This window comes from Theobroma cacao, chromosome 2 (assembly GCF_000208745.1).
Source record: "Theobroma cacao cultivar B97-61/B2 chromosome 2, Criollo_cocoa_genome_V2, whole genome shotgun sequence".
NCBI classification, from domain to species: domain Eukaryota; kingdom Viridiplantae; phylum Streptophyta; class Magnoliopsida; order Malvales; family Malvaceae; genus Theobroma; species Theobroma cacao.
The window spans coordinates 10,045,690-10,116,969 of record NC_030851.1 but is presented as its reverse complement, the minus strand read 5'-3'; the positions used below and the strand labels follow the sequence as shown (position 1 = coordinate 10,116,969).

The window sequence follows — 71,280 nt, the reverse complement described above, 5'->3', positions numbered from 1 at the left end:
CTTGTAGATCATCCAATTCTAGATGATTGGGAATTCTTTGAAAATCTCTCTGATGAAGATATTCTTTTATCGAAATTCCTAAGCCATGAAAATTATACTTTGAGGGAACAACTTGACAAGATAAGGCAGGTGCAAAAGTCATCTTTATCACCCCAAAAAGAGAGATATTACCTTAAGCATTCACTCTCATAAAAAAATTGCTCCACTAATGTGGTAAACTACCAAGCCTTGATCATAAGATTGGATATGACAATGGAGATGACAATGGACATGCAAATCACCCAACTTAAAATGTTTAGAGATTCCAAGTTGGTTGTAAACTAAATCCTTTCACTTTATGAAGTTAAAAAGCCTAAGCTCTTGCCATATGTCAACTGTGTTAAGAAGCTTTTGAAGTGGTATGACAAAGCTAGCATATACCATGTGCCTAGAAAAGAAAATAAGCAAGCAGATTCTTTGGCTAATTTGGCATCAAGAATTACATCACCAAGTACACAAATAAAAGTTCCTCTTTTGCAAATGATGGATTTTTCCACCGATCACTCTAGGTGAAGAAGTCGATTTAGAATTTAATGTCATCTCAGTCCTTGAAATGGGAAAAAAAGATTGGCGACAACCATTGTTTGACTACCTAGAGCATGGAAAGCTTCCTAATGATCTAAGGCACAAAAAAAAAATGTCAAGCTTCTCAATTTATTTATTTCAAGGGTACATTTTGTCAATGTTTTTTTCGATGGAGTCTTTATTTGTTGTTTAGGAGATGAAAAAGCATAGAAAACCTTGCAAAAAGCTCACTCAGGAAAGTGTGGGGAGCATCAATCTAGATCCAAGTTGCATTTCCAAATCAAAAGAATGGGGTACTATTGGCCAACAATGGTGAAGGATAGCATGGACTATGCTAAAAGATGTCAAGCATGTCAATTTCATGCTAATTTCATTCATCAGCCCACTAAGCCACTCCACCCAATAGTTACATCATGGCCATTTGATGCTTTGGACTCAACTTGATTAGACCATTACCTACAAGTTCAATAAGGCATCTCTATATACTTATAACCACAGATTACTTTTCAAAGTGGGCAGAGACAACATCTTATTAAGAAATGAAGAAAGAAACGGTTGCTACCTTCATTAGAACAAACATCATTTATCATTATGGCATGCCACGATGAAATGCCCCATACTATGATATGGTGATAAATAAAGTTGATCGGATGCGAATTGAGGCATAATAAGGAACTTTGAGAACCAAAGAGACAAGATAAAATTTTTAGAATAAAATAATATTAAAATATTAATATTTAGCCGAATGTCAAAATCGATCATGAAGAAAGATCATATGGTTGATCCAAGTAGGGGAGAAGATGTCAAGCCTGACTCTATAAAATACTTGTCATGATATACATGTGATGGATAGCCTGTTTGCATGCTAGGAGAGTCTCGAAAAATTTACAAAAGTCGGTATTGTACCTAAAGGTACAACAAAGTTGATTTAAGCTTCGAACTAGATCAAATGGAGAATTTAAGATGAAATTAAGAATATTAAAGTCCCTGAATGGTTTAATATGGTGATTTGGAGTTCGAGGATCAATTTGGAGTCAAACCAAAATTTTCACTATCTAGGGGTAAAATGGTAATTTTGCCACATGAGGATAAAATTGGAATATTGAAAGAAGTTTTTGATCAAGATTGATCACATTTGACTCATTGGAGTATAATTTGAGGTTGATAAGTGAAAAAAATTGTAATCTTGATATTTTCTGAGCATAGGGGTAAAATGGTAATTTTATCACTTCAGGGGCAAAATTGTAATTTTACGCACCCGACACTTGTCCAGCACATGAATTTTAGCCAATATTATAATAGATAATTGAAGAAATTTAAGTGGTGGAGAGAGAAAGCTTAATAGTTAAGAAATTAAAAATGGACCAATGGGATGGTGACGTGTGTCAAGTTAATATCTATTTATTTTTTTTAACTTAAAATCAGCAAAAATCAGCTTATTTTCTCTTCATGTGGCCGGCCATAGCAAGAACAAAGAGAGGAAAAGAAAAACAAGAAACCTAGGTGGGAAAATTAAAGAAAAAGTGTGGGATTGCAAGGAATCAAGCAATCAAAGGTAAAATTTCATAATTTTGACTTGTGATCTACCTTTCCCATGCTTTTCTCCTTATTTTCCATGGTTAGATTTCATATTTTCATGGTGAATTGATGGCTGCCCAAATGGGTATGGAGAGAGAATGAAGTTAGATTGATTTGATTTTAAGTTATGTTAATGTTTTTAGTTAGTTTAGCATATTTAGAAACAAAACAACAAGAAAAGAATTCATTTTCCCCCATCACCATTACTGGCCGAATTTTCTAGGGAGGATATTGTGGCTGAAATTGATGATATTTCATGATATTTGGGTGATATTTGATGTTTGGTGAGGCTAGAAATTATATGGGAAATTTTGGTGTGAAAATCTGAATTTTTACCTAATGTGTAGACATGTGTGATTATTGACTCGGGACTGATAAATTGAATTTCATTCACAGTCACTAAGATAATTTAGGTATAATTGGAGTGTAGAAAGTGAGAAGAATTGATTTGGAGTTAAATTGGAGATTTTAGCCGATTAGGTCGATTATAGTGTGATTTAGGTCGAATATCACATTTAAGTGATTAATCAGACATTTTGCATCCCATCGCATGCATTCATTTAGATTTAGAGAGCCTAAAATAGTTTATGATAAATTGACACAATTTATTGAAATTCGTGTCACGTATGATGTATAGGTGGTGAGCCCTCTAACAAGGGTAAAAAGATTGTGCCTGAAGATCGATAATAGGAGTATATCGAACTCTTAGTACTGTGAGTAACCTTACCATCATTTTTATTATCTAAAGTGTGTTTTTAATCAATTTTGATGAAATTTTATGAAAATGAAATTAAATGGTAAATCTTGAGTTTTACAAACAAAATATGTCTACATGAAAAGATGTTATAAATTGTTTTAAAATTGAATAATGATTTTGAAAAATAGAGTAATTGGAGACCACTTGTTATGAATTAAATTTATGAATCTAATGGCTTATGATAGTATTTGCATGAATAGCTGAATTGGTATTGGTGTTGAAATTTATGAAATGTGTATTTAGCCATGAAAGGCTGTGAATTATAATAATTGTCATGTCATGCTAGAATGAATTTTATTGATTGGTGGATTATATATTAATTAATCACTACAGTAGGGGATTTCTGTGGACCAGCCTTTTAGAGGGGCACGATAAACCCCATTATATTCTTACCTCGAACGGAGAGGCGCGTAAGGTATCTCTTGGGGTAAATTTTAGGGTTCACTTCACGCCAAACCACCACGTGAAGGGGAACTCAACCAATGCCAAAGAACGACTGTGTTTTCTCAAACTAAAAATATATTTTACGAGTATACAAAAATTTTAACAGCCTTGGCGGGCTCGAGTGTACGCCTCTGATCAATGTGTCATCAAGTACTATTTGTGGCATGAGCCAAATATTTATGAAAGTCATAAGCCTTAATGAGAAATTAAATGAAATACAACCATTTGCATGGGTTATGATGAATTTTCAAATTGTGAAATACTTAAAAATGATGGGATATTTTAATTGTCTCCTTTTACTCGGCTTTAGCTTATTTAAATGATTTTTCTTTACTCACTGAGATTTTATAATCTCACTACCCTCCTTTCTACCCATTTCAAGATCAGAGTAAGCTGTAGATAGCTAGTTCCATCGAGCATTTCCATTGGATTGCGTCTTCCAAACTGTAAGTTCACAACTTCTTTAATTCTAGTTATTGTGGGCTCACTTGATTATTGTAAATTTAATAGTTTATTGTGCTACAATATGATGAATTTATTTTGTTTTTACGTTACAAAAAGTATCTTCGCATAACTCCAAAATTTCTGTTTATAAGAGAATAAAATATTTTATTGAATATTTCGTTTTATCTCTTTATTATATTCAAATTATTATAATTTCATTTTGAATGAAGGTTTTAGATGCCTAAACTTATTTTTAATTGTGAATTATGCGATAGGTACTTGTTTACTACATTTTTAACTGGTTTTAAAATTTTTAGTGCAAAATGACTAAAATACCCCTGTGAGATAAAAATTTTTATTTTATCAGTTTTAAGTTGGAAATAGCTCAAAATCCTTTAGAACATAAAATTTGGCAACGGTTACTCACCAGGGGAAATGAGAAACTGATATTAAGCCTTGCGGGGTTTCGGTTGGCATTTTGGGAGATGAGTGCCCATCGAGGCACTGTGGCGGTTGTCACAGGCTCGAGGGGAGTTTCGGGTCATGACACACGATGTATCATAACAGATAATGGAAAACAATTCGCAATCGAGAAGTTATGTGCACAGTTTAACTTCAAGCAACATAATTCTTCCATGTACCATGCACCAGCAAATGGTTTAGTAAAAGCTTTCAACAAGACTTTGTGTAATCTTCTCAAGAAAGTTGCTAATCGCGCAAAGAAAGATTGGCCAGAGAAAATAAGGAAAACTTTATGGGCTTATCGTACGACATTTTATACACCTACTCAAGCTACTCCACACTTGCTTGTTTATGGTGTAGAAGCTATTCTCCCACTAGAGCGTCAAATTCCATCATTGAGAATTGTCATTCAAGAAGGCCTTTCGAATGAAGATAATGTTCACCTACACCTTGAAGAACTTGAAGCATTAAATGAAAAAAGGTTGGAAGCACAACAACGCTTAGAATGTAATCAAGCCCGATTGTCCAAAGCTTTAAACAAGAAAGTTAAACCACGATCATTCCAAGTGGGAGACTTAGTTTTTGCTGTGAGAAGACCCATAAACACTACACATCGTATGGGTAACAAGTTCCTCTCAAAATTGGATGGACCATAAGTTGTTCAAGAAATCTACACCAATGGCACATATAAGATTATTGATCAAGATGGAGTAAGAGTTGGTCCAATCCATGGCAAATTCTTGAAGCACTACTATGCATGAAGGTTGGATGCTCCTTAGCAAGAGGTTAAACTACCCACAAAAAAAGTTTGTTAAGTTGAAAATTTTTAACAGGATGATTTAGGCAAAAGTTAAGAAAAAAAAAACAAAACCTGCTAAGTTGAAAATCCTTAATAGGACAACTTAGGCAAAAGTTAAGGAAAAAAATATATAAACTACGTTATGACTTGATCCTTTTTCATATTAGGAAGTATGTAGGCACCTTGGTCTCATTGCCAAGTTCAGTTACAAAAAAAAAAAAAAAGGTCTCTTGAATTAAGCATGACTTAATTCTTTACGATGATTGAAGAATAAATCAAGTTTGTGCTTTGCTTTGGTTATGTGATTCCATCAATTAAATTGCAAGTGAAACAAATTGCATTCACAAGTTGAATTGTTTTGAGGTTCAAGTGGTATCTAAGAAAATTTTTGGAATAAAAAGTTTCTTGAAGGTTTTATAAGATCATCTTTGAAATTTCTTTAGAAGTAAAGAAAAGTAATAAGAAAGATTGATTTTTATTACTAATTCGAAATGCATTACAATGTGAAAGAAAATTTTAAAGGTCTAAATCCTAAAACATAAAAAAAAAAAAAGTGAAAAGCAAAAGTTATATGAATAAAGATGCAATCAAATCAAGGCATCCACTTGAAATTCTTTAGCTCTTCTCGAGAAGATTCTAACATATTCTGTAATAATTTTAAGGAATTAACTTCATTTTCACTCAAAATAAGAGAAGACTTGACGAAAGCTATCTCTTCATTAATCTTGAAAATATTAACATCCCTCCTATGCACCTCTTCCATTTTCTCCTTAAGAAAACATTCAATCTCATCCTTCTTGCGATACAAAGCATTCAATTCCTTTTCAAGATTTGTCAACTAAGTTTATTAATCATCAACATGCCAAACAAATCCGGTCAATTTCTTAAAGCTTCTTAGTTTGATCTTTTATAGACAATTCAAGGTCAATAAATTTGTGAACGTGTCTAAAGCATTCTTGAACTATGTTCTTCAACGATGATAAATCAACAATCTCATGGTGGGAAGAAACAACCTCTTTTTTAAATCTTCATTCTTGGAAAAAACAAATGACAAGTTGATCTTTGTAGTCCTTGAAGTACACAATGGTGATTCTAAATTGTGTGCTATTATAAAGAGCACCCCCAAGAATCAACAAGTGCTATTATAAAGAGCACCCTTCAAAAATCAACAATTGTTATTATAAAAAGCAACCTTCATGGATCAACAAGTGCTATTATAAAGAGCAATTTTCAAATGGTTACCAATTTCTTCCACTTCAATTTGGACTTGTCTTGATTATAGACTGACAGATTTGAGATTTAACTATCAAAAAAATATCAAATTATTAATTTAAGTGAAGAAAGCAATTTACTAAGAAAAGAAATTAGAAAAGTTGTAGAAATAAAAAGCTTGGAAAATCTCAAGAATATTAAAAAAAAATTACAAAAAAAAATTTGAAGCAAGTGCAACAAAGAAGCTAAATCAAATCCAAACCATGACACCTTACTTCTTGAAGCTCGATGATATGCATATGCTATGAATTATGGACCTTTTGTTTTGATTTATGCTATATTATGGACCTTTTGTTTTGATTATAAACTTGTAACGTGGATGGTAACTTGCATAATCCATTTGCTTACATATGTAAGGTGGCCAGATAATGTCAAAACGTGGCATCTTAAAGCTTGGCAATAGGCAAAATAACCGGAGTTGCATAATTAAAGACCCAAGACGCAGGTGACTTCTGTTGCCATGATAATGGAATAAAATTAAAAAAGAAAGAACGATGTACCTTATAATCTCGAGAAGATGAAAAATTGGCTTTGCTAGCTTATGGAACACTTGCAATTCTTAAATTTCAATAAGTAGAAAATTCACAAGAGAACTCTCTTTTTATAAAGAAAAAAGAAAAAGCTCTAGTTGATTAAGGAATGCCATACCAATAATTCTTCCAAGATTATAGTTTTATTACAGTATACATCTTCCAAGGTTATAGTTTTATTGCAATATACTTCTTCAAACATTTTTATTGCAATATACTTATTCCAAGATTATAGTTTTATTGCAATATACATCTTCTAAGATTATAGTTGTATTGCAATATACTTCTTCAAATAGTTTTATTGCAATACACATCTTCCAATATCATAATTCTCTTACCTATAGGTAAGCATAATTCAAATTTAACTTGGATTGCAAGAATACCAAGGCATATTAGGATTGTAAGAAATCCTAAGAATTTTTTTAAATTTCAAGACTTGTCCACTTACCTCATCATATGTGAACAAGTCTTGAGAGGGCATTTATAGAAGGGAATAAATTATCATCCAATTACGTGCCGTTACTGGACTTGATGATGTCATAACTAAGTAATTAATCATAAAATAATTAATTTATTGGTTGGATTATTTTAAAGACACATAGTTGAACCAATTCACTTATGTGTCATATATATTTATCCATTGAGATCATTTGAAGATAATATTTAAATTGAACCAATCAAAATTTAGTTATTGATCATCCAATTTATCTTTAAATAAATCAGGGTAATTTAGAGATAATATTCATATTTTTAACCAATCAAAATTTAATTATTGGTCATCCAATTTATCTCTAAATAAATCAAAGTAATTTAGAGATAATATTCATATTTTTGGACCAATCGAAATTTAATTATTGGTTATCCAGTTTATCTCTAATAATTATGATATTTTATAGATAAAAATCAAATTTGATTATTTAATTTATCTCTAAATAAATGAAGAGATAAAACTTAAATTCAGTCAATCAAAATTCAATGACTCAAAGTCCAGCCAATCAAAAGATTTTCAATAAATCATTATAATTTATCTCAATTAAATTAAAAATAATTTAAAGATAATTCAAAAAGAACACATCCCCATCAATCTCTCATATAACACTATAAATAAAGGCTCCTCCAAGCCATTTGGATCATTAAGAGATATTCGAAAATCGAGAGTATTTCGAAGATCGAGAAAAGTAGAAAATTTATGAAGTGAAGATATCGAGCGAAGTTCATGATCGAGATATTGAGCAAAGTCCGTGATCAATATATCAAGCAAAGTTTGTGATTAAGATATCAAGTATAGTTCATGATCAAAATCAAGTCATATCAAAATCAAGTCATCAAAACCCTTGAAACGAAAATGTCAAGCGAAGTTCATGACCAAGACTAAGTTCAAATTTGTGATTCTTGAAAATAAAGTGAAGAAATTAATCAGAGGAGTTCCAGAGATTGTTGTTCGCATCAAATATTTGATATTTGTCACATAACTTTACAATTCAGGAAATTTCAACAAGAAATTTATGTGTACACCATTCGAGTTAAAATATTAGCTTTTCTCCAAAATAAAAAAATACCAGTGTATAGTCATAAAATTTACTCTACGAGTAAGTCAAGGCTTTAGTATTGGGTAGTATCTTCACAGGAAAATAGTACATGCAGATGCTGGGGTCTATTTTGTTTTCCCAAAGCAGCATAGCTTATTATGTAAGAGGTTAGTACATAAAGCTCTCTTTTCAGACAGGCGCCCTTTTCCAACCTCCGCTAACCTCTGTTCTTACCACTCCCAATCACCCACTTTTTTTCTTCATCTTCTCTCCTTGAAGAAGCACACAAGTCTTGGTCCTAATATAAGCAAAAGCCTTCAGAAAAAAAAAAAATAAGATTCCTGTGTCTCTACTCTCAACAACTTCTGTTTTGGTAATGCTCAATTAGCACCAAAGCCATGCATGTCATAAAGGAGAAAACTATACACGGGATTGCTCTCTGATATTCTTCCCTGTTTACTTGTTTTCTCTTTTTGGGGTTTGTTTTTCCTGGTTTCTTCTGCTTTGGTTCTTTTGTAAATGAGAGAAAGAGAGGGTGGTGGCTGCTTTTAAGCTTGGGTTTTTTAGATGGGTGCTCAAGATTACTGGGACACGGTGCCGCCAACAGTGGCTCCACTGAATTTAGAAAGGGAAGAGCACTGGAGACGTTTTGACAACTCAGTGAATGCGGTTTCCTTTGGTTTTGTAGCCACTGCAATTCTCATATCAATGTTCCTTGTTATGGCTATCTTTGAGAGATTTCTCAGGCCAAGATCATTGTCCTCCAATGCCAGAAACCGCACTGATCTCGAGTCTCAAACAACTTTCAATGGCAAGCTTGATTACCCTTCTCCNCTTCCGATCTTGTGTCTCTACTCTCAACAACTTCTGTTTTGGTAATGCTCAATTAGCACCAAAGCCATGCATGTCATAAAGGAGAAAACTATACACGGGATTGCTCTCTGATATTCTTCCCTGTTTACTTGTTTTCTCTTTTTGGGGTTTGTTTTTCCTGGTTTCTTCTGCTTTGGTTCTTTTGTAAATGAGAGAAAGAGAGGGTGGTGGCTGCTTTTAAGCTTGGGTTTTTTAGATGGGTGCTCAAGATTACTGGGACACGGTGCCGCCAACAGTGGCTCCACTGAATTTAGAAAGGGAAGAGCACTGGAGACGTTTTGACAACTCAGTGAATGCGGTTTCCTTTGGTTTTGTAGCCACTGCAATTCTCATATCAATGTTCCTTGTTATGGCTATCTTTGAGAGATTTCTCAGGCCAAGATCATTGTCCTCCAATGCCAGAAACCGCACTGATCTCGAGTCTCAAACAACTTTCAATGGCAAGCTTGATTACCCTTCTCCCAAAGTAAGCTCTCTCTCTCTCTCTCTCTCTCTCTCTCTCTCTCTCTCTCTCTCACACACACACACACTCACACCTTTTTTAAAAAAAAAAATTGTCCCTTTTTTATTTTTTGGCTCAATTGTATCACAATCTGCCATAGGATTTGCTGGGTGTATGAAAGGAAGTGAAATGAGTGATGGAGAATATTAGAAAAAATGTATGAACTTTATTGTAGTATTCTTTTTATTTTTCCTGGTGAGAATGGTGGCTACCTTTTACTCTCTTTCTATCTCTATCCACATTTCTTGCTTTGATCTTTTGTTTCTGTTTAGCAGAGGTAATGAATGGGCTTGGCAGCATGATTGTGACGGTTCTTTTGCTTTCCTTTTTTGTGTGTAATAATAGCTAATACGGTGCATCTGTTTGACTGGTCATTATGCAGAGTGCATTGTTGCATGAAAACGAATTGAATTGATTAGTAGTATGATAAATGCTTTTCTTCTTTGATCTGTCTGTTATGTTTTGATCATTTTTCTGGATTGGCCATTACTTACTGCTACCTGATGTCTCTAATTCATATATATTTGATTGTGGACAGCTTTCCTTTTGCTGTTTGTTAAGGACAAAAACTCTTTTCTTAGACAAAAAGGTTGATAGCAGGGACCCATGTTCTAATTGTATACCACCATCCAGTTTACATGCTCTCCATTTCACTGCCCATTTTGGCATGCCTCCTTTTTCTTATTCACTGATAATACCATGATCTCTTTTCCTCACCTGAAACCAAAAATATAATAGTAGCTTTTAAACTGTATAGTTCTTTGAAAATTTTGCATTTTCAACAAAAAATACATGCTGCATTTGTAGCATAAATCGAATTAAAAAGAAAAAGAATATTTGACATGTTTACAAATAATGTACTAAATTTAAACTTTTTAAAATTTTCTCCAAGTTCTTTTACCAAAATAACTACTACTCCTACTGTTAATGGGTCTATGGCTTTAGATGTACTTGATAATTGTAACGTCTAGGCTTTGGCTTAGGTGATTGCGGGTTTGGGGCTTAATTTGTGGACAAGGCATATCAATTAAATACTAATCCATTATCTCCATGGAAAGATGACAGGGGGTGGCTTGGAGTTCTCATAGTGATCTGCATTATGTATTAATGAATTATTATACTCTAATATTTTATTATAACGGCTCTCTAACGCAACCATGTTTGATTATAAAGATCTTAGAATAACAATCTTTGTAATCACAAAGCAATTTTCTCTCCGTTTCAAAAAGTTGTGATATTATTCTTCTATTAAAAGAAAAGATTAATTTCTTATATTAGTATTATGATAATTACTCAGGTAAGTAGTTCCTTAACAATTTGTTTTGCATTACAGTGCTTGTAGAAACTATTAACATCTCGTGTTACACGTGGTGGTCCACTTCCAAAATCTCTTTTGCTGCTGCTGATAATCTTGTCTGAGGAAATAAAAGATTCAAGATTTAGGTTTCGTGTTTTCAGTTGTTTATCTGCCAACAACCTATTTTTTTTCTTTAAATGAAGGACGAACATCAATAATTGCTAAGGTTTTTAACTCTTTTTTTTGTCGTCTAATATGTCAATTTTCTAGCACAGATATGTAGACAAGTATCATCTATGTGGTGTGTGTGTGTGGGGGTATATTAGGACTAATGGGAGCATTATTCATCACCAGCAAGTGATTTTTGTCTCAAATGTCATACTTAATGACAGGCGGAATTGAAGTTTTGCCTACCTTTGTTTATTTGATATCTAAATCCTTCCATTATAGTGCTCAGTCATTTTGACTTTTTGAGCATCCATCCAATCAGGTTTGCATATAAAGGTCAAAATGCACACCACCTATCTTCTTAACAGGAGCAACTGAACCTTCCAAAATTTTTTAAGACCATTTAAGCTATTTCCTCTCAATGCCATCCCGGTATGTTGTCCTTTTGCATTAAGTGCATTGACAAAATGGTCAAGTTTTCTAGGCTCAATTGTTGCTTAGATACAAGTTCGCTAAACTATTGGGCAACATCATCACCTGATGTGTTGCTAAGTTGAAGTATAGAATATTAACATATCGTGCCATGGATTCCCCATTTTCCATATGTTCCCCACCTCCTATGATCAAAGCATGGCACGCCCTCATCTGTCCCTTTTCAAATTTGTTTGTTTAATATATCATCTTAGCATTGCTACTTGGCTACTTCTGCCTATTTTCAATGTACAATGTCACCTGGCTGTTAGAACCCCTTGATTTGTGGAAAAAGGTAGAAACATCCGTAGACAATGGTTTTATTTTAGTGGCGAATGGTGCTGGCTAGAAAATTATTCTTATCTTACCTCCACTATTTTATATGCTATGCTTGTATCCCAAGAATGGCAAACTCATCCTTTTGTCTCTTCTATGGTTTTCAACTGCCTTGGTTAATGTAAGCAGAATCAAATAAAAAATTCAACCATCATTAAGACTTTGTCTAGGTTCTTGAATATATGTCATCTTCACTGGTTCTACGCTCTTACCTCGTTAGAATTGGTCTGGTGACCGACTTGCTCATTAACCGCATAACAGGGCTATCCAGGTTGATTTGTGTCCCCGTATCCTTAGCTGCACTGCATGTGCGTGCCTGTTTTGTCGGTTAACATTCATTTATCTGTTAATGCAGATGACAATTTATGCAAATGGGGTATCAGTTCTGATGCCTGGTGAGGAAACCCCTACCTTCATTGCACATCCTGCTCCTGCACCATGTCCGCCGGAGCGCATCTTGAAGCCTCTGCTTCACCAGAATCAAAGCATTGGTGTGTCCTCAACCTCAAGGGCAAGCTGAACATAGCATGGCCTGAAAATAAAGCAGCTGAGTAGTAGAGCACCAGAGTTTTGTTTCACAAATTCTTTTTATTGATGTCATCTATTGAATTCAAGCCCACAACTAGTGAACCCAGAATGTCACGGGAGGGAAATGGAGGCCATGAAATATATGCCTGTTGACATTTGTATATCTGTATTTGAAGAAAAATGAAATGCCGATAAGCTTCTGAAAACCATGCTTGGAAGATTAGAGACTAAAGGAAGAGTGGATGCTCCATATAACTTTATAGCTAAAAGAATTTTAGTGCTCCAGTTTTATTTAAACTTACAGAGGGCTCTGGAGCCTGGCGGAAGTGTGCACCCTTCCTTGTAGAAGAAACACCCTGCAACCTAAGCCCCTAGCATTGCCATTGCACCCAAAATGATTAAAGGTAGGCCTAAAATTAGACCTTTGTGACAGTGCATGGATTTGAGGGCCTAATTGCTTTGCCATTTTGTTCTTTTCTCAGCATCCTATTCCACGGGATAGTGGGCTCAGTTCAAAGCTCAAAATTGCTTTGGAAGCAGTTCCTGTCATCCTAACCCAAATCACTACTTTTGACACATATAAACCTTCTTAGTCAAATGTATAGAGAGTTTGGAACCTAAAAATCACCTCAACTGTCCTTCCAATGGCATCATCACTTCATATCTTTATGAAAAAGGAGAACTACTCAAAATTCATGCGTAGCTATCATGTACTTTCAAAATACTACAATAACCTTCAAACCTGTAAAAGTATAGGCTCATATTTCTAAACTGAACGTTTCTTATAAGCCCAAGAAAATCTAAGGTCGCTTAAGCGATCAACGCCCATTAGCCATTAGCAGGCATTGGTAGTTGGACCGCTACAGCTGGTAAAGGAGTGCATTTGGGTTATTTTAAGTTTCGATCATTTTGAATTTAAATTAGAATAAAAATTTATAATTAAATTTATAATTTTTTTAATATCAAGTTTAAATTATTAGGATTTTAAATTAAATCTATAAATTAAGATTATTACGATTTTTTGCTTTGGGTTAATGTGATGTCTAACTACCATGCGTCAAGGAGCAGGTCCGCTAGGGTTGACTTGAGGTAGACTCATGGGATCCTGAACTCTTGCACCCTCTTAAATGGGCTTAAAGCCCAATGCCAAAAAGAAAAACGCTTTTCTACTCGAAAAAAAGCATTAACTAAGGGTTTTGCACCAAATTCTTTGTAGTACGAAAAACTAGCAGGTTGAGCCCATCATGAAAAGATTGGAAAAATCAGTGTCACCGTCCGATATTTTTTCACTGTCCCTCTGTTAATATTATTTCTTTTTATGCATAATGTGATGAACAGTTAAGATTATAAAAGAAAAAAAGAAAAGTGGAAGGAGAATGGATTTTGGTAGTGTAATATTCCAAATCCAATATCCATTTTACAACTAGGCAAGCACAAAAATTGTTATTAGCATTGAGATCAAATGTCTGGAGATTTTAAAGAGTTAAAATTGAATAGCTTTTCCTTCGGTGGGCTTCCTAATTCCAACACAACAATAGTATGCTCTGGCTGTAGTAAAACATCTTTAAAATATCACCTCAGGGAAAAATCTAAGCTGCAACGGTGGCACGAAAGTCAAGATCACGGACAGGAAAATTCGTAAATCAACTTTCCTGCACTAGCTTTACCAGTTTACCCAAAGTTGAAAAAAGCTAACCAGGCCACACCAGCACCGACGAAAGGAGATGAAGTCTCTGCCCTGGCGCCCCCTCATTCCGAGGACTATTTCACTTCCTTGTATCCCTATTCCCTACACTCAAGATTAAATCTTTAAACCAAAATGAAAAGCCACGCCAAGACCCGAGAGGGGTAAGGGGATTTACGGATGAATATTTACAAACCCCACAACATTTCGAAATCGACAAAGCAAGTACCAACAAACTATTTCGACAATCCACAAACAACGAACACTGCTTTTTAAAAAAAAATTTGGCTTGATTTTTTTCATAAAAAGATGAAGCACTCTAAGGAAACAAGAGGGTTCTCGAGTGACTCGGTGCCCAGCTGCTGCTCCATCACGTCCCCCTTTCCATCTTCCTCTCTCTTACCCTGGCCCTCCACTGTCACAGCACCTACTGGCTTACTATCGGTTTTTCCAGTCACCGTCGTAGGACTCTTCCCGAAGGCACCCTTACCCACTCCACCGGCTCTGCCGGTTCCCGGTGATCTGGACCTCGACCCCACGTTACGCTGCACAGTCCTCAACTCACGTGATCCCCTTCCTCGACACTGGGCCTTCTTCTCTGGTGATGGGTCCACTCTTCTAGCTCGAACACTGCCAGGGTCCCCATTGCTTGGACGCTTTTTTATTACCTTTGCTGGGGACTTGTTTTTGACTTCGCTGTTCTCTTTGCTCGTTGCTTCATCTTCTTTCAAGCCTTTTGTTGCTGTTGTTGTTGTTGTTGTCGGTGTCGTTGAGATGGTTTCTGTGATGCTGTAAATCTCTGAAAGTTGAGAGAGATCGGAGGTTTCTTGCTCGTGTTGTTGTTGTTGCTGCTGTTTCTTAATTGGACTGGAATCCTCTGTTTGCGTTTTGGGCGGTATGGTTAGAGGAGTTTGGGTGTTTTTTTCTTGTTGTTTCTTGTCGAGTGTGGGTGTTTCTGAAAGCACCAATACTTCTTTTATCACGGTTTCTTCTTCTTCTTCTTCAGGAGGAGGAGGAGGTGGGGTTTTGTGAGATTGTATGATCGGAGGTTTCAGTGGAGAATTGTGGGGTTTAGGGGGATTTTGGTTCTTTTGATTGGTTTTGCTGGTGGTGGTGGCCGTGGAGCTAAAGCAGCAGCCCATCTTTGGTAGTGAAACGTGAAAATGCTGGTTGATGTGGGGAGGGGGTGAAGGAACGGAATAATGATTGAAGCTACATTCGGTGGGATTTTGTATTTGTTTGAAAATCAAACGGCTATCAAAGTCATACGCAAGCCTTCTAAATGGATAGGTAGCAATCTTAAAAAAAAAACAAAAAAAACACGCAAGCCTTCTAAGGTACTACCTTCTAGACTACTAGTAGTAGAGAGAGAAATGTAAAAGAGGAAATTGTGTACAGCTGGAGAAACAGGCCAAAATGACTTGCCTGACCAAAGCCAAGGGTATCTAAGGGCTCGGCACTGGCTAATGAGCAAGCAATGGTAGTGGGTGATTTATAACAAAAAAATTATGCTATTTGCCTATTGGGATTGGGACTATAGAGCATAGACACAGCTTTATTGGGTATTATTTGAGGAAGAGGGGGTAATGAAGGAGACAGATTAAAAGTGATTATGCGAAGGGGATGCGTGGAAAGACGTCACAGTTTATAGTATCAGGCTGGCCAGTACGGAAAGACATTGTAATACTTGCTTATATTGAGAAGTTTGGAGGCTCGCATCCATGGCTGGACCCATTAGCTCAAGGTTGCTATCATTCTGCCCTTCTGCATTCACGCCTTTTTGCTAGATTTTAAAAACTTGACCCCCATTGTTGGTGGGCTTGGTACCTTGTGGAGCCAAAATTCATCAACATATAAAATGGTTTAAGCAAATATTCTATTCTCAAGGTTGGCGCGGTGCCCCTTCTATCAGTGGCAAGCAAGGAGCTCGTTGATTACCCATTTATCAACACTTCAGCAGTGAAGAAGAAAACATCCTCACTGCTTTGTTTGTCCTTTCTTCCATTGAAACCAACTATTACCAGCCGTGCAAACACCAACCCATGGACCACTTGATTAAGATTCTTAGCAACCAGGAAGCAGCATCCTGACATCAAGGGTTGTCCTAGGCCCGTGGCAGCTCTGGTAACAGGTTTACAGAAACATGCAAGCTGTCTGACTTTTAACATAACCAGTACCACTCGTGTAATTTGACTATAGCCTACTATCAATTGTACAGCTCGTGAAAATAATTGATCAAAATATTTATCCTCTTGTGTGACGGTATCTACATGCTAAAAAGCATATTTATACAAGACATTGATCAGAAAGAACTTAAACTGTAGCTGATAATTACAAGAAATTGAGTATACAGCATGAACAAATTTGAATCAGAACTAGTGGCACATCCTGCAACCTGGGAGCACCAAAATCTTGGTTTGCACCAAGCAATTTATATCTCTCACTTTCTTCCTACCCAACTAATTCCCTTGAGTGACATATGCTAAAGCACATTGAGTAACAAGGGTAGTCATTCTGGAAAACATAATCTCAAACAGTTTAATAATAAAATACTAAAACGTAAGAATGATTAAGAGAAAAAGAAACTATGAAGCAGCAGCAGCCCGATCAGATTCTATCATGGATTTGATGTAGAATTCTCCTGCCTTGTATGATGACCTGACCATGGGACCAGATGCCACATACCGAAATCCCTACCCATCCAAAGGGGAAATTTAATCAGAACAAAACACAGATTCACATTTGACTACAACTGAGAAAAAGAAATCTTGGTTCAACTATGATGATCATTCACTGTTTAAAAACTACTGGTAAGTTTACTGGATGTTGGAACTTCAAGTAATGATCTAAATCACTGATGTAATAGGAAGTTTGTAAATCAATATGAAATTAACATGATATTTCAACAGTATTTATTACAACTAAATATCATTGATATAGCAAATACGCTGACAAAACATTAATTGCTAAACCTAAGGTCTTATCTAAAGATAAAAGGTCAAGGAGAAAACAATATCAAATGATGGATCTCTTCAAGCAAGAAATAGCAAGGTGTCAGCATCTAACCTACACTCTATCTATCTTGAACAATCATATGGAACCAAGCAAAAGTTTAACTTGCGTACAGGCATAGGACTAAAATACACAAGATCACTGAGAATGGACTGAAAATAATAGCATTACACTTAATCACAAATATTTCTGAGTAATACAAGTTTCCAATTAACAAATATTTCGGAGTAATACAAGTTTTCAATTATCTCCAGAAAGCTCTCTGCTCTCTGCTCTCTGCTCTCCAATAGAAAAGATCATTCAAACTCATTAACTGCCAGCTCCAATCAAGGATGCTGAGGCATTGTAAAAGGAGAAGGAAGAAAGATGAGAAAAATGCAGTAGACAAGGCTATCCTTGGCAATTATATATTGTCATCTATTCTGACATTTAATTTCTCGCTTTTACATCCCTTTATGGAGGAACATTTAAGGTCCATGGACAAGGCAACTTAACAGAACCTGCTTTAAGAACAGACCTGTTTTTCAAGAGCCAATTATGGTCAATAAGCTAAAGGCAAATTACTAAGACATGTTTAAAAAATAAAAAAACGAGATAGATGTATTGTTAGAGTTTCAATCAATCTTAGCAGATATAGGCATAATTAATAAAGAAAACTGTAAGTCTTAAAATAAAACATCAGTGCATACCATTTCCATGCCAAGAGTTCGATACTTCTCAAAAGCCTCAGGTGTAATGTATTCTGATACTGGCATGTGGCGCTTTGATGGTCTCATATATTGACCAAATGTCATCACATCAACACCCGCTGCTCTCACCTTCTCCATTGTCTTCACAACTTGATCAGGTGTTTCCCCACAGCCTAACATTATTGAAGTCTTCATAAGTGTTCCAGCGGGAGCATAGTCCTTCGCCATTACTAGAACATCCAAAGATTGCTTAAAATTAGCACGGTGATCGCGTACAACACTTTGAAGTTCTTCAACTGTCTCAATATTATGAGCAAAGACATCCAGTCCAGATTTTGCCACTTTCACTACACAACCAGCTTCTCCCCGAAAATCAGGAACTACATAATTGAAAATAGTGCAAGCAACATCAGCTACAATGTAGGAACTCAGACTCAACAAGAAATTTTAAAGATGCAAATGAGCAAAAACAACTCCTCATTGTAATTTTATTCATGTCAACTATCATAGTAGCGTGAAAATAAATCTCTACCAAATCACAAATGGCAAAACCTGATAAGCATTTTACTTTTGTAAGGCCATTTACATATCTAGAAAGTAAAACGCTTTGAACTTTCATACCGTTGGACACGGCAATTGGTTAACAACTACAATATGTTAAATTGTAATTCATACCCAAGGCTTCTATAAGCATATTAGGCTTCAAAGCTTTCAACTTCTGAACCGTCTCCGCAAAATGCCCACTCCCTTGATCAGCCAAATCATCCCGGTCTACGCTCGTAATCACCACGTAATCCAAACCCCACGACGCAATTGCCTCCGCAACATTCCCCGGTTCATTGGGATCCGGAGGAGGCGGCGTCCGCGAGGTCTTCACATTGCAGAACCTGAAAAACCTCAAAATTTGAATTCAAATATTTCCTCTTTCCACAATTAATTTCTTACTTTAATTTTTTTCTAAAAAAACCACCTGCAACCGCGAGTACAAGTATCACCCAGGATCATGATGGTGGCAGTGGCGGTCCCAGTCTCGCCACCGGACCAGCATTCGCCGAGATTGGGGCATCGAGCTTCTTCGCAGACGGTGTGGAGTTTTAATTCCCTTAACTTCTTTTTAATCTGAACGTATTTTTCGCCTCCGGGAACGGATTCTCTCATCCATTTGGGTTTGGGGAGTGGCTTTTTCTTGGTCCCGACTTCGACGGAATACTGGTTATCGTTTTGGAGACCGATAAAATCGGTAAGGGCCGGCGATTCGGCCGCCAGGCGGGCCCGGAGACCCGCGAGGGTGGGAGGGAAATCGGGTTTGGTGGTGGGGGATTCGATTGTGGATGAGAAGGGCCTTAATCTTGTGGCGGATGATAGGGTGCGAGCTAGGGAGTTAAAGCGAGATTGCATCATCTCTCTCTCTCTCTCTCTCACTAGGTTTTGGGGGGGGGGGGGGGGGGGGATGTGGGTTTCGTTTGTGGGCGGAGGGTTGCCGTGGATGAGAGAGAGGGTGGCAGATGTGAGAGATGACGGGGACGGGGATGTTGGTAACGGGTGGTTGGTGATGTTCACTGATCCATTGGTCCATTTTCAGGACAGTTGGTCCTTTGGGCCTACTTCCTTTTAGATTGAGCTTGTTCTGGGCTTTTCTTAACAAGGTTCCTTGGACTGCCCACTATCAACTTTTAAAGGTACCTGATCAAGACATACATACTAAGTGAAATGGCTTCAATTTTTATCACACATTCACGCTGGATGTTTTTGTCCTCGTACGTGTTTTAATCCAAGAAGCTCGACACTTGAAACGTTTTTTTATTTTTGTAAATATTATTATTCTTATAATTTTTATGTACATGGATGAGTCTGACAATGGCATAGGCAGTAGGCACAAATGTAAGCACATACCCATCTCTGAAGGGACTCAAACTTTGAGTGCAGCATGTGCAATCAACTGTCATCATCCGACCCAAGCTTTCCTTTTTTACTCAAATCTTAACCCCAGGCCTCCGACTTTTTCTCCTTTCTCTCATTTTCTAGGATCCGCTGGAATGTCATCGGATCGAACATCCAAGATGAAATGCACTTGAAAAGTTTGTTGACTCCATCCCCATGACTAGTAATTACTTCATCTGTCCTTTTACTCATTATAATAGTATACATTATGAGTATTGTTAACTCCTAAGTCCTTACATTTGGTTTATAACTATGGTACCACAAGTGATGTCCACCAAAGTTAAGTTCAGGAAGCAAATATTGTGATGGTGGACCCTCTCCCCTAACAAAAGAGAGATAGAGAAATCGGATTCTCTAACAAATGCTGCAACTCCAGACAAATCATAAATACTCTCTCTCTCACTTCAATTGGGATCCTATTAAATTGAAAGCTTTAAGTTGAAGGGGGAATAACAAGCGAAAGGGACAAATGATAAAGGGTTAGCTGTGGGTGGTGAGTGAGTGCATTATGATGTATTCAACAAGTTGAATCCCACACGCCAGCCAGATTGCCCATACCACCACAAACTGTGGCCCTGCACTCCCTCTTCGTATTCACTCACCAGGGCAACTAATATTTCAGTCTTCAGTCATGAACATTGACTTTGTTTTTAATATAACAATGATAAAATAATTCTATAAATTACTTAATTAACTACGTGTAGATTACAATATTTAGTTAGAGTTATATTATAATATTATTGATTAGTTAAAATTAAATTAAAAAATACAATTTAAATTTTTCTGTAAATATATAATTCCATAATACAATATTTTTCTTCTTGTAACAAAATCGTATTATAATAGCTCCTACATTATCTTAATATATTTATTCAAATTCCAATTTCTTAAGTATATGAACTACCAAAACCATGTAAATTTCTGGTGCTTCATTTTTTACACTATTTCATGTGACAAATAGGTAGTATTTGACTATATACATATAAACTTCATGTGGCAGAACTTATCAAAATAAAAATTTAATTAATTACATAAACTATCCTATCACGTCAATGTAAACAAAGTTTAATACAAAACCGATGTAACTCAAGTTGTTAGATTCATTGTGCAGCTTATGTGGTTTACATGAAACAATGGCATTATTGATTTGCTCATGAAAACAGAGTATCAAATCTTTTATGAGATTGTTGCACACTGTTCAAATTTGTTTTTTTATGATGTCATTGTACAATATTCGGTTCATTTATAACTTCATGTCAAGACAATTCTTGGTAATTTCACATTCAGAAAAACAAAAAAGGGGCTATGAATTTGTGATCATTGCATTCATTAGGGTATCAAAAATATTTTCAAATATGATATTGCTTATAAATGCCTTACGAACAAGTTAATAGTATTATTTTAAGATCATGTTTTTTCATTTAGTTAACACATTAAATTTATCATATTTATTATGTTAATTAGTAACATCCTCTATCTTACATCTACTTTTTTTAAAAAAAAAAACATCCCTCTAATTAAATACTTGGTTATAGTCACAAGAAAATGGTATTTCACTTTTGGTGTGTATATATATATACATTTACTTAATCTTTTACTTCAACTTTTGACGGCATAATACTTAAAAAAAATTTTGAATTATTTTTAAAAAATCAAAATATATCTTATTCTTTTATTTAGTTCAATCTAATTTTTATATTTTTATTTTATGTCAAATAAATTTTTATAATTAATTATTATTAAATAACATGTCATTTATCATTTTACATCACATGTTAACGTTGTATATTGTTATGTTATGATAAATGATGACATGATATTTTAATGTGATATAATTATATGTTCACATAATATGTTAATATGTTATAATAAATAATAATATAATATTTTGATGTGACATGATTATATGCTCATATAATATCTTTTACTCTTTATATCAATGTCAAGTTAAATGTCCTTTTAAGACCTAAGCATTATAATTATCAACAACAATTGAGGCATCCTTTGAGACCGGCCAAGGCCTAATCAAATGTCCTTGGCGTAACAGGTATCATGGATGAATGACAGTCCATTTATCCTTGAGTCGTGGCCGACCTAGCTATTGGCTATGGCAGTAAAACTTTAGGTTCGACAATGCCACGTGTGATTAATAACACCTTGATCAAAAAGAGAAAAAAATGAGTGATTCGTGTGGAGAAAGAATCTTTAGGCAGGAAATAAAATAGGAAACTATAAATTACATTACCGGTAAATTAAAAATAAGAAAAAAAAAACCTTAGTTTGTAAGCTGATATTAAGGCAAATGATGGAGGGTAGTATATAATGCATAATTACGCATAATTAAAATGAGGGATTTAAGTTCAAATTTGTTTTGATTAGAAAACAAGACCCAAATTATTGAAACTGTTCATTTATGTATAAAAGCGTTTAATTTAACCAAAGGTGATTCCCAAAAAGGAAAATTTAAGTTCCCTGGCGGAATAAGTGGGAATAGTAAGAAAGGATCCAATTTACCTAAATCAACATTTGAATGGTTTCCAAGGAGCTCATTTATTACCGTAAACGATCTTTGACCTTTGGGTTGCTTCTCTTGTTTAACCGAAACGGAAGACAACATCAATCCAAAACAAGTGTTTGCTAGGAATCCAAGCGTTTAGGTGTAGGATTAGGATGGCGACTTTTACTTCACCATAATTACATATAGTAATGTCATCTTCTCAATTCTCCGAAATATGCATGTAAAACCCATTTGCTAATTGAACATTAGTAAAATGCATTTCTGGAATAATAATAATTATAAGAAAGAAAAGAAAAGAAAAGAACATTGAAAATTTTATTTGAAATGTTATTCCCTCCGTTACTCCAACTAGAAGGCGGCGGGGAAGGGGCTGGATAGTTGCGTGGAAGGCTTGTTTTACGTATATTATCATATCTTTTACTACCTTTATTACTTGCATGTCACACCATTATTCCACACAATTATTAAATGTTAACGCTAACATACCAAAGCAGTATGTGTGGCAACTTTGTTTGAACTTGGTAAATCATTTTATCATCTTCTTTTAATATTATTTTTTCTCGTTGTTCTATAAATGCTCATCTGCTTAATTAATTGCTCAGTGCATCATTATTACTTTTTAAACAAATATGTACAAAAATTTTGGTTTATTTTTTAAAAGAGATTTGCCCGCATTTGAATTCTTATATAGGCCTCCAACCAGGTCATGTCACTTTATTAGTATTTATTATGATAATTACTAATAATTATGATTTTGTTTCTGTAGACATGTGTTGGGCAAGAAAATGAGAAACCCAATCACTTGAAGCTTATCTGCACATCTATTCATCGAGTAAAATGATACCTGAAAATTATACCCAAAAAAAAAAAATGATACTTCAGAACATTTTTCAACACAAATTAAACAATAAAAGGCCGACTAGCTATATCGAATAAAAAACTATACATTTACATTAACTATACGTGTAAATATATTTCAATTGTTTGGCAAAAGCGGCAGGTCATGATAGGTCACAGCCAACAAGACGGTTGGTGGGACTCCACGCGCGGGCATGGCTTCCCTGTTGGTCCTTTGGGGTCACCCACCTTGAGAAGACATTAAGAAAGAAAACTACTTATAAACTATAAATATATAAACTAATACAACGAGAGTGACGTAACTTCCCTATTAATGTCTAAACTCAGTTATAAGGTAGCTGTCTATCCATGTCCTCCTTCCTTATCTTGAATTTTACAAAAATATTGTTAGTTGATATGATCAAATATAAAAGACGAGTGTGACTTGGATTGTGTTAATGCATGAGAACACAAAGTTTGCCTCCTGAGGTGACCATTTCTGACAAATGACATCTCTACTTGGTCCATAATTTTCTTCCTCGTATTCATCCTTGCGGATTATAAGATGCATATGTTATCAGCCATGAAAATGACACAGTCCGCCAACTTATAATTAAATTGAAAATACTTGTAATATTATCAATACAAAATAAAATGTAGGAGAATCAAAATTACTTTAATTGATCAAATTTATAAGCAAACACACACCGTTGTGACCATTTGCTTAAACATCAACTACTATTAATTATCTCATATGAGCTTCACAAGTCCTCGATTAATTTTTGTTTTCTGTTTCAAAGCAACAATGCTTTATGTCATTAATCAATTTGCTATATTAAAAAAAACATAAAGTCAAGACGGATGTCCAATCCGCTGTGCACTTGACTAGTACAAGTTGAAGTCCTATTTATTCTCAATATAGTTCTTTTTACAGTCATGATTGCAACATTAGAAATACTTAAAAGAAACTCCAATTGTAGTTTGAATTGAACCTTTAAAGTATCAAAATGACCAACACACAACTAGAAGCATAGAAAAAGGGAGAAAAAAACCACAAAGAGATTCCGTCCCAAAACAAAACAAAGAATATTGATGGCATAACTAGAATAAATTACGGGGATCCTTTTTCCTAATTGATTATGTACAACGGGTACATGCTGCGGGGTGAAGCCCAATCGGATGCGGAGATTTGAGTTAAAATTGAGTGGGTGACCATCGGACAGATTCTTTGACGAATGACAGCCTGTGTAAGGATAGAAACAGATAAACACCGCCTACCTTTTAAGACAACAAATTTTTTTTAAAAGTCTTTTCTTTTTGTCCGTTGAAAGGGATAAAATAAATTAGCTTTTCAAAAGTAGCTTTTTCTGACTTGGAATTTTTATCTTCCAACGCCACTTTTTTATTTTTCTTAGCTTCGTTCACATTCCTGTTGAAGTCTAGTTCTCAATGTTTTCTTCTAATTTGTTACAAAGAGAGTCATACTTTTCCAAACTAAAATCCATACGACTTATTCGTAATCAATGCGTTCGTTGAAAGTTTTGCTTGTCATAATTTCAAAGTTGAACGGACTTTGTATTACTAGTATGCACCCACAGATGCAATTAAAAGAGTGTACATTTGCAGCGGTGGCTTTCACTCCAATGTAACATTAACCAATCATTTGCATTAGAAACTTTGAAAGTTAAACAAATGTTAATTACCAATCATTATGTGTTTCAAGTCGTAGTTTATTTATTTAGGGAAGTTTAATCCTTCCAGTTTAGGTTTAAACATGCAAATGGAGAAAAGGAGCTGCATGTCTCAATCAAAACAAGAAATTATGGGGGTAAGAAACAGAAGTATAAAAAAACCATCAAGTTGGTCTTTGAATTTGAGGACTGAAGGTGGGCCTTTGAATGAGCTCAAAAAGGCAAAGAGAGAACCCACAGAAACAGTGGTTCGACAAAGCACGTGAAGTTTATAGAAAAACCGGTGGCTATTCTATACATTTGCAAATTACAAATTACAGACAGTGTAACCAAGGTATTTTCATTTTCATCATCTTTTCCTTTTACACCCTCTCAATTACCTTCGATGCGCGTAGGTTCCACTCTCCAGTACCCGCCAGCAGCATCAGCGTTTGCCGTCAATTTATTTATATCCAATAATCTAGAATAATCATTTTCTTTTAATATGAAAAAAATAACATATTTAGTTCACTGAAAGAAATAAAATTAAAATAAAATAATTATTTCAAAAAAATAAAATAAAAAATAATTATTATATAAATTGATTCATGAAAATAAAATAAGATAAAAATTACTATTATTAATTATCCTATTATTTGATTGATAGAAAATATTTTAAAAATAGTTAAAGAATAATTAGTAAATGATAAAATAAATTTTTTTTAAATTTAATAAATTTTTAATTAAAAAACAAAAAGATTATGATGAAAAAATAATATTTTTTATTAAAATTAGAGAATTTATCTTGTTAAAAGATAAAAATATTCTAAATAATAAAATTAAAATATTTTTTACTATAATTAAATATTATTTTTATCAAAATATAAATATATTTTTATTATAATTTAATAATATTTTATATTAAAAAAATTAAAATTCTAATTAAATTAAATGTAATTTTATCTCAATAATTAAACAAAAAAAATTATTTCATCCGTCTAACCAAGCACGGCCTAAGAGTATTAAATTTACATTTTCCAATAAGCTTTGAGTTCGCTGAAAAACAAGCATTTCCCATTGCTGCAGGAAATCAGTCAGAACAGAAAATCCGTGACCCTGAAAACATGACGCCCACCGCCCGCTTTCTTTTTCTAACAAAAAGATGTCGTAAGGGAACATGCTTCCGACCAGTCACGCGCTCAAAGCGCGTGTCAGTTTCCGTTTTCGGTTATTTTAACGTTAGCGCATAGAGTAGAAAAAGAAGAAGATGATATACTTGACTAGCACGCACATTGCACAATTACACACAAAACACACTGTTTCTGTTTGTCTTATTTTTCACATAAAAAAAAATAAAAAAGTTAAAAAAAAAGAAAAAAGAAGAAGGAGAAGAAGGAAATAAAGATATTCATAGGTAGAGAGAAACTCTGCTGCACCTTTTTCCACATTTCGCTTTGCACCTTTTTTTCCCCTTTTTCTCAGGTATTTTTATTTTATATTTTATCTTCTTATTCTGCTTTCTATTCACAAATTCATGGAATCTTAGCTCCTAAGTCTTTTTTTTACTTAATATATATTTATTTTTTCTTAAAAGCATTGAAATATAAAAATCACATTAGCTTTTGTGAAAGTTCTTTGAACACTTTTCTTCGCCTTATTGGCCTCATTTACTTCAATTGCCTTCAACATTTCTCTAAAACTTTCTGCCTCTTCAACTTCCCAGTGAGTTCTTTACTTCTTTCTGCCTCTGTTTTCTCCTTTTTAAAGATTTGATATAACTCATATATGTAAATATATGTGTATCTATCTACATACACTTGGAACTGTTTTTGGTCTTTACATGTTTTATGCAGTGGACCAGAATTTAAGATTGTTTTTCTTTTTCTTTTTTAACTAGTTTTGTTTCTTTTTTTTTTTAGTATTTTAAGATCATTTTGAGTTTAGATCACTGACTTTTTGTTTCTATTGTGTTTGATTTTTGTTTCAGCTTGGAAGTTTGCTGTTATGTGGTTAGTGGTGTGAAGGAGAGATTTGGAATATTGGAGGATTTTTTAAGTTGAGTTTAGAGATCAATGGGTAGTAAGAGATCTGGTATAGAGTGGAAGAATTTGAAGATCTTTGTTGTGTTTTTGCTGATCTGCGCCGCCGGGGTTTCTTTAGGACTCACCAATCCTAGTGATGGTAAAGCTAATCTTGCAGCATTTTTTATTTTCCTTTTATTTTAATCTGTTTGGCTACTGAGAGAATGTGGGAAAGTGAAAGAAAATGAAAGGTGTGGAACTCGAGTTGTATTACTGTCTAAAGCTGGTGGAACAGGAATAGTCGGTTTGACTAAGCCAAAATAGTTGAATAGTGAAGTAGTTTTGATTTATTAATAAAATTTTGCTTTGCTTAATTGTTCCCTGTATTCTCTGCAACCAATGAAGGTTTTAGCTGGGATTCTCTTTCATCGTTCCAGGAGATCATCTGTAGATTAACTTTAGCATTTCTCTCATGTTTTATGTGTGTGTTTTTGGTTTATTCCAATTCTTATGATGCTTTCTAGTTATCATGTGGAGCTTTGTATCTAACTGTCTGCATTGCTTTGGTTGAATTAGTTGCTGCAATTAATAGCTTCTATACTGCATTGGGCTCTCCCTTACTTCCTGGTTGGGTTGCTTCTGGCGGAGACCCATGTGCTGAAGCATGGCAAGGCGTACAATGTAACGGTTCAGACATAATGACCATGTGGGAGGCCATTTCAGTGACTCTTTAGGTTAATGAATGTTCTGCAACATGCCCAATGTTTACATCGCTAATATGATCCTTTGGCGTTTGCAGAGTTCTTAATGGTGCTAATTTGGGTGGACAACTGGGTGACAATTTAGGAATGTTTGCTTCTATCAAGGCAATGTAAGTGGTATTTTCTCTCATCTCCTCTCACAAACCAATTTCTGTGCTTGTGCCTGTGAATGAACAATATTGTGATGTTATTTTGTTGCCTTATTAAAAAAAAATAATTGTTGGCTTGACTGAAGTGTCTTCCCCTGCACTTCAGAAAGATACTGATTCTTTGTTCACTGTCATTTGAATCCTTTTTCAAATTACAATGGTCTTCATTGTTAATACTTGGCTATAATGGAAAAAAGAGAACACAATGCACTTGGTTGGCACTTTTCTGCATCTAGGATTTATTGATTTCAAATGCATAGAGATTATTAGGAAGTTAAATTGTATTTAACTTTTAAACTTGGAAGACACCAAATTGATTTCTTCAGACATAAGATCTCATATTCGGGAATTTATGTAAGCAGTTTAAATAATTGTATCATGCTTGAAACATGCAATTATTAATTCATTGAACAATCAGATAATCAACTGCTAAGTGAGTGAATGATGTGCTCTAGATATGCATGGGAAATAGGGAGGGAAGCATGAGGTATCTCTTCTCCATTTTACAGCAACATAATCACATTTTGTGAAATATCAGATGGTACTATTTCTTTCTGATATGTATGTTGGACACTGTCATTGATTGTGTAATTTGTCCTGTTTCAGAGATCTAAGCAACAACCAGATTGGGGGCAATATTCCATCCAATTTGCCTGTTTCTATGCAAAACTTGTGCGTTTGATTCTCACATGATCATATCTTTTAATCTCCTTAGCAAATTCATAATCCTCTTTAAATTCGGCAGTTTTCTTTCCGCCAATCAGTTCAGTGGAAGCATCCCGGATTCACTATCTTCTTTGACTCTGTTGACAGACATGTAAGTTTTTGCTTCTCTGTTGTTTGAGATGACGCCTAGCTGTTCTTACTTCTAGACAGAACATATTCCTAACTTTTGTTCTTTTGTGCCATCAGGTCGCTGAACAACAATCTTTTGAGTGGAGAGATACCAGATGTCTTTCAGGCCCTTTCTGGCTTGATCAATCTGTAGGTTTCAAATTCAAATAAGTTATTAAATTTCCTAGTTTTTTTGATAGTTTATTCATAGTTGGAGCAATTGTTTCCCTATAGGGATTTGTCTAATAACAATTTGAGCGAGCGACTGCCTCCATCTATGGAAAATTTGTCTCGTCTGACCACTCTGTGAGTTCTCCTCCTTTCCAACTGCACAGCCATTTTAATTATAGTAACTTTATCTGAATGGCAGCTGACTGTCTCAGTTGGCAGACGTCTGCAGGTCAATCAGCTGTCAGGAACGCTAGATGTTTTACAAGATCTTCCCCTCAGAGATTTGTACTCTTCTCAACTATGCCATTTGTAACATTTAGAATGAAATATTTGTTTATATAATCCTTTTCCATCAGGAGAACCACATTGTAGTGGTTTTAGAAGTTTCTTGGAGGATTCTTCTCTACTAATGTTCTTTTCCCTGTTCATCCTATTTTGAACAGGAACATAGAAAATAACCTTTTCTCTGGACCCATACCTGAGAAAATGCTGAGCATCCCAAGCTTCAGGTGAGCACTGCATCTTACATTTCAAGAGAATTAATCTTTCGTTTGCAAATTTTAGGTAAGCACATATAACTGTCATACTGTTAGATGCACATCCAATGCCATAGATACAGATATCAGAGATGTTTCTCAGCTTCCCAATTTCAGGGAACTTATATGGTTTATCATTGACAAATGCCAAGAAGACCAATTATTTTGTAAAAATTGGTTAAAATGTTGATGAGGGGAGGTTGCAGCCTATGGCACCAAATTCATCATAGGTCAACTAAACATAATATCCTTTTGAGGATGGATCTTGCTCCACTTTTAATTTTTCCATAGATATAATTTGAATGTACTTATTGTATACTTCATTTCTTTCTGTTGCATGTTTGTTTGCTTATATTGAAATTCTCTGCACAGAAAAGATGGAAACCCATTTAATTCCAGTATTGCTCCATTGCCTGCTCCCACATCACCATTAGCACCACCACATGCACCACCTCATTCTGAAGCACCAACTTCTGATCAAGCACCAACAACTGATCAATCACCTGGGAAGCATGCCGATGGGCCTTCTGCGTCAGAAGGATCTAGTTCTGGAGAGAAGAAGAAATTCTTAACTTCTAAAAGGGTGGTCTGGATATCAATTGCAGGTGTTTTGTTGTTTATAATATTGGCTTTAGGACTTCTGCTTTTTATACCAAAGTGTAGCAGAGGAAGGGAACAGGCTGGCAGAATTTTTAAACGGCATCAAGTAGGTGCATATAGAGGCAACAGAGAGAACCTTGGTGAGGATGGTCCCTTACGTACCACAACCAGTCAAACAGAGAAAGGCAAATGACTATGCTTTTACTCCAATTTCAATATAGATATAGATTTTTCCTATTATTGTCAGGTTTTTCAATTGTTTGAGCAATAATTTTTTTTTGAAAATTTTGTGAACAGGCCCAAAAGAGGCAGTTACAAGACCAGTGGGATTTAATCAAACAGACAGGGGAAGAATGGGGGCGATTGCAAAGCCGCAGAATGAGAAAGAGAGAAATGCAGAAAGGATGGGCACAATGCAGAAGCGATTTGACCATGAGATAGACATGAGTAGCATTGATATGATGTTGATGGTTCCCCCACCACCACCACCACCACCACCCCCACCTCCTCCCCCTCCCCCTCCCCCACCCCCTCCACCCCCTCCTCCACTTTCTGAGAAGGTCATTGTGAAACCAATTGTGCCTGATGAAGTAACTACTGCAAGGCCTTCTGCCAGAACTTCGAAACCATCTACATTTGCAAAGTCTTTTACCATTGCAGTCCTTCAACAATATACAAACAGCTTTGCTCAAGAAAATCTTATAGGGGGTGGGATGCTAGGGAATGTCTATAGGGCAGAACTTCCTGATGGGAAGGTATAATTGTTAATTTCAAACAGATTTGATTTTGTTACACGTAGGGTCTTTCTTTGTCTTTAATTATTTTTTTCAAAGTGTCTGCTACATATCATACCCATTCCCATGTCTGTATCATTGCTTCATAGGCTTGCCATTGGGAAAAAAAATATAAAGGTAGAGCTAACAGAGATAATGCAAATCTTAGTGTCCATAAATAACCTATTATTTGTCAGTTTTAGAATTCATAATGCTGTCTTTTCCTCCCTTCCTCCCTCCTTCCCTTGCTCTGCACCTTTAGCTCTCTGTCCACATTTGCATATGCACAAAGTTGCGCTCGTGTGTATGGTACCATAGCATATCAAGTAGACATTGTAGATAGCATTATGTATGGAGCAGCTTCAGATTCTGATGCATGATCTTGTTGGATGCATTTGTAGCTACTTGCAGTCAAGAAACTGGACAAGCGAGTTGCAAGTCAGCAGAAGGATGATGAATTTATTGAGCTGGTAGAAAATATTGATCGTATCCAGCATGTGAATATTGTCAGGCTGATGGGTTACTGTGCAGCGCATGGTCAAAAGCTTTTGATCTATGAGTACTGCAGCAATGGGTCAGTGCAGGATGCCCTGCACTCAGATGATGAATTTAGAAAGAAGCTTTCATGGAATGCCCGTATTCGGATGGCATTTGGAGCTGCTAGAGCCTTAGAGTAAGTCAAGTTACCATTGAGATGAGATGGCTGTATCTCCCTTACTTGTTCTCCATTCTAGTAGGTTTAGCTTTACATATTCAATTGGTTGGGCTGCTGTGGTTGGAACCTTTTTTTAGTGGACGGGGTGTCATCAGTTACTTTCTGGACATGCTTAGCATGATGTTATTGAAAAGAGTTATATTATGAAATTGAATCTGGTTAGAAGCTTACTGTTATAGCTTATAGAGACTAAATTGTGAAAGCTTAAATCTAAGTTAATAGTGGGAGTAAAATTAAGATAATGATGAAGAGGTCAAAAGGAAGCAATGACTAATTGCAGATGGGAGGTTTTTGGATGAACCTTCTTGTCATTTCTGCCAATGACCTTCTGTTCCAAGCAGCTTTATTCTGGACTGATCAAAAGAATTAAGGGTTAACTTAGTCTAAGAGTCAAGCAATTTATATACTTTAATTATGGGCCATGCAATAGTAAGAAACTTGGGTAGTTCTTAGATCTGCTGATTGCCATATTTGGGGTAAACTAAACAGACACACATCCATCCTTTTTTCTTTTTTTCAGGTGGGGGTGGGGGGGAATATGTTAATTTTATTTGACCCTTAAGTTTTAGCGTTGAAGTGCACATCATTCTAGTCCTAATCTTCTTGTTGTGTTATGTGAGAAGGTATCTGCATGAGGCCTGCCAGCCACCTGTTGTACACAGAAACTTCAAGTCTGCCAATGTTCTCCTTGATGATGATCTTGATGTGCGTGTCTCTGATTGTGGTTTGGCGCCATTAATAGCATCAGGTTCTGTAAGTCAGGTAGGTTTAAGCTTGTCATCATCTTATTATGCCTCTTGGAACATGGGACAGTGATAAAGCTTGGAACTTTAACTGGGTCATACACAAGATTTATATCTTTACTAGACTGGGTTGTTTGCATTTTAAGAAGTTGCTGTTGTGCAATTAATATGTTAAAAAAAATTAAACAAAAGAACAACATTTTTCTAGGAAACACGAGTTCTGAGGAAAATAATTGAGAATATTAAACAGAAGCTGCTGTAATAGTGAATGTCTAACATCAGGCTCTTGAGATAATCTTATATTTGACATTTTTTGTCTCCTCTTTATTTGCTAATTTGACTAGTCATCTAGCCTTGTTCCTTTCAGTATAAAGAGAAATTTTGGAGGTTTTAATTGTCTGGTTCCACCATGATACTAATGCTACGGAATAGTATTTTAGCTTTTACTTTAGTATGATAATTCATTCAGGGGAAGTCCCAGATAATTCTATATCTGGAAGAGGAAACTGACCTGTTCATGTACCCACTATAAGGGTAAAAAAGGAGTGGCTGAGCTGTCCTCTATTTACTTGTTTAGTTTGACTAGCAGCAATCTCCCTGAAGCTAATCTTTTCAGAAATTGGTTGATATGCTGATGGTATCCTGTGAGTTTTGTTGTTCATGTATTTGCAGCCAAGAATGGAATCATGTTCTTGATGGTAATTATATGTGCATCTGAAATTAATAAATAGCCTTTATTCACTTAAAAAGATTGAGCTATGCAAACCAGCCTTAAGTCATATCTTCAATAATAGTGGTTAGCAGTATTGCTACTGCATTAATTACATTTCTGATGCTTTTCAGGAGAAATGGTGGTTTTGTGGGCTAGGGAAAGTTGTTGATCAGTCATGTAGGGAAATATTCAAGACTTTTTTTTGCTTGATGTTCGGAAAATATTGAAATTAAATGCTTATTGTTGAATTTGATACCCTGCCATTCATAATAGTAGTTAGTTGGGGGCAGCTACATAAATCTTTCTTGGCCATTCAGCTAGCAATTCTGAAACTGTTCTACATTCAGTTGTCAGGACAACTACAATCAATTTATGGTTATGGAGCTCCAGAATTTGAGTCTGGAATTTATACTTCCCAGAGTGATGTTTACAGCTTTGGAGTATTTATGTTGGAACTATTAACTGGCAGGAAATCTTATGACAGGTAAAGGGCTGAAACCATATTGCGGTTTATCATTGTGTCCACTTCAATAATCTGATTAAATGATATCTTGTTGAAAATGTTATTTAGGACAAGGAGTAGAGGCGAGCAATTACTAGTAAGATGGGCAGTCCCTCAGCTCCATGATATTGAAGCATTGTCTAGGATGGTTGATCCTTCTCTCAGTGGAGAATATCCTGCTAAATCATTGTCACGCTTTGTTGATATCATTTCTCGGTGTGTTCAGGTGAGAATATCATGGCTAACTTTTATATGCTAAATGCACACACAGGTTCAATGAATGACAATTGATATCAACCTCCTACATTTTCCTGGTCCATTACGATGGAACTTCAAACCCCCCCCCCCCCACGCACACACACAGATTCAAAGAGTGATAATTGATATCAAAAGGTGTTTAATTGATCAAGTAGTTCTTAGATATCACACAACACTTTTTTATGTAGACCTCCTCTTCCTAAGCATACTTGTGTCCAAACAGTTTCAGCAAACACACAAACAGCTTGGACATATTCCTCTGCATATATTTAAGTCCAACTGCTTGTCTAACCTCAAGTTCATTTTGCAGTCTGAACCAGAATTCAGGCCGCCAATGTCTGAAGTTGTTCAAGATCTATTGGACATTGTACGGAGGGAGCATCCCAGTAATGAATCAAATGGAGACTGACTTACAGTAGGCAATAAACCTGGTGATATGATCAGTTAATGGATGAAAGTCACAGAGATTTGATCCGTCTGAAGTTGGTCTGAGAAAATACATCCATTGTAAAGAGGCTGCAAGCAAATTCTCCCACTAACACACAAGTTGCATCCCAAGCTCTTATGCGAGAGGAGATTTGAAGGACATCAACTAGGAACCTTATTGCTGTGACAATGAACAGTCTGAATTTTCAGGTCTGTTACTTTGTAATCATTCCATTATCGTTCATTAAATCATGTAACAATGTCTTTGCTATGGCATAAATATGCTAATCATTTGTTTCCTAATATTATTATTGTTATCAATTATTCATAATGATTTTGTTTCCACAACCTGATATATGGGTCCATTTTGCTTTTGTTTTTGCCTGGAGGAGATGGGTCCATTGATGTGTACACCATGAGCATATTCTTGGTTTGTGTTTTCGTAGAGCTAGAGGTCACACGACTGCAGAAAACATTATCCTAGGAAAAGCTTTTTCTGTGTTGTGAACTGATTTGCCGGAGGAGGCTAATCAATTGGATTGGGATCCATGTTGGCTTTAAATTTGTTTGGATTTAGGAAATGACTTTGAAATCTGATTATCTGAATGGGTTTTTAACCCCCTATTTTCTAAAAAAATATATTCATAAAAGAATATAATTGAGCACTTCTTACCTTGCAACCAAAGATTTAATATTAGTCAAATATCAGCAGTCCTAACCAAGCAATGGGGGGGGGGGGTTGCATGGCATATTAGCTAAACTCCAAGGAAATGTTGCAATAAATGGACAGCATTTGAGCAGTAAGTGTTTGATTGTGAAATGCAATCTTCGCCTACTTTCTCCCAACTCTTGGAATATAATCAATTACTAAATTCAAAACAAAATCATTCAATTCAACAAATATGTATTAAAAAAAGAGAAGCAGAATTCTGAAAGAATACGCGGAATTGGCCCAAAACTTGACTGGAGTCAACAAAGTAAAGGAGATCTACCAAGCCCATTATCAGCTCCTATTTAAACCCCAGCCGCGGCCCGCGAAACTCTTCCCGTCGTCTTTTCCCTCACATTTTCTCTCCAAACGAACGCCCTTCCATTCCAAAGATAAACTATATCCACCCGTTGCTATAATCAGCCCCTCTCCTCTCTCATTTCCCTTCTTTCTCTTCTCTATATTTTCTCGACATTGATCTTCTTTCTAACGCTAACTTTTATTTTTTTTCTGCTGCGAAATCATCTCTTTTAGTGTCCCAAATTCAGATCTATCCCGCATTGTTTTAGTATTCGGAGTTTCCTTTTTGTGATTCGATGAGTCGCTTCGATTCTAACCCTTTCGACGAGGAAGAGGTCAATCCTTTCTCGGTAAGTTCCATACTTACGTATTTACGTATCTGTATCCCGCTTTCCATAAAAGTCAAATGCCTACGATTGATGATATCTATATTTTCTGTTGTTTTTCTTTTTTCGAGATTTCGTCGATAGTTTTTGTTGATTTGGATGATTGATTGACCAAATTGCTAGATCTGATTAATTTTCCGCTGCCAATCGGAATTGTTATTGTTAGAAATTGTTTTACTTTTGGGAAAGGATCTCTTGTTTTCCATAATGTAGCTCTAGTAACTCTGTTTATTTAATTTTCTTTTCCATTGAGCGACATAAGGCTGTGTTGGTTTGGGACAAAAAGCTACGAGTTGAAAGAAACTTTTGTTAGACTCTAATAATGCCATCCTTTTGAGATGTAATTTTTAAACATAGACAAATTTGATTTGAATTTGACATTGTGATTTTTGCCCAAGAAAAACAAGATAAATAAGCTTTGTTTCTGATATGTAAAGCTGGTACATGTGGCTTCATGGAATATAGTATTTCTTTGGTGAATATTGTTCCTTGTTTCCCTTAAGCTTGACCACACACAGCTTTGTTGTGGTATATCCTTAGAAGTTATAAGTAATGATTTAATTTGTGCGATTGAATTGTTGTTGAAGTTCTTCATTATTGTTTTTGCTTATCATGGCCTGTATGGATTCATTTTATCTATTGCAGGACCCAGCTGTCAGGAAAGGATCAGCGCAATCAAATTATGGTGGAGGTGCCTTTTATACTACAGTAAGTACTTTTTCCCTACAATTTTCTGGTTACCTTTACCTTCATAATGTTCGATAGTGGCATTTAAATTGTTGAGAACTGCAAACATTGGTGGCAGATAGAGAATAGTAAACATACTTAACTCTTATCTATGTCTCTCTGGCATAGCATGGTTGTGATGACTGTTCAAAGGCTATCATTGATTTTCTCACGATGGTCATGCTTTGACTTGATTCTAATGATTGGTAGTGGCACTAGAATATTAGTAGTTATAGTGGTTGCAATGATGAGAGTGATTGTCATTATGGCGAAGATGCTAGCAGCATTTGAAGCTAATGAATATCCATCATGGAAATGCTTGCTTATTAAATGGTCTTTGTGGTGGTTGTTACTGTTAGTAATGGTAGTGGTACCAAAATTCTTTTCATTGATGAATTCATAAATCTTCCTAGCCACTACATTGTATGTTTCTGGATTTCAGTCAGTAGATTCCTTTTTTCCCCCACTTTTAAGTAGCTCATTTACTTCAAATGAAAATCAGATAGATTCAAAACAAGGTGCTGCATCAAAGACCGAATTACTCACAGCAAAGAATGAACACAAAGCTCAAGGAGAGCAATAATGGACAGATGAGCTTGCTTTCTCCTTGAGACAGGAGGCATGGCTTGAAAGTCATGTACATCCTGATATTTAGGAAGATGGCCAGTTGAATCCTGATTGTAGGTGCAGTTTTGTGCATTGTTTTTTATCCCAAATTTGTATGGGACTCATTTTCCCATTGGCTTATGCCTTTCTTGCTTTGTGAAATTTTTGTGCTAGAATGCTTATTGGCAATGCAATTGTATCTCAATTGACTGGTTTATTTTCTTATCTTGCATATGCAGTTATGCATATGTCATGTGCTTGTGTATGCATGATGTACCGATCCTGTGCAATTGCTTACAATCTTGCTTGTGTTACTTCTAATTTTAAATACCCAAATTTTAGAATCCTGGTAGTGTTCCTCCTGCAACATCAAGGCTGTCACCCCTTCCTCCTGAACCGTATGACCGTGGTGCAACAATAGATATTCCTCTTGATTCTGCAAAGGTATCCTAAAATGTTCCAGATATTGAACGGGCCTACTGTGCGTGGTTCTGAACATTCTGTTTAAGCAAAAGACTTGTTGTCATCTTTTCGTCTCATCAACTGTAGGATTTAAAAGCAAAGGAGAAGGAACTTCAAGCAAAAGAGGCTGAATTGAAAAAGCGAGAACAGGTAATTTGGTTGTCTGTTTGCATTTGAGCAAGGCTGGCTGAGGAATTATAAATCTGGTGCTTCCAATTAATTATTTGAGATATTTGATATCAATGGCAGCTAGTTACTTCTTTAGAATTGCAGTGTCAATTATAAACATTTCCAAATTAATTTAGTTATTGGTAACTCGGCCCAAAGAATCGAAAGCATAGTTTTTGAATCTCAATTTCTGACTCATATTTTAGTTTAATTTATTTCTTTCTGTATGAATGCCTGTAAAATATCTTATATTCTGAATTGTTTTCTTTTTCATTGTGAAAATTCTAAACTCTGAAATGAGTCCTTAAATGTACATTTGGAAGTCATATGTAACTAATGTTGTCTGTAGTGTGGTTTTGCAATTCCTTTTGCTTTTAGTGTAAATTATCTTCCTAGTAACTGATGTTATCTTTACATTATGCAGGAATTGAAAAGGAAGGAGGATGCAATAGCACGTGGTAGGTTCTTTTTTATTATTGTTGACTTGATGAGCTTGTGCATTACCAATCTGATTTTGACATGTGTTCTTGCCTTTGTCTTGGCAGCTGGAATAGTAATAGAGGAGAAAAATTGGCCACCATATTTTCCTATTATCCACCATGACATTGCAAATGAAATACCAATCCACCTACAAAAGATGCAGTATGTTGCTTTCACAACATTATTAGGTGAGTTAAAAATAAGGTTTTTTTCTTTCTTTTGGAAAGGGTTTCAATATTTAAGCATCACAGTGCTTGGGTTTAGATTTGGATTGTCTTATTGCTTCGGTCTATTTTTCTCTGATCTAGTTATTTCTCTCTTACTTTGTTAATATATAAGCATTGGTTGTAATGTTCATTTCCTGTTCGTGTCTTGGAGAATGTCTAAATGCAAATTTGTTATGGTGGTCTATTTTGACTTTAAGTCTGTTAATTTATCTGGACATGGGCAGGTTTGGTTCTTTGTCTTTCATGGAATATAATAGCTGTTACTACAGCCTGGATCAAGGGAGAAGGTGGGTTTTGAAGTTACTCAGTATAGCCCTTAATTATTATTTAATTGCTATTTTGGTGTCCTTTATCATATTATGAGTTTATATTTTGTTCCAGGTCCAACAATTTGGTTTCTTGCCATCATATATTTTATATCTGGGGTACCTGGAGGCTATGTGTTGTGGTATCGCCCTCTTTATCGTGCCATGAGGTACTACTTTTTGTTGTTCCATATTTGGTTTATGACTTATCAAATCTATATCTATCTAATTATTAATTATAAAGATTATAGTGCTTTCTGTGATTATTTCTACTATCTGGACTCCTATGTTGTGAACAAATTGGAAATTTAGATCCAATGATTATAGAAAATGTTTGCTGCTTCTAGATGGTGAGATGATATAAGGATACCCTATATATCAACCATGTACCCTTGAAATTTATTTTAAACAATGTAATTGTGAGCTGAAAAAACTATGTGAATAATTTGGAAATGCCACTTGTAGTTACACACTTAGATTTACTATATATATTACATTTTATCCCCATCCTTAATCTTATCTTATGTTATGTTTCTATTCCTTTTAAAGGACTGATAGCGCATTGAAGTTTGGATGGTTTTTCTTGTTTTACTTGGTAAGCTTATTGTTTTCTCATTGTAATTGTTCTATATTCATCGAGGATATGTTAGAAAGCTCCTCATTTCTGATTCGTCTCTTCCACCTTCCAGTTGCATATTGGCTTTTGCATCTTTGCTGCAGTTGCTCCCCCAATTATTTTCAAGGGAAAGTCTCTTGCGTAAGTTTGTTTGACCATTTTCCTTTCAGGGGAATTTTGCTTGTTACATTTCTTTTTCAGAAAAAGGTTTTCATTGTTTAATTCTTTATAGAGAAGGTAACAATTTTGAGAAAGAGTGGATGTCTTGCCTCTAAAAACTTATGATTTCCATGGGCTGGTTTGAATATTTGTCCCTGAATAATCAGCCACATTTTGTGTTTTACACTTTTATAGTATTACACAATCTGAAGGGAAGCAAGTCTTATCACCTTGGCAGCTCCTATCATAACCAACCACATTTTTACCATCTCTTAATTGTTCTGCCGGAAAATGTGTTTTAATTATTCATGTAGGAACACCAGCTTTAATCATGTTTTTTTTTTCTCTATGGAAATCTATAGCTGACGTATTTTATTGTGTAATTCTTTGCACAGAGGTATTTTGCCTGCAATAGATCTCTTGGGCAACCATGCTTTGGTGGGGGTAAGTCTCAAGCCATTAGGACACGATAGTTAATATTCAACTACATAGTTGTAGCATCAACACTATTTAGGATCATGATTTTATGAAGCATAGTCTTGAGTAGAATTACACTAAAATATTTGTCTGTTTCTGGTTTACTATTCATTGTGTCTTTGAGAAAGCTTGACATTGTCCATGCTTCATTTTGAGGTGCAGATATTCTACTTTATTGGTTTTGGATTTTTTTGTGTTGAATCACTGCTCAGTGTCTGGGTTATTCAGGTTCACTAATCCCTCTTGTTTCATTACCTATCCAGCAAAACTGCTCCACTTTTGTTTCTTCTTAGCCCCTGTGTTTTCTTGTTTAAACTTGCAGCAAGTTTACATGTATTTCCGAGGTAGTGGTAAAGCTGCAGAGATGAAGCGTGAGGCTGCAACAAGAACCATGATGGCAGCACTATGATAGGGAGACTCTAATAGAAGTTGGTATTTGCAGGTGGACTAGGATTTGTCCAAGAAATTCCCTTACTTGTTCTTCCCATACACCATTGGTGCCTTTCTGGCCGGCCTATTCATTTTATTAATGTGTTGTTTTAAGTGTAATTCTGAATGAAGAATGTTGAGAAATCAGATAAAGTTGAAAACAAAGATAATCAAAGTTTTTGTCTGGTTTGTACCAGGCTAACCCTTGTTTTCCCCATATTTCATTTCAGTGTTGTTGTTATGCATAGAATGGTTTGTATGCTTGATCTTTGCTTCCGGGGAGAAATGCCCACAGACGGATTTACATAAAAATTAGTGCTTTCATTGTCCCCCTTTTAATTTTTTTTTATCTGGACACGTAGGTATGGAATTTAGGTTCTATTACACAATCAGAAAGAGTTCATATATGGCAATCAAGTTACGTTTTGCTTGTAAATAAATCCTTAGATCTAAATCTCACTAAAAATAAATCAATTCATTCAAATAGCCCATGACAAGCCATATGAGGTTCTAACGTCTGCATTTTAAATAAGTTACTTATTGTAAATCACTGGATATAAAATAAGTACGCAAAGATTCAAGTGGTGAATAATTTAATCTACGACACTTATTTTTTTTAATCATATTATATCAATGAAAAATAAATAAAATAAACAAACAATGTCAAAATTTGTTAGTGAATCAAATTAAGAATTATTTCCAAAAAAAAAAAAGACAAGAAAAGAAAAGAAAAGATTTTAATTAGCATTTTCATTTTCTTTCTTTTGTTTTTCCCCCCCTTTTTGGAGTTGGGCGTTAGTTAGGGCTGAATCGGGTAGAGTGCCAAAGAATCACAGAAAACTCCAAATCTAGGAAGCCTTAGAGGCTGACAAATAAAAAACTTGACCAAAAACCCTACAAAATCACTGAGCGTAAACCCTAAACCTTCGCCGAAAGAACAGATTCAGAAACCAAAATACGCAAGCCGAAAAGGAAAAGATGCTACCGAGTTACGGTTCAAGAGAATCGGGGCATGATTGTTTACGGCGCCACATCTTGGTTTCACCAAGTAAGCTTCCTCACCTCCATTTTCCTTGCGCAGCGAGAGTGTTTTTGGGGTATAATCATGACCAAAGATTTTCTAGAAAACAACACTTTCTTGAGCAAGGCTCAAGTGCAAGCGTACACTCTTGTGCCCAGAAGCAGCATTCAAGAGGATTTGGGTTTTCTACAGGGTTTAAGCTACAGTGTCTCTCTAAAACCCTGTTTTCTCCCACTACAAGTTCTTCAAGTAATGTTAAAAAGAAGAGGTATAAAGGTATTTTGCCTTCGATTCTTAGGGCTTTGGAGTGCGATACGGACGTAGAGAAAACCCTTAGTTCGGTTTGTGAGAATTTGAGTCCGAAAGAACAGACTGTGATACTCAAAGAACAGAGTAACTGCGAGAGAGTTACTCGGGTTTTTGGGTTTTTCAAATCACTGAAAGACTATGTGCCGAATGTAATTCATTATAACATCGTGCTTCGAGCTCTGGGGAGAGCTCAAAAATGGGATGAGTTAAGGCTTTGTTGGATTGAAATGGCGAAAAATGGTGTTTTGCCCACAAACAATACTTATGGAATGCTTGTTGATGTTTATGGGAAGGCTGGTCTGGTGAAAGAAGCACTTTTATGGATTAAGCATATGAGACTCAGAGGACTTTACCCTGATGAAGTCACAATGAATACGGTTGTTAAGGTTTTGAAGGATGCTATGGAGTTTGATAGGGCAGATAGGTTTTATAAAGATTGGTGCATTGGGAAGGTGGACTTGAATGATCTTGAGTTGGATTCGATGATTGATTTTGAAAATGGGTCTGGTTCAGCTCCCGTTAGTTTTAAGCATTTTCTATCAACTGAGCTTTTCAGGACAGGTGGTAGGAGTCCTGTTTTGGAAACTTTAGGTTCACCAGACACAGAAAGTTCTATTAGAAAGCCACGACTAACATCTACATACAATACTTTGATTGATTTGTATGGAAAAGCTGGGCGCCTCAGGGATGCAGCTGATATCTTTGCTGAAATGTTAAAATCTGGTGTGGTGATGGATACTATCACATTTAACACTATGATCTTTACTTGTGGAAGTCATGGCCACTTTTTGGAGGCAGAATCTTTGCTTAGTAAGATGGAAGAAAAGGGAATACCTCCCGACACAAAGACTTATAACATCTTTTTGTCTCTGTATGCTGGTGCTGGAAATATTGAGGCAGCCCTGGAATATTATAGGAAGATCAGGAAGGTAGGTCTTTTCCCTGATATTGTAACTCACAGAGCTGTTCTTCATATATTGTGTGAGAGGAATATGGTTCAAGAAGTGGAGACTGTAATTGAAGAAATGAACAAATTTGGTATTCACATTGATGAGCAGTCTCTTCCTGTTCTTATGAAGATGTATATTGCCACAGGGTTGCTTGACCAGGCGAAGAATCTTTTTGAGAAGTTTCTTTCGAATTGTGAGCTTTCATCAAAGACACGTGCAGCAATTATAGATGCTTATGCTGAAAATGGGCTCTGTGCTGAAGCTGAGGCTGTGTTTTATGGCAAGAGAGATTTGCCAAGGCAGAAGAAAGGTATTGTGGAATACAATGTCATGGTTAAAGCATATGGCAAAGCAGAACTCTATGATAAGGCTTTCTCTCTCTTTAAGAGCATGAGACATAATGGTACCTGGCCTGATGAGTGCACTTATAATTCCCTTATTCAAATGTTATCTGGAGGTGATTTAGTGGATCAGGCAAGAGACCTCTTAGGTGAAATGCAAGCAGCAGGATTCAAACCAAAGTGTCTAACCTTTTCCTCTATTATTGCATGCTATGTCCGTCTTGGGCAGCTTTCTGATGCCGTTGATGGTTACCAAGAAATGATCAGTGCAGGGGTGAAGCCCAATGAAGTTGTTTATGGGTCTTTAATTAATGGGTTCGCTGAAATTGGTGATGTTGAAGAAGCTCTGCGATATTTTCGGATGATGGAAGAATCTGGAGTATCAGCAAATAAGATAGTACTAACTTCGCTGATTAAGGCTTATAGCAAAGTGGGGTGTTTGGAAGGAGCAAAACAAGTGTATGAAAAGATGAAGGATCTGGAGGGTGGTCCAGATATCATTGCATCAAATAGTATTTTAAATCTTTATGCAGATCTCGTAATGGTGTCTGAAGCGAGATGTGTTTTTGACAATTTGAAAGAAAAGGGTACTGCAGATGGGTTTTCATTTGCAACTATGATGTATCTGTATAAAAGCATGGGCATGCTTGACGAAGCAATTGATGTTGCAGAAGAGATGAAACAGTCTGGTTTGTTAAAAGACTGTTCTTCATACAATAAAGTAATGGCATGCTATGTTACGAATGGCCAGTTACGTGGATGTGGTGAATTGTTGCATGAGATGATTAGCCAAAAGATTTTGCCTGACACAGGGACCTTTAAAGTACTATTCACTGCACTCAAGAAGGGAGGCATTCCAATTGAAGCTGTAATGCAGCTAGAGTCATCATACCAGGAAGGGAAACCTTATGCAAGACAAGCTGTTAGCATTGTTGTTTTCTCTTTGGTAGGCTTGCACGCTTTTGCACTTGAGTCTTGTGAGGCCTTCACAAAAGCAGAAATAGCTCTTGAGTCTTTTGTGTACAATGCCGCCATATATGCTTATGGGTCATCAGGGCACATTAATAAGGCTTTGAACATGTTTATGAAAATGCAGGATGAGGGCCTGGAGCCAGACCTTGTCACCTTTATTAATCTCGTAGGTTGCTACGGGAAAGCTGGCATGGTTGAAGGTGTGAAGAGGATATATAGCCAATTAAAATACGGAGAGATTGAGCCAAATGAATCCTTGTTCAAGGCTGTCATAGATGCTTACAGAAATGCCAACAGGCAAGACCTTGCTGAATTGGTCAACCAAGAGATGAAATTTGCTTTTGAAGGACGCGATTATTCCGAGTCCGAGGTTGAAGGTGAAGATGAAGAAGAAATTACTCTAGACCCGTAGATTTCAAATGTATATTCACGAATAGATGAATTTGCCTTCTAAGGACAAGTTTATTCTGAGCCCGAGGCTGAAGGTGAACACAAAGAACATTCTCTAGACCCTTAGAAGCCAATCTCTTAAGACTCCAAGTATTCCAAGTGTATGTTACAAGCAAGAGTCTCTGTAGGGTGTATACTGTATACTGACAGCAATGTAAAAGCTTCCAAGATCTTGTGTACAAATAGTAGAAGTCAAAGTGATGGAAGAATGTATAATGTAAATTCTGGCTTCTCTTTATACCAAATTTGCCTGTTCTTCTAAGTTGATTGTAGTCGTGTGTTGTGATTGTCTGGTTCGTTAGGTTGCCCTCGTCCATGTTTGATTGGGAAGTCCAGGCAGAGCGATTCATCCTACGGGTGACATGATTCTCTTTTTCTAATATCTCTGTAGAGGTATACCAAGTATGTATGCCCTATTGATTGAAAAGTTCCCAGTTGACTGTAACCGAGGAGGTTGAGCACGAGTGTTTTCAGTTAGATGCACATCAATGCTTTGGGTTGATATCACGTCAACTATTTTGATGTATTTCAGCCATGCAAGAGTAGTACGCATGGCTACTTGGACATATGATCAATCAAGTACTCAGCACAAATTTTGGCTGCCGTCAAATTTGCTAAGTTGGTTTAGCTAGTTTTTCTTCAGTTGGACCTTTCGGGATACGAACTGACCCAAGACATACCATAACACCAAATAGGGCGGCAACTAGCTTAGGGCTATAATCGTTCCTACGACATGAGTGGAGTCATTTACACCAAAGATATGGTTTAAAACGTTACCAAGGAATAACAAGAAAACAACTTGGAGCCATTAGTGCAAACCATAGAATCGGTTTTACAATCTATACACATATCAACAGGGCCATTGCAGAATTAAGGTGAGGGAGTTCATTTTCTTCGATTATTGGTTTCACAAGTTACAATGATGGATTGAAAAGGAGTTTCCCACTTGTTCTGTAGATTCTGAAAGTGCCAATTAACCAGTTAAAGAACAAGAGAAATCATAATCAAATCTTCATACTGCTAGAATATGGGAATTTAAGAAACTCTTTCAGCAGGAAAATTTGATTTGCAATGACTGCATTTGCCTGCATGGTTCAAACCGCCTGTCAGCTGGTTCCTTTGGTGATTCTGCACCTTTAAAAGCACCTTTTGATGCACGGTTGAGGCCAAATGAAAGGAAAATTAAAGCTGTTTGGACATTTGTGACTTCACGAACTTTGAACCAGGTTAGAAAAATTGATTAACACCGATTTGTTCTCACCATCAGACGGGATCCCTTATGCCTAGAAAACCATTTCTTCCAGGCATATCCACATCAGCCACATCAAGATAAGAACCCATGTTAGTGTTAGCCTCAACCCAGCTCTTGCCTGTAATCTTCTTGACTCCTCTGTCTTTCATTAGCTTCCTAACGTTTAAAGCATCATTCCATCGGCCAACTGCTCTATATACATTAGCCAGGAGAACATAACTCATATGGTAGTCAGGTTCTACTTCAATCATTTTCGTTGCAATGCGCTCTGCAGTACTCGAACTTGTGCAGGTTGTGCAAGCACCAAGGAGAACAGCCCAAAGAGATGAATCATCTCTTAAGTCTGCACTCTCTATCAAATTTTCAGCTTCTTCCAGTAACCCAGCGCGGCCTAAGAGATCAACCATGCAATTGTAATGTTCAATTCCAGGTTTAATCCCATATTCCCTAGTCATTAAGGCAAAATATTTTCGCCCTTGATCTACCAAGCCTGTATGACTACAAGCGAAAAGAACTCCAATAAAACTAATGTAATCAGGCTTAATACCCTTGATCATCTCATCAAATATTCGTAGAGCTTCTCCACCTAATCCATTCTGAGCAAACCCATAAATCATTGAGTTCCATGTTATCAAATTTCTACTAGACATCTGCACAAAGATGCGATGTGCAAAATGAATACAACCACATTTTGCATAAAGATCAACTAAGGCTGATTCTACAATAACATCTCTCCAACCACCCCTTCTCACATACTGACAATGAACTTCTTTACCTTGTCTTACAGCAGCCAAACCTGCACATGCACGGAGAACAGTTCCAAAACAGTAGAGATCAGTCTTATCCATTTCCCTGAAAATTCTAATAACAGATTCATAGTCTTTATTCTGACAGTAAACACCAAGCAATGCAGACCAAGAAACTGAATTCTTTTTCGACATCCTATCAAAAACACACTGAGATTCATCAACCAACCCGCACTTTCCATACATATCAAGAAGGCTACTCTCAACAACCACATTTCCGCAAAGTCCACAAGTAATGACCTTAGCATGCACTTGCTTCCCTTGCCTCAACCGCCCTAAATTCCCACAAGCTGTCAATACTGTCCCAAATGTAAACCCATCTGGGCTCAAACCATGATTCCTATGCATCAAATAAAAGAACCTCAATGCCTCCTCAAACAAATCGTTCCTCGTGAGAGCCGAAATAACAGAAGTCCAACAAATAGCATCCGGTTCAGGCAATTCATCAAATATCTCACACGCCTCCTTCAACTGCCAATTCCTCCCATAAAAATCAATCAACGCACTCGAAATTACACGATTCGAAACAAACCCGCGTTTTATAACCACCCCATGAAAGCACCATCCCAGCCTCAACTTCCCAAGCTCCGAACATGCCTTGATCACGGTAGATAAAGTGAATCCATTTGGCTCAACTCCAAAACCCAGCATTTCCCAAAACAATTCAAGCGAACTCTCAGGTTTACCCGCTTTAATGTACCCCGAAACCATTGATGTCCACGATATAACATCTTTCACAAACAGCCCATCAAAAACCCTCCGAGTTTCTGTAAAATCAGGACCCAACTTAAAATACAGAGCAAGTAAGCTATTGCCGACGAAACGATCCGTTTGGAGACCAGATTTAATAACGTGGGCATGGAATTGTAGCCCATGAGAAAAAGATTGAACATTTGTGCAAGTTTGCAAAAGGGAAGCGTAGAGTAATGGTTTTTTCGAAGAGGTTGTTTCGGAAGGGAAATGTAGGGTGTTTAGGAGATGGATAGCAGGGAAAAGTTGAGCTGACTTGCAAAAATGGAGGATCTGGGAATGTTTGTCTGATGGGGTTTTGGAGGGAAATGTGGGGTTGAAAGAAGCAAAAGAGCAGCGATGGCGTTTGAAGAAGAAGAGCAGCTTCATCCAACTGGTTTTTGAATAAATGTCTTTTCGGTGCTTTCAATTTGTTAAAAGTACCCGCCCTTTTTGCGTCCTCCTGTCGCCGTTGTCTCACTTCATTGACCGTGTGACTTGTACGGAGCAGTCTCAAGTCTCCACTATGATGTAAATGTAGCCATCAAGTCAAAACTGGGTGAATTTCCTTTAATTTTAATTTTATCTTATTTTTTTCAATATATATATATATATTATCATATTTATTTTGCAAACATCTCTATAAATTATTCATGTTAATATAAGTCAAATTACTTAAGATTTTGTAAATGATGTGTTAAATTGTCAACCAATGCTTCATAACATATCTTGCTTATTTTTCACAAGATAAAAAATTAGACATATTGGGTAAAATGACCCACAAAAGCCATAGTACTTATAATTATCAATAGAATGAATATTGGCTGCTCCTAAACAGTTCTGCACGGGTTTGTAAAATTTTGCAAATAGTTAATTTTAAATATTATGTAAAAAGAGTACGTAATATGTATTGGCTGAGCGTTGACTTTCAAGAATACAGCAGTGTTGACTTAAAAATTCTTCCAACAAGATGATCATGAAGGATGAATATAAAAAATGCATGCATTACATAGCAGATTAAAAGTAGAAAAATTGTAGCAAAGAAAAGTAATAAACAGTTTACTTAAATATAAGCAAATGGACCATCATAAATCTGAACAGTTTAATTAGAAGCGAAAAAATTATGTCACCTTTGCATCAAAAATAAATCAAACATATTGACCATTTTTAATAGTTGTGAGAAATAGTCAGCAATTTTTACATTTCATAAACTGACGTGCATTATAAGTCGAACCGTACGAAATATACAGTTTTGAAAAAAAACTGTGAGCCGAAGTCTATATTGAATAAAAATACCTTCACACAAACAGAACTGTAATCATAGCAAAAATCCAAATAAATATATATATATATATACTATATATATATATTACCAATCCATAAAAAAAAATATGCATCAGTACAATAAACAATATATGAATATATGAACAAAAAAAAATACAACAATCATCTGAAATTGTTATCATCATATGAGTTGTCGGGTCTTTAATAGAATAAACAAGAAATGTCACTACAAAAAATTTAACTATTTTCAATGAAATTTTCTGTTGGAAATAGGTCTTTTTTAGTTGGAAATATTTATTTTCAACGAAAAATTCTGTTGAAAATTTCGTCGGTACAAGCCTTGTGGGTAATACTTTTCGTTGGAAATTCGTTGGAAATTTTCAACGGATTTCCAATGGAATTTCTGTTGGAAATTTCCAATGGATATCAATCCAAAATTTTTACTATTATTTTCGACGGAATATTTCCGTTAGAAAATTTGTTAACGCCAAAAAAAAATCGGACCAAATTTTCCAACGAATTTCCAACGAAAAAATTCCGTTGAAAAATAATTTCGTTGAAAAGCCTATTTCCAATGGAAAAAACAGTATGAACAATTCCTGTTGGAAATACAATTTCCAACGGAATTTCAATTGGAAAACCTATTTTCAACGAAAAAATCAATAGGAATTTTTTTCATTGGAAAATGGAAATTTCCAATAGAAATTTCCGTTGGAAATCTTATTTCCAATAGAAAAACATTTAGCATTTCCAGTGAAATTTTTCGTTAGAAAAATATTTCCAACAGAATTTTTCGTTGAAAATATTTTGACCTATTAATTTTTAATAAATTTTTAAAAAAAATTACCAGTTTTCATTCCGATACTAAATTTAATTTCGCATTCGAACTGTAAAATATATAAAAGAAATACACATTACAAAATTGAGATTCAAGTCATAACATCTAATTAGAAATTATCCTTAACAAACAATATATAAAATAGTTCGATACATATGAATATTAAACATAACTAAATTAAAAAGTATCCAAGTGTTTGCACTAAAAATTATACATTATGTGAGGAATTTTCTTCTGTCTTCTCACACTTGAATTCCTCTGTTTTATACCAAGGATGTCCACATACCTGACAATGCTCAAACATAGCAAATCGCTCATAAAATAACATGCAATTGTTCTTGCAAGCATCAATTTTTATATATCCCAAACCAAGCTTTGCTACCTTCTTCTTCATCCTATAAAAGTCGATAGGTAACTTCTCATCAGATGGCAACATATTCTTTATTATCTCCAACAGTCGATCAAAACATGATTCACTCAAATTGTACTCTGCCTTAACATTTAAAAGTTGCAACACAGCTGAAAGCGTTGTGTGCTTTGTGCAACCTACCCACAAAGGTTCCTTTGCATTTCTTAACAAAGAGTAAAAGGTTGATGCATTTGGATTGTGATCTTCTTCCACAAAGCTCAACTCATTTTTAGAACCATGGTTGAAAGCAACTTCGGTACGCATAGCATCTTTAATCATTCTAGTATATGGATTTTTTATTTCATCTTCATATGTAGGTTTTTGAAAAGCAGCATCTTCCTCCAATCTAAGGGATGGTTCAACTCTAGATCTACTTCTCGATGATTGTCCAACATCATCTTCTCCATGTAAACTCCAAATTGTGTAAGCCCCAGTAAAACCCCAGTTTAGGATGTGTTCTGTGACTTTATCTTTATCTAAGAACTTGTTGTTACTACATCGTGTGCAAGGGCATCTAATTTTATTCTTCCACATAAATGTAGTCTTCGAACATGCAAAATTAATAAATTCAGTAACTCCATTTACAAATTCAGCTGTAATGAATCCATTCTGTAATCGACAGTACATCCAAGAACGATCTCCCGACATTCTGTAATCCTAAGTGTCATAGAATATCATTATCAAGACTAATTTGTATTGATGGTAACAAAACAATTTGTTAAACCCTACATTTCAATATGTATTTTATATAAATATATTCAAAATTACATTGTAAGATGCAAAGTAGCCCTTATAGTATAAATTATTGCATACATGAATTATCAAAAAACCTAGGTAGATGGTTTATATTTATTTGCACATTAAATTGCTTTAATTAGAGATTCACACCTGCATCTTAAAATTGGTGACTGTACATTAAGTTTGAATTGAAATTATATATACATGATGTTTACCCTTTCTTTTAAATATCATTAACCCATGCAATTTCCAATTTATTACAATTTTTTAAAATATCAAAATTTTAAATTATTTCATATGGTTATGACAATTTTATTTTGAAATTTAAATTTGGGCTATAAATTCAAGCGTTATATTATAAGACTTAAAGTGGAAATTATAATTAGGGCCTTAATTTTATTTGGGCTTAAGGTAAAATATGTTAATTGCTTTTGATCCCAATCGGCTAATAAGATATTAGGTTAGTCGGCTAGATGATTCAAATTGCATTAAAATATAATAAACATCATATTTATTTATGTTTATAAATTATTGATAAAAATTTTAACTAAATTTAATGCAAATCAAATAATATGTCAAATACCAACATTTAAATATGTCAAACGTTTAGGCTTGTAATAGCAAATCAAATAATTAAAACAGGGGTGGTTAGTTCTCAAATACCAACATTTAATTGCTTATCTATACATCTTAGTCACCTGCAAAATTATACCAAAACCCAATCTTGTTTTGAAGCAGACTGAACACTGTTTTTATGCTTCCAGAGTCGACCTTAGCCTTTGACTGAAATTAAAGCAATGAAACGTTTAGGCTTGTAACCCTAAATCAAATAATTAAAACACAATAACATCATTAAAAATACCTAGGGTGCAACAATTGATAAACAAATATTGATAAAAATCAAATAAACAAGGTATACAAAATTAACCCCTAGGGCTCGATTTGTGGAAGGGATCAGACGATGAGTAAGGCAGCACCAGGGGGACTAAGGCGACGGGGACAGATTCATTCAAAGAGTGTTTAGGTCATGACGGCAAAGGTTCAAACTAGAGAATATGGCAACAGGACGACGGGGCCAAAGGTGACGGAGAGAGACCGATTGCTGTTAAAATAAGACAACGTCGGAACCGGAGTTAGGCCATCGGCAACGGGACAGCACCGGGAACGCCGTGGAAGTTGAGCAAAGGTTTTAGAGAGAGGGGAGAGCGCCGCGGGTAAAGAGAGAAAATGGCAATTCAAAAGTCAGGTTTGGGGAGAAATTTGCAACTTTATAGCTAGGGTTTTATGGATTAAAACTACATGGTTTTGACGTAGGGTTAAGGGGACCTAATTTTGGCAGAAAGGCGACGTATTGGGCCAAAGGCAACTAATATTCATTTTGGTTTAATACCCAATTAAATTTGGGAGATAAGTTTTAAGTATGGGCTAGTGGAAGAAATGGTTATCTTTTAACTCTTTTAACATGTGGGTAAAGGTTCAAGTCTTGACAATAATAGTACTTTTAGATTTATTTTATTTTCGTTCAAAAAGTTTTTTTTTTAATATTACTCAATATAAGTAATAGTCAGATATGACTAAATTTTTTATATACATATATAATGATCACAACTTATAGGTTATACATTGATATGTATTAACCAAATTTGTATAATTAATTATCAATATTATTTTTATAAAATGTATGATTTTTATCCTATTACATTAATAATTATAATCATCTAAATGAAATTTACTATAATCTTACATAAATTATATATATATATATGTAGACCCTTATTTAATATATCTCATATAATAAAATGATATTTTTTTAGCACAAATATTAATAAGTTTATTATAAAACTTCAATCTTAATTTACATATATTAGCTAATTACAATTAAAACGTAAATAATGTAATATATAATTTTTTATATGATTTTTATATCTTATCATGGTTTTTTTATAAAATATAAAATTTTACATAGTTATTTTTTAAATTTTGGAATAATATAACATTACCCTAATTTGGTATTATATTTCAATATTGTATGATTCATTAAAGTTAAAAAAATTATACAAAATTACTCAAAGGAAAACATATTTAAACTTTAAAAAAATTTTACTTCAATAACTATATATTTGGTTTTAGTAATATCTAATTTTTTAAAAATAATTAAAAATTTTTATAAAAATTTTAAATTTTATAATTGAAAAAATTATAATTATTTCCAACGAAATTTTGTAACGGAAAATTCCGTTGGAAAGTTTAAAAAGTCATAAAAGTTTTGATGCATTCAAAAGTTACTTTCCAACGAAAAATTTCGTTAGAAATTCCGTTGGAAAGTTACTTTTTCAATGCATCATTGACTCTTTAACTTTTCCAATGGAATTTTCAATGAAAAATTCTGTTGGAAAAGTTAAAGATTACATGAGAAATGTTTAGGGTTCCAACGAAAATTTTCAACGAAAAATTCCGTTGGAAATAATTAATAGTTAGACTTGTGTTCTGAAGATGAAATTGCCAACGGATTTTCAACGAAATTTTTCGTTAAAAATTTTCAACGAAAAATTCTGTTGAAAATTTCATTGGAAATTGTCAAGTTTACACCCGTTTTTTTTTTAAGTTTAAAGTTCCAACAAAAATTTCCTTTGGAAATCCATTGGAAATATTAAACATACCATGTGTGTGTTGTACAAGCCAAAATTCCAACGAAAATTTTCGTTGGAAAATTTTCAACAAAAATCCGTTGGAAATACGTCGGAACTAGTAAATAAAAATTTTAATTAAATTCCGTTGAAAATCCGTTACAAATCCGTTGAAAATACAATGATTTTTTGTAGTGTGTTAAGCATAAAACAAACAATAAGAAAACAAATCAACAATCCATAAACGTAAAAATACACAAAGACATACAACAATAATCAATAATTATTATCATCATATTTATTCAACTTTCGTCAAATGAAAGAAAAACAATAAAAAATAATACTATCAAGTGAAAAAGTGAAAATAAAATATAAAAAGTAAGAGAAAAAAAAAATAGCACTATAGACAACAGCTAAAATCATTCACTTGCAGATGACGAACAATTTAATTATAATCAGTGACCAAATATCAGAATACGTGACAAACTCATAAAAAATTATACAAACATACAACTCGGATAAAAGAAAAACACCAACTGACTAAAAGTCAAAACTTAAAACGTATATTACGTAATAATATAAATAAAAACTAAAGATATAAAAATTCTAATAATCAATTTTATTCAAACATATATATGCGAGATGAGGGACAATAATTTATAAATAATAAAAACTTTGCCAAAGTCTCTTTTGCAGGTAATTTCCAGAAGGTGCTCAAGATATAGTTTAGATGAGATCTTTTATTAGTTACTAGTGGTGAAAGAATTGTTGCCATTGAACTGAGGAGGAAGCCTTCACAGGGCTTATGAACCAAAAGCTGTGAGAAGCGATTTAGGCATAAATAAGCTAGCGGCACTCCTAATGGAAGCTAATTGGGGATGCGCCACCGTTCAGTCTTGTATAATACTGTACAGGGAAATTCTACACCTGAAAGCAGGTTTAGATTGAAACTTTATGTCGAAGAAAATCCAGCCTGTGAGTTTTGCATACATCTTAATTAGAACTAAAAAACTTTGCAATCTTACCATTTTCTGTAGAACATTCCATTGCAATGTCCAAGGCAGACTTGTGGAGTCCAACGACAACAATTTGCTTCCCTTTGATGCATCTAACAGTAACGATGATCAAGAAACAGAGACGGAGAGCAATGGCGAAGCACGAAGAGCTTCCGATTCCGATTTACTCTTCATTGGAACCGGTGTACGGCGAAGGATCTCAGCTGGAAGAAGCTCAGCTTTGATTCGATGATTTGAAGTCCAAGTTTCTGGCCTTCCGATTTATTCGCAGCTTTATACCAAGCACAATCTGAAATTTAAAAAAAAATGCACATTGTGAGTCTTCGTAGAAACACGCATGCCAACACACACCCTTGAGGGAATATTAACTTACAGCAGCCAATCGACATTCAACAACTCTGTTATTATAATTTATAGCAGCTGTAACAGCTTTTTGAGATTCTGCCAATGAATGAGCTATCACAAATGTGCCCCCAGCAGGGAGTTGCACATCAGTTGCACGAATAGGATTGAAATCTTTTAGCTCAGCAAACCCAGTTTTGGCCATCACGGAGATTGCCTGTCATAAAGAAAAAGATAATAAGTGACAAACAATTTTCAATAATCACAAAGTAATTTGGTAGCATGATCATGGTAGCAAAAAAGTAACCTGGTCCATCCCACCAGATTGTGTTCCAATGTGCCTTTCACAATCACATGTAACTTGGGCAAGTTCTTTCTGTTAAATGAAGAGATGTTAGGAACCTAGGATTTCGGAATTTGACTTGTGATTACCTCAGTGAAGGTAGCATACCTTTGGGCATTTAACAACAAAAGCAGCCATAATAGCAATCGCAGATGAGCAAACAAATGCTGCAGAGCTTGATAGTCCCGAACCTAGAATAAAGAAATGTAAGCTTAAGAGTCAATTTCTTACATAAAAGAATATATAAAAGAATTATTCAATTAGTTTCAATTAGCAGCAAAATCATGATGCAAAAAATACCTGTAGGAACTGTTCCATCAACAAGAACATCAAGACCAACTGGCACACTGACATCCACTCCTTTTGACTTGGCATATTCATAATAACCTTTATACCTAAATGAGCAATACTACTAGCATCACCATTTAATGGCAGCATACTTAGGATAAATATACCAATAATGTGAAATAACTACATATACGGGGCACAAGAATTCAATATCTCATCCACAAATGAAATAGTGGTACTTGTATACTTGTGGAAAAGGATAAATATACCAATAATTTGTAATAACTACATATACAAAGTAAAAGAATTCAATATCTCACCCACAAATGAAATAGTGGCCCATCTATGATTTTTCAAGTCAATTTCCTGCAAAATAAACAACGTCAGGTATTTTGACTCAGATTCAGAGCAATACCGTAAGCCAACAGACTTACAAAAGTGGCATTTTTGCATGTTGCAGGAACGAAGGCAATCAGAAAAAGGAAGTTAAATATACAAACTCCTCATGAAACTTTTGGCAAAGTGTAACGTAAGCATGTCAATATCTATAATTGGCAGAAAACAATAAAGTTACCACATGCCCAAAAAAAGAAAAGTCATAAACCTGGTTAGGATCAGCAGGATAAGTACAGGTAGTGTACTTATCATTGACATTAGCAATTCGGAGAAGCTTTTCAGCCTCCCCTTTATCGTGCTTTCGGATTGCCACAATCGTGTCTTAAGACACTGAGTATCCTTCATAGTCAATGTGTTCTCCAATCAAGTTTACTCGCCCTGCACAGCGATTCATGATTAATCAACGAGTTCAAGAATCACCAATGTTCACAATTGAAACAGCCAAACCAAAAAAGAAAAACTCTAGAAGGAGAATTCTATTTTTCCGTTTCAATTAGTTGTTTTTAGTCAATACTGTTTGTCTATTTTTCTCAAGATGTTTCTCAGCGACCAAACAGAATATTATTTAAAACGTAGTTCGAATTTAACAATTACTAAACATGCAAAACACAAATATCAATAAGAGATTTAAATTCAAAATTCAATTTCTCGCTTACTTCTTAACCAACCAAAAACAGAGAAAAAAATCAGACCTGGAGATCGAGCGAATAAATCGGGAGGGTGACCGAAGACTTCCAGAAACTTGGACTTCAATTTATCGGATCGAAGCTGAGCTTCTTCCAGCTGAGATCCTTCGCCGTACACTGGTTCCAATGAAGAGTAAATCGGAATCGGAAGCTCTTCGTGCTTCGCCATTGCTCTCCGTCTCTCTTTCTTGGTCACCGCAGCAGTTTTAATTGAGCAGCTTTTGACTTTGGATTAAGCTCTTACACTCCAAATAAACCAAACCGAAATAGAATATTTGGATTTACGTTTATAATCCATGGAGTGCATCACCTCACCGTGAAAGGTTTCTGGCCCTTTTCTTGGAGGGAACTCTGGAATGTTTAGAATGGCATTGAACCAGCCTAGGTCAAGGACTACAACGTCCACGGGTATATGCAAGCATATAATTAAAGATTGTGAGAACATCATTGTCTGTAAAGACATTGATTGTGAAAAAATACCATATTTTCAGTTTGAAAGTTAGTTTCAGCCATAGATTGGCGGAGTTAGCCAATTTTTTTTGAGAGGGCTAAAGGCTAAGAAGAATAAATGTTAAAAATTTTTAAAATTAATATATTAAACTTAACCATTAATAATCAAAAGATTTATAACAGATAATAATTTTATATAACATGTAAATAAAAAAAAAAACTTTTATTAGTGCTTTAGAAAAGTTTTATTTGACGATGGTAATATCTTTCTTAATATAAACAATTAAATTATTTGTAAGAAACTTATCATTCGTTTTGTTTCAGAATTTTATCTTTCTCAATATAAACGACTAAAAAATTAATACAGTCAACATCTAATATTTTTATTTTATTATATTTAAGCTTATAATACTAAATATTAAACTAGAATGCAAAAAATATCAATAGTTAAATATGATATACAGAATTAATAATTTCTTCTTACACTCAACATAATTTTCTTTCAAATAAATATAAAACGTAAAGCACATTAAAAATGTATATTTAAGATAATATTTTCTTATATAATTAAAATTAATAAAAAATAATATATTAGTGAAATTTTAAACAATAACCAATAATGAAATGCTAGAACTTATATTTGAGAATTATATATACAATAATGATTTAATTATTAAAAATTAAAATCATTAAAAATAAAATCTACATAACAAGAAAAAAAAAGAAAAACATAACAAGTAGAAGATAGAACCTACATAACAAAAAAAAAATACGGTTGATGATTTATAAAAATTTAGAAAAGAAAATTTATAGAAACTTAAAATATATGAACACGTAAAATAGAATTGAAAAAAAAAAAATAATAACATAAGTAGAAAAAATTAAATAAAAACTTTATCTCTTTATAATTTCACAATATGAGGACAAAAAAGAAGAAAGGGAAATATAGGTGGAGAAACTTAAAAAATTAAAAAAAATTTAAGAATTTGAATAAAATTGAATGAGGCTTGTAAAGCCATTTTATTATTTTTTAAATTATATTAATTATTTAATAAAAATTATTTTGAAAAGTCATTAAAAAATATATAAGATATAAAAAATTTTAAAAATTTTGAGTGGAGCCATGGTCCCCCATTACAAAGGGACGCTCCGCCCCTGCACATGGTAAACCTGAAGTTTGCATTTAAGTGAAAATTCATCCAGTCATGGCATTATTTTTTTCTCATTCACTTTGTTTTGCTGAGCTTTAGGATTATTATAAACTTAATTACATACCCCTATAGAATGATTCTTGGTGTCCTGTACGACAACATTCCACTCTCCTTTGGAGCTGATGGGCTCGTCAGTCCCACCTCAGATGCCAAGATCGCATCTCTTCATCCGATGGCCCTTCGAAGTCAATGCTAACGACTTTGGCATTAAATCTGATGTGTCGAAACACATCAAAATTAGAGATGGTAATAGTTATCATGTTACAGGATATTTACGGATGTCCGATTCAATTATATAAGGTTAAAATATTTTATAATTGGGTTTGAAATGGATTCAGATAGTAATTTCATTATCCGTATTGGTTAGGCTACCCAATACTTGAACTCGATTATGTTGATATCTGGATTTCTCGAATACTTGAATCCAATATCCATTTATAAATATTTTATCATTATTTATATAATATATAATACATAATTAAATTAATATTTACAACTTTGCAAACAATTCATTTGTTAGAAATTGACAGATGTATGAGAAATATCATTAGTCAAATTATTAATGTGATGTCATTAATATTCCTTAATTAGTTGTTCCATCAGTACTAGCCTTAACTTCATTAACATGTTTATCTCTATTTTTAACTTCCATAAAGAATGCCCCTATCTTAACTGTTGTTTTATTCTTCTTTTGTTTACAGGAAACAAAATAAGAAAGTTTAAATGAACCAGGGAAGTGTGAGGCTGCTGAAGTGAAGTTCCATTTGTTTTAGTACACTTGCATTTGGTTCTATTTTTTGGCACGAAGTTGAACTTCCAAATCATCATTCTTTCGCTTATTCTTTTATTATTTTTTCAAAATCCAACTTGACATGCAATTTGAAAGCTTTTAGGTCTATGAACATTTGTTTTAGAATTAAAAAGATTATGCTACATATATGGTCCAAGTGAGTTATTATCTTCTATCAAAGGCATTTTTGCTTTTGGGGATGCATTCTACCATATCTGTCATAAGAAACATAAGACCCAAATTTACTTTGTCATCATTGGACATTGTTTGTTTTGTTTTGCAATGAGTGAGAACTATAACATACACAATTCTTATTATTATTTTCATTTTAAATTTGATATATTAGATATATAACAAGTCATTGAATTTTTTTACCACATTTAAAAAGAAGAAATTACACTTATGAAATTGAATGTTTACATTTGTTTAATAGTACCAAGTCACTCGTTACATTTTCTTCAACATTTTTTTTACCTGTTTAGTTTTGGTTATGCTTGGTATTGTTATTCTTTTTCACTTTGGCATACTAAATTTAACTATATGATGATTAATAAATTGTTTTTTTGATATATGTCAAATGAAATTGAAGATATAAATTTGACAACTAATGACTTCACAAAATTTGTTGATGAAAAAGGTAATCATAAGGTTAGATGTAATCATTATGATAAGATTTTATATGCTGATACAAAAAAAAAATGGAACATCTTCTTTAAATAATCATGTTAAGATTTGTTCGAAGTTGAAAATGCTCTGTGCTAGTAAAGATAGCAATCAAATGGAATTAGGTTTTTCATTAGGAGGAGATGGGTCTTTGGGTAGTTGGAACTTTGATTAGGATGCAATTAAACGGAGTTTAGCTAAGATGATCATTATAGATGAATTAACTTTTAGATTTATGGAAGCTAAAGGGTATATAAATCACATGAAGGTAGCATATCCTTGATTTCGCATACCGTCACAATGGATCGTTGCTAAAGATTGTTATAAGGTTTATGTTGATGAAAAAAATTGTATGAAAAAATTGTTGAGATCATGTCCTAGTAGAATATGTCTCACCATAGATACATGGACTGTGGTACAAAGAATTAATTATTTGTGTCGAATGCTCATTTTATTGATAAAGATTGGAAGTTACAAAAAAGATTTTGAACTTTTGTACAATTACTAGTGATAAAGGTGAGGCTATTGGGAAGGTAATTGATAAATGTTTGCTTAATTAGGGGATTCAAAAGATTTTTTCTATTACTGTTGATAATTCTAGTTCCAATGATGTTGCAATAAGACATTTAAAGATTAAATTTAATGTTGCCGAAACTAGTATTTTAGGTGGTAAATTTTTTTATATAAGATGCACTGCACATATTGTTAATCTTATTATGACTGATGGATTAAAGGATATTAATAACTCAATTACTCGTATTAGAGTGGTAGTGAGATATGTTAGACAATTTCTTTCTAGATTAACCAAGTTTAAGGCATGTGCAGCTAGTGCAAGAGTTAAAAGTAAGTGTTTATTGTCTTTGGATGTGTGAACAAATGGAATTCTACTTTTTTATGTTGAATACAGTTGTGAAATTTAAGAGGGCTTTTTCATAATTTGAGTATTGTGATAGTATTTACAGAAGTGAGTTAGTGAGGAATGGAGATGGGGTGCTCGATGATAAAGATTGGGCAACTGTTAGAAGGATTTCTTTTTTCTTGAAAGAGTTTTATGATATGACCATGAATGTTTTAGGTACATCTTATGAAACTGCCAATTCTTTTCTTGATTCTATGTCTAATGTGTATAGCACTTTGATTGAATGGTAACAAAGTGATGATGTTGATTTGAAGTCTATGGCAATTAGAATGAAAGCCAAATTTGACGAGTATTGAGAGAATGTGGAAAAAATGAATTTGGTGTTGTACATTACCTAAATTCTTAATACGAGGAAAAAGCTTGCTTATGTTGAATTTACTTTGCTAAATATATATTCTCCCAAGCAAGCTTCGTTGATGTTTTCTTTGGTGAAAAAAATCTATGGATGAGTTGTTTCAATGTTATAAAAATATGTTGCAACCCCAACCTTAATCTCATTTTAGTGAACGTGGTCAAGAGTCTCAAATGTCAATGAGATAAATCACCGGTGATGAAGGTGGGAATGGCAGTGTCATTGTTTCAAGTGGCAAAGACCTAATAACTACTAAGAAAAGATTGGGTCCATTTAAGAGGCATCGATTAAACAGTGGCTTAGAAGAGTAGAAAACAAAATTGGATAAATATTTATCTGAGCTAGTGGATGATGATGCTAGCGAGGATACTGACTTGGATGTTCTCATGTGGTGGAAACTCAATCAGTATAGGTTTTCTATACTTTCTTTTATTGTTCGTGATGTATTGGTGGTACCTGTATCAACAATTGCTTCAGAATCCATTTTTAGTACCGATGGACTTGTGCTTAATGCGTATAGGAGCTCTTTGACTCCTAAGGTAGTGCCAGCACTTATTTGTGCTCAAGATTAACTACATGGATTGGCACGTGGTGATTCGAATCAAATTCAGGATGATTTGGACAAGATTGATAAACTTGATTTCGGTAATTATTTCTTTGTTTATTTAGTCCTTTGTTTAATTTACCATAATATAGTATCATATAATATAGCATCATTTTTTTTCTCAATTTATTTATTTATTTCTTTAGTTCTTTGTTTAGGGTTATGCTAGCACAAATTCAAGCAACCCATTCACCAATTAACATCATACATTCCCACAATATTCCTATCTAACAAATCTGAAAAAAAAAATAGTTAAAGAATTGGACTTACTTGAGTGAAAAATGCAGAAAATTAGAGAATGAATGGAAGAACACTCTTACTTGTCACAAAGAAGTGAGAAAATGCAAGAATTGTGAGTAAGTGTGAAGTGGGTGGAAGAGAGAGGAAGAATCCTAAAGATTAAATAGAGAAAGGAACCCTAAAATATGATGAGAGGGGAGAGAAAGGAAAAAAATCGAGGCTTTTAAAGAAAAGCTGCGCAAGCACCATGATGATCTAGCCCTAGCCCGATGTATAGGCTAGGTTAGACATCTAACAAGGTGACACTGACAAACTCAATGTCGCGGCAGCTTCCTCTCGGGTTTTTGTATGAGAGGAGGCCTAATGCGCCACGCCACAACATTGAGTCTATGGCCCCACAGTGTCCCATTTTTTTATAATTTAATTTTTTTTTAAAACTTACCTCATGAGAGTCCCAAACTTGCAACAATGATAGAAAAATCAATCAAAGTGTGAGAGAAAAATGAAAATGACAAATTAAATTAATAAGTAATTTGAATTGAAAATACTACTAAGATAAATGATATTGAAAAACTTGGGTTGCCTCCCAAGAAGCACTTCGTTTAAGGTCATTAGCTGGATCGTTCTGGAGTTCATTTGGGATCGAGGAGATGGATGGATGACTAGTGTCAATCAATAGGTCCACCTCAGTAGTGCTTCAATCGTTGTTTATTTACCTTGAATGTTTCATTGGTAAACCTATCAATTATTTCCACCGCTCCATGTGGAAACACTTTTGACACACTAAAAGGTACTGACTATCTCGATATCAATTTCCTTCGAAATAACTTCAATCGTGAATTGAACAACAAAACTTACAGACTTGGCTCAAAATGGCGCTCAACAATCTTTTGATCATGCCATCTCTTTTCTTTATACAATTTGGCATTGTCATAAGCATCCAAGCAAATTTCATCCATTTCATTCAATTGAAGCAATCTTTTCTCACTTGCTACTTCTAAATCAAAATTCAATTCCTTGATTGACCAAAATGCACTATGCTCCAATTCAATTGAAAGGTGACACGCTTTTCCAAAACCCAACTGATATGGGGACATACCTATTGAAGTTTTGTAAGTAATCTTATACGCCCACAATGCATCGTCAAGTCTACTGGTCAAGTTCTTCATTAATGGTGATACCACTTTCTCAAGAATTCATTTGATTTCTCGATTTTATACTTCCACTTGTCCACTTGTTTGAGGGTGATAAGTTGTGTCTACCTTGTGTGACACTCCATACTTTGTGAGTAATGTTGTAAAATATTCATTGCAGAAAATACTTCCTTCATCATTCACAATAACTTTTGGTGTACCAAATATAATGCAAATGTTCTTCTTTAAAAATTTTATCACCACTTTAGCATCGTTTCTAGGTAAGGCTGAGGCTTCTACCCATTTTGACACATAGTCAACAGCCACCGAGATGTATCGATTGTTGAATGATGATATGAATAGTCCTATGAAATTGATTCCCTAAACATCGAAAATCTCCACTTTCAGAATGTTGTTCAGCAGCATTTCATGCCTTCTAGAAATGTTTCCCGTTCTTTGACATTTGTCACAATGCAACACAAAGTTATGAGTGTCTTTGAATAATTTTGGCCAATACAAACCTGATTGAAGAACTTTGGCCACTATTCTATTGCCTCCAAAATTACCTTCATATTCTGATGAGTGACAATGTCTTAACACATTTTCAACTTCTTCCTCTGGAATGGACCATCTTATAATTCTCAGCACATTGCTTAAACAAAAATGGTTCATCTCACAAATAATATTTAACATTAAGCAAAAATTTATTTCTTTGTTGAGAAGTTAAATTTAGAAGGAAAAGCTTACTCACAGTGAAGTTGACATAGTCAGCATACCATGGTAATTTCGTATGATCAACATGTAACAATTGTTCATCAAGGAAAGTTTCGTCGATCAAAGTCACATCCTTAACTTGGTTGTCATGTTCTAACCTAGACAGATGGTCGACTATTTGATGTTTTGAACCTTTTTTGTCTCTATTTTCCAAATCAAATTCTTGTAGCAGTAGAACCCATCTTATTAACCTTGGTTGGGCATCATTTTTAGCAATTAAATAATTAATTACAGAATGGTTAGTATAAACAATAACTTTAGTGCCAATCAAGTATGAGCTAAATTTGTCAAATGCATACACAACAACTAATAATTCTTTCTTAGTGGTAGTGTAGTGCATTTGAGTTTCAGTCAAGGTTTTACTTGCATAATATATAGAATGAAAAATTTTATTCATTTTCTATCTTAACACCGCACCTACAGCATGACCGCTAACATCATACATAAGTTCAAATAGGAATGACCAATTAGGAATTACAATAATGGGTGCAGAGATCAAGTTCTTTTTCAGTTCTATAAATGTAAAATGACATGTATCATCAAATTTAAATGGGATGTCTTTTTCTAAAAGATTGCACAAAGGTTTTGCAATTTTGGAAAAATCCTTAATGAATCACCAATTAAAATTGTTATGTCCAAGAAAACTCTACATACCTTTTACCAAGGTTGATGGTGAAAGCTTCTCAATGGTCTTAATCTTGGCTTTGTCCACCTCCAATCCTTTGCTCCACAGCTTGTGACCAAGAATATTGCCTTTTTGTACAATAAAATGGCACTTCTCCCAATTTAAAATCAGGTTTGTCTCCTCACATCTTTGCAATACCTTGTCAAGATTAAGCAAACATTCATCAAAATTATTGCCAAAAACTAAGAAATCATCCATAGATACCTAAATGGTTTTCTCTACCATATTTGAGAAGATAAACATCATGGATCGTTGAAATGTGGGTGGAGCATTACACAATCCAAATGGCATTCGTCTAAATGCAAAAATACCATAGAGACATGTAAAGGTTGTTTTCTTTTGATATTTCGGTGCTATGGCAATCTGATTATAGCTTGAGTATCCATCCAAAAAAGAATAATACTCTCTTCCAACTAACTTATCCAACACTTGGTTAATGAAAGGTAAGGGAAAATGATCTTTCCTTGTGGCTTTGTTTAGTTTTCTGTAATCCATGCATACTCTCCATCCAATGATTGTCCGTGTGGGAATGAGCTCATTGTTTTCATAAGCCATCATTGTCATCCCACCTTTCTTTGGTACACATTGCACTAAGCTTACCCATTCACTATCTGAAATAAGATAAATGATGCCCACATCTAGCCACTTGATTATTCCCTTCTTGACTATTGTTGTCATAATTGGATTCAACCTCCTTTGATGCTCAAAAATAGCTTGGTGATTTTCCTCTAACAAAATTTTATGTATACTTATTGAAGGACTTATCCCCTAGATATCAGCTATTAACCACCCCAATGCTTGTTTGTGCTCTCTCAAAACTCTAAGTAACTTTTCTTCCTGCTTATTATTGAGATCAGATGCAACAATAACTAGTAGAGTAGATAAGTTTCCAAGATATGCATTCCTCAAATGTTTTGGCAATGGTTTGAGTTCTAACTTAAGGGGATCCTGAATTGAAGGTTTCACTGGTGAGGATGAATATGAAGACAACTCTAACAATTCAAACCAAGTTCCCAATACCCAAGACGGGGCATTCAATGCATTAACACATTCTATAATTTCTTCATTACTAAGCTCAGAGTCAAAAATCAATGATGCTTCAAACAGGTCATTAGGATGATTTTTCATGAAAACTTCACTTGTGGTCCTATCTACCACACTAACTGCAAAACACCTACCATGATCATTAGTAAACTTTAAAGCATAAAAGATATTAAATGTTACCTCTTGATCTTGTATTAGCAAGGTAAGTTCTCCTTTTTCAACATCAATGAGTGCTTTGGTTGTGCGTAAAAAAGGTTTCATTATGAATTAAATTGACGTTCCCAATTTAATTTATAATGCAACTTATTGTGTGTGACCAGTGTCCATAAATTTCTAAAATTGATGCTCTTCTTGTTACTTCTTGAAGCATTGAGGAAAAGCTGGTGGTGGTGTAGTTGTCTTAGTCATTTTTGCTTGACATTAATCACTAGACTTCGAAATCTGAATCCCATTCTCCATAGTTTTTTCTTGTTGTGTAACTTCTTGTAGTTTGCTTTCAACTTCCTTTCCACTTTTCAAAGTGATGGCCTTAACATGCTCTTTGCCTTCTCTCCTCGAATTTGCCCCTGTATCATTGGATAATGTTCCTTAAGTTAACCATCTCAAGGTTTCAAAGTGAGGCTGCTTGACTCTAAATAAAAACTATTTGACTTTGAATGATGTTATCATTTAGTGTCAAGTACTACCTTAGCAAATCTTCAACAACTAGCTTTTTTTTATAGAGGTGCTCTAGTTTTCTTGTTGGAATCTCGAAGGTAAATTTAGCCTTGGATTGTAGGTGTTGGAGTAGGGGTATTCTGCTGTCTATTCCCCATAAATTGCACTGTCTCTGTTGGGCACTGATGACTGCCATGATTATCTCCACAACACTCACAAGCTAAAAAGGTTTTGTATAGAGTTAGTATTAAAAGATTCGACAGCCTTAGTTAAAGCTGCTACCTAAACGGATAATGCTGACATGGCATTTACATCATGAATTCCAGCTACTTTACTATGCATTGATCGCTCCACTGGCCATTAGTACTTGTTTGCAAACATCTCTTCCAATCAATCGTATGCCTCATCTATCAATTTATCCATTAAAGCTCTTCCTACAGTATCATCAATGGTGGTTCAGACTTGCCCATTTAAACCATTGCAAAAAGTTTGCACTTGAAGCCACTTTGGAATATCATAATAAGGGCAACACCATAGTAATTCTCTGTATATTTCCCAAGCTTTGTAAAACGATTTAGAATCTTGCTGCATGAATGATGTAATATCATTCCTCATTTTTGCTGTCTTAGTCGAAGGAAAAAACTTAGCAAGGAACTTCTGAGCAAACCCATCTTGTTATTGAGCTAGTAGGGAGCGCATTTAGCCATGCTTTAGCTTTATCCTTTAATGAAAAAGGAAAAAGCCTTAAATGAATTGCATCATCTGTGATACCATTGTGTTTGAAAGTGTCACAAATCTCTAAGAAGTTTGATATATGGCCATTGGGATCATCATTTGGAAGGCCCCCAAATTGAACTAAGGTTTGAATTATGGTGATGATAGCTGGCTCGATTTCAAAATTGTTCGCTTGAATAGTTGGACTTCGAATGCTCGATGGAATTCCTTGTACCAAAGGAACAGCGTAATCCCTTAACCAACGATTTTCAGCTATTACGTGCTCTTGGATTTGCTATTCACCCTATTGATCAGCCATTGTATTTAATGGAGCAATACCTTGTTGATTTTCTCATCGAAGTTTGTGAAATGTTCTTTCAATTTTTGGATCACACGGATCTCCAAGTTGTTTGCTTTTCTCATACAACGACTGACCACACCTACAAAACAAAGAAATAAAACTTAAATTAAGACTAGTCTGTAAAATTGTAATATTAGCAAATAACAAAGAAAATAAAATCCCTAGCAACGAAGCCAAAAACTTGTTGTCAATTTTGCACACGCAAGTATACGTATCGAATAAGTAATATAAACAGTAACTCCATATTATCGTTCCCACAAGGATTTGTTTATAAAGTTTCACTAAGTACTAAAATTGTATAACAAATTAATCTTTTCTAAGCTAACAGACAATTGAAAAACTAATAAAAGACAAAATAAAAAATGAACAATAAATTAACTAGCAAAAAACTAAATATGTTGAGGAAAACAGTAGATTAAATACCTAAGATCATGGGTTCATTGAACATTTCATTTGATACTAGTTTTTCTTGTTATTTGTCTTTCCTAGGTGATTTTACTAACCTAGAATCTAAAGTTATAGACAAGTCTCTATTGAAATGCTTATACACACACCTAGCTTAATTAGTTTACTATATGTCTGTAGGAATTAATTAAACTAAGTTCATTAAGCAAGTGTCTTAATTTGGCTATGTATGGCAATTGACGTTTGTCTACCCAAATTGTGAATCTAATCACCTAAGAGACGTGAACACATACTATTCAAATCTTAGTCTGACTTAAAATCTCTCTGTTAAGTTTTAATTAGATTCATGAATCACTTAATTGTTGATCAGGCAATTAAAGACATTAAGAACATATTTGAATAAGTTAAACGATATCCATTCATGATAAATAATAGAAAAATAAATATTTAGACTACATGTTGAAATCCACCATAATCCTTGATAAGTAAATTAGTTCATAATATCTAAATAAAACATTACCCAAAGAACTTTAGCCATGAATTCAAAACAAAAAAATAAGAATAACACAAAAGGAGAGAAATAAACTAATGTCGAAGCTTGGTTGATTTCGAAACTCTCTTAATTGCTCTTGAATTCTTGCTTGATTCTTAGCTTTATTTCTCCACAAAAACTATTGTTGTCCCTCCTTCTAAATGCTTTCAAAAATTCTTTTAAATATGTGCAAGATGTTCTACTTTCCATTTTTTCATCAAGAGTTTATTTTTGGAAATCAGAGTGGCACTGCGGTCTTACTTTCTTTGCACCACGACTCCATGACAAGCTTTGGTAACACCGCAGCGCTCCTTTTCTTTCGCCGCAACGTTGTACTCTCAACCTTTATTATGATGCACCCATCTAGCCCAATGCCATGGCCACAAGCTTCCAGCACTACGACGGTGGTAACTTCAGCACCGCGACTTCAATCATCATGCTGCCTTGTGTGCAGTCTACATCTATCTATCATCTTTAGATGTGATTTTTTTTCTCAATTTGGTCGAAATTGAGCGAAGTGGTAAACATGAAAGTTGTATCCCATTCTCTTAGCTTTCCAATGAATAAAAAATCACATCAATTGGACTTCTGCAACTTAAGTTATCTTTAAATTACCGCAGTATGTATAAGTAACACTTTCACCATACTTGTGCTATCATAACTTAATTTTACCTTTCGCATCACATATCCTACACATAACCATGAGAGAAATCGATATTAATTCTTCTTAAAGTAAATTAAACAAAAAAGGTAAAATTAAACTAAAACAACTTAATTTAACTATTCAACATATAATTTAACTTAACTTAGAAAAACACCTAAAATGCTAAAATTCGAACCTAAAACTCAAAAGTCTATCTACTAAAGTCTCCAAATGTGTTAAAAATAAGTCTATATAACAAAGTTATCATCAACTTTGCAAGTCCTTTGCAAGGCGCTTTATGTTTCATGGGCTTCATCAAATTTGGACTTAATAACTCTTTTTTTTTTTACTGACATAAAGGAAAACTCTATCACATATTATTATGCAATTAATTATGCATTAAATGACAATATATATTCCTTCACCAATTCAATTGGCTCAAGGCATATACCCATAGTTTTTGTTTCTCTCGAAACCAAAATTAATTGAAATCGACGAATGCACTCCCTTAATTAAAACATAGCTATGACAATTAATTTCTAATGGAGTGATCATTATAACTTATGTGAGGTCTATTGAAAACTTGGCGGATCCTTTAATGAAAAATCTTGAGATTTTGTAAATAAGACCTCAAAAGGGATAAAACTCAAGCTCATAAATTGAAAGTCACGCATGGTGGAAACTCGACTCAATGCTTGGTATAATGTCAAGTCTTGAGTTCAAAGAGACAAAGTACACCATCTGTATATGGCTGCTAGCACTATAATATGATATATTATATTTCATCTCAAGTAAAGTGCTAGGTACTTGTAATGGTAAGGAAATAATAAGTTATATACTCTTAATAGACCCATAACATAAATTTGTCAGAATGCTTTAGTTATGGGAGCGTTCTTGATGGGATCTACCTATGTGAGTGTGAAGTGTGGCCATTTTTAAGAGCTCAAGAGCTTGGCTTTAATAGCATTCATGAAAAGAGAATACAGACGTATGGCCAGAAAAGTGTCACCGGATACAATACGTTCATTGGTGTTGAAATCATTGTGTGAGATGTGTTCAGTTAACCACATGGAATAGCTAGTTCAAAGCATAATCTACCATGCAATTTCGGTTAACTTTAAAGCGTTTTCACTAAGTAAATGTGCAATTAGAAGACACCTTCATTTATGTAATCAATTTTCAAGATTATCGGGAATTTGGATTAATTTGAAAATGGTGGGGGATTGTTAGAAATTTTCAAATAAATAAATATGGGACACAATCCAATATTGAAAAAATCATGTCTGTTGGAAATTAAAAATAAATGAAAAGTCATGTTTATTGGAAAAAACCAATAACATGGAACAACCAGAAAAGTTTGTTGTTTCAAGACAAGAGTATAAAGTTTGTAAGCTTGTCGAATCGTTGTATAGGCTTAAACAAGCACCAAAATAATGGCATCAAAAATTTGATGAAGTAGTGTTAGCCAATGGTTACAACATAAATAAATCCGACAATTGCATATATAGCAAATTCCAAAATGGCAAAGGTATTATAACTTGCTTATAAGTGGATGGCATGCTAATTTTTGGCATGGATTTGGAACAAGTCAAGGAAACAAAGAAGTTTTTGTCAAATAATTTTACAATGAAAGATATGAGTGTTGCAAATGTCATCTTAAGAATTAAAATATTTCGAGATGAAAATGGCATAACTTTGTCAAAATTGCACTACATTGAAAAGAAGTTTAAAAAGTTTGATTCTAGTAATTGTATACTAGCATCTACACCCATGGATCCTTAAATTAAATTATTATTTAATGTTGCTAAGGCTGTTGACCAATAACAATATGCAAGAGTGATTGATTGCTTAATGTATACAATGACATGTACTAGGCCATATATAGCATTTGTTGTTGGAAAGTGAAGTAGGTAGACAAGTAATATATGTATTTTACATTGGCAAGCCATTAATAGAGTACTAAGGTACTTGAAGAAAACAATCAATTATGGACTTTGCTATAATGAATATCCATCAGTGCTAGAAGGATATTCGAATGTTAGTTGGATTGCAAGTTTAAAAGATCATACTGTCGCAAGCGACTGGATTTTCATGCTTGGTGGGGGTGCCATTTCTTGGGGATCCAAAAAATAAACGTGTATAACGAATTCTACCATAGTAGCCGAATTTATTACATTAGTTGCTATCACTAGAAAAGCCAAATGGCTAAGAAATTTACTCTATGGTGTACCTTCGTAATCTAAACCAAACTCTCTAATTTTTATCCATTGTGATAGTGAAGCAACTCTGACAAAAGCATATAGCCAAGTGTATAATGGAAAGTCTAGACATATTGAATTAAGACATAGCTATGTTCAACAATTAATTTTTGATGGAGTGATCATTATAACTTATGTGAGGTCTAGTGAAAACTTAGTGGATCTTTTAACAAAAAATCTTACGAGAGATCTTGTAAGTAAGATCTTAAAAGGGATGAGGCTCAAGCTCATAAATTGAAAGTCACCCATGGTGGAAACTCGACTCAACACTTGGTATAACGTCAAGTCTTGAGTTCAATGAGACAAAATACACCATCTGTATGTGGCTGCTAGCACTATAATATGATATGTTATATTCATCCCAAGGAAAGTGTTAGGTACTTGTAATGGTAAAGAAAATATGAGTTATATACTCTTAATAGACCCATAATGTAAAACTCGACCCTATAAATACATGTCATGACATACATGCATTGAGTAGCATGTTATTATGCTAGGAAAGCACCTAAGAAAAGACGAAACCCGGTATTGTAACTAATGGTACACTTGAGTTGATTTAACCTCGAACTAGTTCAAATAGAAATCGTAGGATGAAATTTAATATTTTACAGTCCAGGAATGACTAAAAATGATTGTTCAGAGTTCGAGGGTTCATTAGGGGTAAAATTGAAAATTTTGATGTTTAAGGGTAAAATCGTCATTTTGCCACTTACGATAATAATTTGATAATGGAGTGAAATTTTTGACCAAGATTAACTATTTGGAGTATAATTTAATGATAGAAAGTGAAAAAGTTTAATTCTGGTGATTTCTGGAGTGTAGGGGTAAAATCGTAATTTTGACACCCGCAGACAAAATTTGAGATTTTGAGAGAATTTAGATCAAATTTGAA

General features: G+C 34.5%; 7 protein-coding genes and 1 pseudogene across 12 annotated transcripts; 5 read left to right on the top strand and 3 right to left on the bottom strand.

Moving 5' to 3' along the window:
* LOC108660752 lies at positions 2,078 to 5,348 on the top strand. 3 transcript variants are annotated; one of them, XR_001926425.1, is made up of 4 exons: positions 2,078 to 2,119; positions 2,780 to 2,855; positions 3,731 to 3,789; positions 4,218 to 5,348. XR_001926425.1 is itself a non-coding variant. In XM_018115108.1 (2 exons), exon 2 carries the CDS (start codon positions 4,273 to 4,275, stop codon positions 4,903 to 4,905), a length of 633 nt encoding a protein of 210 aa, XP_017970597.1. In that variant the 5' UTR covers positions 3,726 to 3,789; positions 4,218 to 4,272; the 3' UTR covers positions 4,906 to 5,348. The 3 variants fall into 3 exon arrangements, 1 of the variants encoding a protein (XP_017970597.1); XR_001926426.1 differs by having other exon boundaries at positions 3,726 to 3,789; XM_018115108.1 differs by lacking the exons at positions 2,078 to 2,119; positions 2,780 to 2,855 and having other exon boundaries at positions 3,726 to 3,789.
* LOC18608658 lies at positions 9,226 to 12,839 on the top strand. The gene is made up of 2 exons (XM_018114572.1): positions 9,226 to 9,718; positions 12,382 to 12,839. The coding sequence occupies exons 1-2, from the start codon at positions 9,449 to 9,451 to the stop codon at positions 12,544 to 12,546; spliced, it is 435 nt and encodes a 144-aa protein (XP_017970061.1). The 5' UTR covers positions 9,226 to 9,448; the 3' UTR covers positions 12,547 to 12,839.
* On the bottom strand, positions 16,508 to 19,503 carry LOC18608656 (lipoyl synthase, mitochondrial). Its single transcript, XM_007043460.2, has 4 exons — positions 18,910 to 19,503; positions 18,615 to 18,826; positions 17,940 to 18,319; positions 16,508 to 16,931 (listed from the first exon to the last, which is right to left on the bottom strand). Exons 1-4 carry the CDS (start codon positions 19,338 to 19,340, stop codon positions 16,824 to 16,826), a joined length of 1,131 nt encoding a protein of 376 aa, XP_007043522.2. The 5' UTR covers positions 19,341 to 19,503; the 3' UTR covers positions 16,508 to 16,823.
* LOC18608655 (protein STRUBBELIG-RECEPTOR FAMILY 3) lies at positions 26,256 to 34,459 on the top strand. Of its 4 annotated transcripts, none has more exons than XM_007043458.2 (17): positions 26,256 to 26,387; positions 26,893 to 27,086; positions 27,503 to 27,632; positions 27,726 to 27,797; positions 28,443 to 28,508; positions 28,582 to 28,653; positions 28,749 to 28,820; positions 28,905 to 28,976; positions 29,061 to 29,126; positions 29,285 to 29,350; positions 29,750 to 30,162; positions 30,275 to 30,732; positions 31,152 to 31,423; positions 32,089 to 32,227; positions 33,268 to 33,404; positions 33,492 to 33,648; positions 33,991 to 34,459. In XM_007043458.2, the coding sequence occupies exons 2-17, from the start codon at positions 26,978 to 26,980 to the stop codon at positions 34,087 to 34,089; spliced, it is 2,400 nt and encodes a 799-aa protein (XP_007043520.2). In that variant the 5' UTR covers positions 26,256 to 26,387; positions 26,893 to 26,977; the 3' UTR covers positions 34,090 to 34,459. The 4 variants fall into 4 exon arrangements, with proteins under 4 accessions (XP_007043520.2, XP_017971575.1, XP_017971574.1 ...); XM_018116085.1 differs by lacking the exon at positions 26,256 to 26,387 and adding an exon at positions 26,521 to 26,627 and having other exon boundaries at positions 29,750 to 30,117; XM_007043459.2 differs by lacking the exon at positions 26,256 to 26,387 and adding an exon at positions 26,521 to 26,627.
* On the top strand, positions 35,138 to 40,380 carry LOC18608654 (secretory carrier-associated membrane protein 1). The gene is made up of 13 exons (XM_007043453.2): positions 35,138 to 35,465; positions 36,147 to 36,209; positions 37,176 to 37,277; positions 37,383 to 37,445; positions 37,888 to 37,921; positions 38,009 to 38,131; positions 38,395 to 38,457; positions 38,552 to 38,645; positions 39,025 to 39,070; positions 39,165 to 39,232; positions 39,646 to 39,694; positions 39,890 to 39,955; positions 40,050 to 40,380. The coding sequence occupies exons 1-13, from the start codon at positions 35,412 to 35,414 to the stop codon at positions 40,134 to 40,136; spliced, it is 912 nt and encodes a 303-aa protein (XP_007043515.1). The 5' UTR covers positions 35,138 to 35,411; the 3' UTR covers positions 40,137 to 40,380.
* LOC18608653 (pentatricopeptide repeat-containing protein At1g73710) lies at positions 40,957 to 44,461 on the top strand. The gene has a single exon (XM_007043452.2). It carries the CDS (start codon positions 41,135 to 41,137, stop codon positions 44,159 to 44,161), a length of 3,027 nt encoding a protein of 1,008 aa, XP_007043514.2. The 5' UTR covers positions 40,957 to 41,134; the 3' UTR covers positions 44,162 to 44,461.
* On the bottom strand, positions 44,984 to 47,470 carry LOC18608652 (pentatricopeptide repeat-containing protein At1g03540). The gene has a single exon (XM_007043451.2). The coding sequence runs from the start codon at positions 47,374 to 47,376 to the stop codon at positions 45,463 to 45,465; it is 1,914 nt and encodes a 637-aa protein (XP_007043513.2). The 5' UTR covers positions 47,377 to 47,470; the 3' UTR covers positions 44,984 to 45,462.
* Positions 53,511 to 56,470, bottom strand: LOC18608650 (annotated as a pseudogene).

Bases quoted from the DNA above. Each gene is read 5' to 3' on its own strand.
- LOC108660752 (XM_018115108.1), top strand. From the start codon at position 4,273: ATGAGTGCCCATCGAGGCACTGTGGCGGTTGTCACAGGCTCGAGGGGA.
- LOC18608658 (XM_018114572.1), top strand. From the start codon at position 9,449: ATGGGTGCTCAAGATTACTGGGACACGGTGCCGCCAACAGTGGCTCCA. The intron at 9,719-12,381 runs GTAAGCTCTCTC...CTGTTAATGCAG, and splicing joins TTGATTACCCTTCTCCCAAA to ATGACAATTTATGCAAATGG.
- LOC18608656 (XM_007043460.2), bottom strand. From the start codon at position 19,340: ATGATGCAATCTCGCTTTAACTCCCTAGCTCGCACCCTATCATCCGCC. The intron at 18,320-18,614 runs GTATGAATTACA...TCAATTATGTAG, and splicing joins TATGCTTATAGAAGCCTTGG to TTCCTGATTTTCGGGGAGAA. The intron at 16,932-17,939 runs GTATGCACTGAT...TTGGATGGGTAG, and splicing joins GAACTCTTGGCATGGAAATG to GGATTTCGGTATGTGGCATC.
- LOC18608655 (XM_007043458.2), top strand. From the start codon at position 26,978: ATGGGTAGTAAGAGATCTGGTATAGAGTGGAAGAATTTGAAGATCTTT. The intron at 27,087-27,502 runs GTAAAGCTAATC...TGGTTGAATTAG, and splicing joins ACTCACCAATCCTAGTGATG to TTGCTGCAATTAATAGCTTC. The intron at 29,127-29,284 runs GTACTCTTCTCA...TATTTTGAACAG, and splicing joins GATCTTCCCCTCAGAGATTT to GAACATAGAAAATAACCTTT.
- LOC18608654 (XM_007043453.2), top strand. From the start codon at position 35,412: ATGAGTCGCTTCGATTCTAACCCTTTCGACGAGGAAGAGGTCAATCCT. The intron at 37,278-37,382 runs GTATCCTAAAAT...CATCAACTGTAG, and splicing joins TTCCTCTTGATTCTGCAAAG to GATTTAAAAGCAAAGGAGAA. The intron at 37,922-38,008 runs GTAGGTTCTTTT...TTGTCTTGGCAG, and splicing joins GGAGGATGCAATAGCACGTG to CTGGAATAGTAATAGAGGAG.
- LOC18608653 (XM_007043452.2), top strand. From the start codon at position 41,135: ATGCTACCGAGTTACGGTTCAAGAGAATCGGGGCATGATTGTTTACGG.
- LOC18608652 (XM_007043451.2), bottom strand. From the start codon at position 47,376: ATGAAGCTGCTCTTCTTCTTCAAACGCCATCGCTGCTCTTTTGCTTCT.